Below are 68,262 nucleotides of genomic sequence, written 5' to 3'. Positions count from 1 at the left end.
ATGTGGAACCTCAGGGACACAGCCACGTGAGACGTTTGACTTCTGCCCGTGGGCTGTGGACTGCAGGCACGGAGGCCGATGCACGCCTCCCGCTCTACCCTCCTGGCTTTCGTGTACTCGTCAGGCTGGAAGTTCAAGCACACACAAGTACCCATGTGTGTGCACACACGTACTCTGGTGTGTCTATAGATGTGTAAATGTGTCCATGTGCACTGCGTGTGTTTGCCTGTGTGCATGTTTGTATGTACACATATGTAAACATGTTCGTGTGTATATAAATGTGTACGCTTGCATTGCACACACTTGCTTGTGTACACACGGGTGGGTGTGCACTTGTGGGTGTGTGCTTGTCTGCTGGCTGCTGCTGCACGGGGAGGGACCTTGAGCTCCACGCCCCTGGGGGGAAGGTGCACACGTCCTATCAGAACCTTCACCAGACACCCCACGGCCAGGAAGATGCACAACGTCCCGCGACAGTGAGGCCTGACGCTGGCACAGTCTTCCACTCTGTCCAAGATGTTCTCAACGTGGCAGCCCAGAGGGGCCCAGGAGTGGCCGTGATGCGCACGCCGCGGCGAGCGTCTCACTCCACTGGAGCCCACCAAAATGGCACATTCCTCAGGACCCCCGAGGGGGTGACCACTCTTGGCAAGATCAGCACCCCAAGGCGAGTCGATGCCGTGGGCCCCAAGCACCAGGGTCTCAGGCTACAGCGTGGACGTTGCGCGGGGAGGTGAGGGGCAGGTCTGGCTTGCTCCTGGAGCTGCGCACCCCTGAACCCTGGAATCCTGGAATCCTCGTCTCCCACCTCTGACTCACCTACAGGGCGGCCTCGAGCCCCCAGCTGAGCAGTTTGATCAGCGACATCTGGGCTCCACAGGGAATGGAAAAATGTCCTCGGACGTGGCCAACAGAGTCAGCACGAGCTGTCCCCGGGTCAGAAGCTGGTCGTGTAAGGAAGAGGAGGGAGCTGCTCCGGCGGCCTTGCTGCAAACGGCTGCTCTGCAGCCCCCCTGGCTGCCCTGTCCACTGCCTCAGGCAGGTTAACGCCCAAGTAGGGTACAAGAGAAGGTGTGCGGCCCTCGACGAGGGAAAGCCACACGGGGGGACGGGGCGAGGGGCAGGCACGGGTCCCAGGCCTCTGGCTGTCCATTGGGGTGGGTGCTGAGGGCCCCCCGGCTGGGCCTGCAGGCCAGGGGCTGTGGGGGCACGTCCAGGCCCGTGGGCACGAGGAGCTTCCACTGGAGGCCCCAGGCGGTGGCTCGCTTTCCTCCAGGGCCCAGCAGGCTCCCACGGTGGGGACATCCTGCCTGCTGCTCCCTGGAGCTGCCTTACTGCTTCTTACTTAAATTTTCTGTGGAGGTGAAATTCACGTAACCTAAAATTAACTATTTTAAAGTGATCAATTCAGTGCCATTTGGTACATTCACAATATTGTGCAACCACCAACTCTGTCTAGCTCCAAAACATTCCCACCACCCCAAAAGGAAACCCTGTTCCCCTTCAGCAGGTGCTTGCCTTCCCCATCCCCAGCCCCTGACAACCACGAAACCCCCTCCATCTGCTGCTCTAGGCGCCTCGTGTCAGTGGAATCACACAGTACCCGCCAGCTCGTGACTGGCGTATTCCACTCAGCAGCCCATCTCCAAGGGCCATCTGTGCCGTGGCACGCGTCACCTTCCTTCAATGGCTCGATGTTGTCCGCTGTACAGACGGACCATGTCTCGTTTATCCATCGCCCGTGGGTGGGCTCCTGGTCGTTTCTGCTTCTGACTGTTGTGAACAAAGCCGTGGCAGGCTCCTCTTCCAACGTGTACCTGGGGGTGGAGGTGCTGGCAGTGTCCTTGGTTTTACAAACTCTCTCTACTTCTCCGCCTTGGTGTTGCTCCTGGCTGCCCCACGGCGCGGCTCACCTGGCCGGCAGTGGTGACTCCCACCTGGCAGGTGCCTCTGCTGGGCACAGACGAGGGAACCAAGGCTTCTGGTGACGGAGCTGGCACCAGTCCTGCTGGGCAGGGCCTCCCTCTCTTCACGTTCGTTTCATGCCCACCACCCTCCCCGGAGGCCCCAGCCGAAGGACCACACTGTCCGCCCGCCCTGGGGACCCCCTGCCTCATGCCCACCCTCTCTGCAAGGCCTCACTGAGGGAAACAGCAGCTCTGGGTGGCCTTGCCCCTGACCTAGTGCCCAAGCCTCCGCTCCCTGGTGACACGTGAGTGGAGGGTTGTTTTCAGAGTGTAATGAGGGAGGGAGCGGAAAGTACGGGGCTCCTGCCCATCCTCACAGCTCCTTTGTGGGGTCTGGGCTTTCCCCGAGGCCCTGGGGCTTGTCTACCCACTGGCCTTTCAGCGTTTTTCACGGTGCCGAGGCAGCAGTGGTGGGAGCCTGGGGGGGGGGGGTCCCTGATGAGGGAAAAGTAAGCCACGTTTTTATCACAAGCTGACACAGATACCTCGAATTACGTATTAGTTCCATATCTGCGACTGCAAGCACCAGTATTTACGGGTAAAAATCTCTTATCTCCCACGGCCTACAGCAGCTGTGAAGGTTATTGGGGTCAGAGACGGAGCTTTTCACAGGGACAAAACACCTGAAGGAAAATCCCTACAGCAAACGCCCTTCCGGACTAGAGCACCAGCACACACCCCAGTGCTGGCTGAGAGAGGCCTACTGTTAAATCCAGGAGTTTCTAGAGATCACTGTCTTAGCTGCTGGCTCCTCTCAGACAGAAACCCCGAGGGGGTCCCCAGACCTGCCCAAATGGCCTTCCCCTCCTCTCTTCAGGAGACACCTGGCTCCGGCTACTTCCTCAAGGACCCCCTGGGTTTCTCTGCCCAGGCTGAGCTCCCAGTCTCTGTCCACTCCCCGGTGCTCTTTGCATCTGGGCTCTCCTGGTCCTCGATGAGCTCTTTCCTTAGTGGGCAGGTGGGATGGGCCGGTCGGGGAAGGGCTGCGCTGGTGCTCGGGGCTGGAGCCTCAGGGAGTGAGTGCAGCCAAGGGCAGCCCTCCCGAGAGACCACCCCAGCTGCAGAGCTGGTCCCTCAGTCCCTGTCCACGACGCGAAGGGGCATGGAGGGCCGGCTCCCTGTGGCGGGGTCCAGAGGCCCTGGAGGGCCCAACTCCTCCCAAAGCCAGTGGCCTGAGAAAAGAGGCTCCAGCTTTAGGTCCAGCTGGCTCGACAGGAACTTAAAGCGGCATCAGCCATAACCCAACACTTGCTTTGTTTTTGGTTCAGCAACAACAGGGAAATCCCTGCAGCCGGGTCCACAGTTTGGCTTGTGAGCGACTGGCTCCAAGCTGTGCTCTGCAGCTGGTTTCTCCATCTCGGTGTCTCTGCAGCCACAGGCTGCCCCCAGCTCACACAGGGCCTTTGTGCCAGTAGAAAAGGGCCCCCCTTTGGACAAGCCAGGAAGTAGATGACGTTCTGGCACACGGGGCTTGGCGAGCTGGGCACAGGGTCCACCCTGGGGCTGGGGAGGAGACAAGCCCAGCCTCTGCTCCCACAGCTGGTATGGAGTGAGGGGTGCAGACAAATCTGAGCACCCACGTTGGTCAGGTACCTTCAGAGGATGGGATGGAGCAGCAAGAGGGGCTGGGCTGGGTAGGGTGGTCCTGGGGTAACAAGCAGGACAACTGGTGACTCAGGGATGGGGCACGGTGAGGCCCCAGCAGGGTCCCTGGGACGCCCCTGGGGGTGTCATTCCCAGAGGGAAGGCAGGGCCAAGGGGCGCCAGGCACGCCCACTGTGTCTCACCCAGCCTGGAACTCAGGGTGGGCTTGTGGTCTAGGAATTTCCCCCCCAGCCCTGTGGCTGCCCCATGCAAACCAATCTTGTGTCACTCACAGCACCCCCTTCCTGCCTCACCTACTGGGTCCAGATATGGGGTGAAGGGAGGGGTCGCCTGCAGGACGTTGGCTTGAGAAAGTGGGTCAGACCCCCACTGCCCACTGCACCTTGTGGAGGAAAAGCGCCTGCCAGCCCAGTTGACACCATTGCCATGGCAACTGAGAAAGATGCAGCATGTCACTGACTTCCTGGAACGAGGCTGGCAGCCTGGGGGCCCCGCTCCCAATCTGGGCCACGTGAGGTGCGTCCACCCCCACTGAGGGGCCCCCATTCAGGCCCAGCAGCCACCAAGGGGAGGCAGGGACAGGAACACACGAGTGGGGTCGGCCCCGTCCATGACCAGCAATGCCGTCCCTGCTCGCTTTGTTCCCCAGGAGGCTCTGGCTCTGCTGGCGAACTCGGTCTGAGTGTTTCAGAACCACTTTTGTTGGAGTCACTTCTGCGCCTGGAGCCCCCACACCAGCCCCCCGGGAGGCCGCTCCCAGCGCTGTGAACAGTCAGCATTTCTCCCAGCACCTGCACTTTCAGCCACCAAACTGGCTTTCGGGCCAGAGAACAGCTGGCTTGTGCCTCAAGGGTTTGGGCAGGGACCACGTCCAGCCATGTCCACACTGTAATCTGGATCAGAAAAGAGCCTTTCAGACTGTGGCCCCCTAAACTCTCCCATTCAGGTCGGTGCCGGAGCCGGTAAGTGGCCAACGGAGCAACCCCGAGAAGAGGCTGGGGCGCTGACCTGGCATTTGTGGGGCTTTTCAGGCAATTTGTAGCCTCCCCTCAAGGTGCGACCCAAGGCCCAGCACTGCGGCAGGCCCACACCGGGGCCTGGGGGGAGGCTCTGAATGTCAGTGCCCCTCTCCAAGAGGTGGCCCTGGGCACTTCATGGTGGCTGTGGTTTGGGGCCAAGCAGGCGCGCCCGACAACCCCACGAGGCAGGCACGTGGGGGACAAGAGCCGCCCCCACCTCACAGCCGGGGCGCTGAGGCCCAGCTCACCCTGGGGCTGGGGAGGAGACAGGCGCAGCCCCTGCCCGCAGTATTTGCGTTTGACAAGTGACCTGTGCCCTCGGGGGTCAATGCGCTTCCAGGGGCTGGAGAAAGGCCACCGGACCGCGGATCCCGCGTGGGACGCCGTCGTCTTGAGGCGGCCGGTTGGTCAGGGTGGTCGGTGGAGTCGCTTCTGTCCTTTGGTTATGAATTACTGCGGCTTTTTGCCTCATTAATACCAACTTAGTTGTTGGCAGCAAACTGGTGGCAGTTCCTTTAACCTGGCAGTGCACGTATTTTTATACTTTTGACTAAAATATCCCAAAGCTGGCTTTTAAGACCTGTTATTGGGTCTGAAGTACAAATCCCCCATGCTGCTACAAGTAAGGGCAATTTGTAACCCCTGCCTGCTTGCTCACGGCTCTCTGAATTTGCTCTCCTTTCCTGTCAAGGAAAGCATGATTATTTTGTAAATTCTAGGACACTGTTTTATCATTACAAAATTATGACTGTAAGTTTACTTTCCTCTGGGATAAAGGAGAAAAATAAGTTATGATCACAGTCTCTCCAATTGCTTGTTGTAGTTGCTCTTCTGCTGCAGGAGGGTTGGGTAAAGGGGAGGCTGCAGAGAAGACGCTGTGGCTCTCCCGAGGTGTTTAGCAGAATCTAGAAGTAGGGGTGGTGAGGAACAGGCCTGTAGGGTCTCGCAGGCCTCGGTCAGCATGGGGGCTTCCTGCCGAGGTGGAGGCAGCTGAAGGAGGAGATGCGGGGGCAGCCCAGGGGGCAGACAGCGGTAGCCTCGGCGAGCAGAGGGGCTGCTGAGAAGTGGCCACCATGGGGAGAGGTTTGTCTGGAGGAGGATTCCACGATTTCCAGCCTAAGCAGGTATTGGCAAGGGGAAGACTGTAGGCGGAGCAAGTTTGGGAGAAAGATCAAGGTTTCTGTTCCAGACATGGACTGGAGGCTGTGAAGGGGACCATCGGCTCTGGGGTTCTGGGGAGAGGCCAGGGTCAAGATGTTCATGGGGTCTCGGCACCCAGGTGGCATTTTCACCCCAGGGAGGGGGTGTGCTGAGAGAGGTGTCCTGGCAGGGGCAGGAGCGGGAGCCTTGGAGGGGCCAGCGGGGGGCAGGTGAGGTCCCCAGGCCCAGGCCCAGAGAAAGGAGACCTGGGATGTGTTCAGGACCAGGGATGGCTGGAGAAGGTTCGTGCTTCGCTGAGAAAGATTTTCTGCTGTTAGTAGTTTACTGAGGCACTTCAACAGGAATAAGTGTCGAATTTTACAAACCAGTTTCCCATGGTGATTTTCTCTTTCATCTGTATAGAAGTGAGGCAAGCCGTGCCCCCAGGTGTGCCATGCTCCCAGGTAAGCCATGTCCCCAGGTGTCCCATGCCCCAAGGTGTGCCGTGCCCCAGGTGTGCTGTGCCCCAGGTGAGCCATGTCCCCAGGTGTCCCGTGCCCCCAGGTGTGCCGTGCCCCAGGTGAGCCATGTCCCCAGGTGTGCCGTGCCCCAAGGTGTGACATGCCCCAGGTGTGCTGTGCCCCAGGTGAGCCATGTCCCCAGGTGTCCCGTGCCCCAGGTGTACCGTGTCACCAGGTGTGCCGTGTCCCCAGGTGAGCCATGCCCCAGGTGGGCTGTGCCCCCAGCTGAGCTGCCTTCTCCAGCCAAGACCATCAATGCTACAAGCAACACAGAACAGAGGGTGGCTTCCCACTGTCCCTCCACTCGGGGGGCGCTTTCAGATACACGTTTCTGGGCCTGGTTTCTTTTTTTAGGGAGAAATATTTGACCAATTTTGAATGTCTTCTGAGATGATCAGTCTAGTTCCATTTTCCAGTGCCTGAGTCTATTTTGGTAATTTGAATTGTTCCTTAAGAACATCCATTTCATTGACATCACCCCTTGATAGCACCGAGTAGTCTGGGCTTTTCTGGGACTATTTTGGGATTGTCCTCGTTTCCTGCCTTCTCCTTCCTGAAGGTACTTCTGTCATCTCGTTTCTCTCTGTAGCTGGATTTCACAAAATGTTGACTCTTTTACTGGTCTTTTCATTTCACTATCTCTGCAGTTCGTTTTCTGTTGCATTCATCTGTTATTTCTTCTATGTAAAGTCTTTCCTTCTTTATTTGGGCTTATTTTATTGTTCTCTGGCTTTTTTGAGTGAAGACTTAGTTTGTTTATTTTTAGTCATCATCACTTTCTGAAAAATGCAGCTACCTCTCCAAGTTTCCTCAGAGCACCACTCTGGTGGCATCCTATGGGTTTTTACAGGTACTGCTCTCACTTGTGTTCATTTTTAAATAGTTTGTAATTTCCCTTTCAGTTTCCTTCATAACCCAAACATTACACATAAGAATGTCATTTGTGGTGTTAATTCCCAGCTTAAGTATTTTTAAGTGAAACCTGTTTTCTCTGTGTTGTGTCCACCAAACGTGCCTTAGGTTACACACTTGCATCTTCACGTAGACCCTGATCATGCCGCATCACCTGCTCTTTAGAATTTCTTGACATTTTCTCATGGCCAAGAGATGGTCAGTGTTTGTGAATGTTCCACAGAGAAAAGAATAAGAACTGTGGACTTGAGCAATACAAAACGTACCAAATGAGGCCACGCTTTCCAGTTGCTTTATTCACATTTTTCTTGGCTTCTTGATGTGTCACTTCAAATCAGAACAGAGAAGCTCTGTGTTCCCGATGCCCTGCTGTGGGTGCAGGACAGCGGGGCTCGCGGCAGGCCAGGGCCAGTCCGAGAGGACCCTGGTGCCATCAGCCTGCTTCTGTATTTTCTCCTGCTCCTGGAGCTCCCCTCTCTCCAAGGTGGATGCCGCCGTGACCCCATGGCGCAGAGGCAGGGGAGTGGGGGGCACTCGCAAGGGTGAGAGCCACACCCCTGGGGTGCACACCCAGCTCAGGTCCCGAGGCTCCGTGCCTGCCACCTCCCCTTCCTCTTGGCTGCTGGCACCGCCCGTCCCGCCCCGGCTCCAGCTGGCGCCCCCCCCCAGCTCCCGGAATAGCCTGCGGCCAGAGCCGGTCTGCGGCCAACGGCCCCAGGGGGCCTGGGGTGGATCGCCGCGGGGGAGGGAGGACGCGGGTGCCCCGGGCGGCCCCTCCTCCTCCGCCTGGACACTGGGCCAGGCCACGCCGGCCGGAAGAGGGGGCGCCGGCCCGCAGGCCCCACTGCTGCCCGCACCCCGCGCCAAGCATCAGGGCAAGAAAACTGATGGAGCAGCCGCCAGAAGCCCTTCTCCCCGGGAGTGGGGGCGCCTCTGGCTCCTCTGCCCACCCCGCCGGGCGCGCCCCAAGCTTTACGGCCCCGTGTCTCTTTCCCACCCCTGCCCTTTTCTTCCCCGTGCCCACTCCGCGGAGGCTGTCTGCGCGTTCATCGGTGCCGCCGTGCAGCGATTACAAGCGCCGGTCCCTTCGGCCTCCTTCCCCTGCGCGCACCCCCAGCCTGAGGACCTCAGAGACGCCACCCCTGCACCCTGTGCCCTTGCGGTTTCTCTGGAAGGTTCTCATGCCCCTTCCACCCTGGTGCATTGGAAACTGCCCCTTTCCTCTGGCCCAGTCACAGCCCCTCAGCGGGACCTCCCCGGCGCTCCGGCCCACTTCCAAGGCCGCGGGCTCCCTCTGCAGATCCGGAGGTCCTTCCCTCTTGCAGCAGATGCAGCTCTGCTGTCTCCACCTGCCCTCCCCACGACCAGGGGTCATCTTCTCACCCCACCCCTACCCCAGGGCGCCTGGCGCTGTGCTCCACCCTCTGAGAAATGCCTTTCTCAGCCTGCTCCTTCTCTGCACCTGGCTGGTTTCTCCAAGCCCTAAATAAGCCAAGGCTCTGGACCCTTCCCAGCCTCTCCCGACATCCCGCCGGCTCCCTCCTGGCCTGGGGACTCATCTGCCCCGAGGCTTTGACTGCTCCCCATTAGTCCTGACCCAACGCGGCCTCCACTCAACCATGTCCCACCTGCCACGTTCCCAACACTGCCCGTCCACAGCCAGCCTCAGAGTCCCCAGCTCCCAAACTGCACGTCCAGGCCAAGGCCTCCCATCCTCTCTCCCCGTCACCCACAGCTGCTCTGACTCTCGGAAAGTGACTGAATCCAAGATCTCCTAGGCCCCCCCACCCCCACCCCAATCTGAGCCACCCTCTCTTCTCGCGCCCTCACTGGTCTCCCTGCTCTGCTCCCCCAACACATACCCTCATCGACGCAGCAGCCAGGGAGCCTCTCCGACCACAGGACCCCTTTCCTGCTCATGGCCTCCTGCTGGCTCGGAGCAAGGCCCACAGTCCTGGCCAAGGCCTGCAGGGCCCTCTGGCTGCCGCGACCCCTCCCCTGCCCGTCGCTCGGCTCCAGCCTCACGGGCTCCTCGCTGTGCCTGGGCATGCCAACCGCCTCGCATCAGGGCCTTCTTGCGTGCTTTCCGCCTGCCGAGATGGCTGTGCTCTCAGCAACTCCAGGTGCTGATTCCCTCATTTTCAAATGCCACCCTCCAGGGGCCTTCCCGCAGCACCCAGATAAAAGAGCAACCTCCCGCACCCAGCACGTCCTACTCTCCCTTTCCCGTACCAACTTCGCTTCTCCATGTGGCTCCTGCAACCATCACACATATGCACATTGGCTTCCAGCCTTTGGGAAGAAAAAACCCCAGAAACCTTCCTCCAATGGGGGCCGCAGGTTCACCTCCAAGTGTCCCCACCCCCAGCAGCCCGGCCTGGCCCAGTGGGGCCCCTGCCCACAGAGCAAGGCAGAGCTGGGCCCCAGGCAGCCTGTTTGCCTTCTGATTCACACAGCCGCATCGTGAGCAGGCAGGGAGCTTCGGCCCAGGGGCCACCACGCTGCACCTTCAGGAGGCATGTTCTGTTTCCAAGGTTTCTTCACGTGCACGGTGAGACCAGCCCCTGACCTGGAGGTGGAGCCGCTCCAGGCCGAGCTGGGAACCAGCTCCTGTCTGGGGAAGTGTGTGCATTTTAAGAGGAAACAAGTGATAAGAAGAGAAGACGGTATGTCCAGATAGTGATGGGTGTTACAAGGAAACTAGAAAGGGTGATAGAGCAGGGGGGGTTCTTCCAAAAGGTGACAAACCGAGAACCTAAGGGGAGCCGTCCAGTGGTGGCAGCTTCCAGGTGACACCCTGGCGCCCCAGACACCAAGTGTGTAGGGTGGCCCCGCTCCCTGATGCCAAGGGTTCGCCGGTTGACCTGCCCCACGTCCCTGAGGCAACTGACCAAAGCTGCTCCATGGGGACCAGGGCGTGGAGGGGAACCCTGGGTCCCAGCCCCAGGCTCCGTCCTGCCACAAGGCATCTCCCCCTCATCATCCCTCCTGGACCTCTCTCCCCTAAGATATGGGTGCACGGGCTTCCTCTTCAAGGCATGGCACGCTCTCCAAGCAGTGACCTCTAGTTCAAACCTACCTTCGCCCATCCACTCTCGGCCTGCATGGACCCCCCAACCCTACCCTCACCCCAACACAACCTCCAGCTCCAGCTCCAGGAGGTGGAACTTAACCCTTTCACATATTCCAAATGGCAGAAGAGACATGGATTTTCCCATCTCTGGGCTAGGACCACCTGGCACCCACTGAATGTCAGGCCTGGGCTGGGCATGAGTGCTCCGAGGTGAGGGACCCAACCCAGAGGTGATGAAGCCCAGAGAGGACAGTGAGGAGCTGGGGTAACACAGCAAGTGAGTGGTGGGAACGCAGACACCCGGCTCCATCCCCATCCCCAGAGGCCGCCTCCCACCTCCTCAGGCAGCCTGGAGAGGACCTGCTCTGGAAACCTGCAGCTACTTTACGGGCAAGGCCAGTGGACTGGGAGTGGCCGTGCTGGTGGCCCTCCCCTCCCAGAAAACACGTCTTCCTAACTATGATTTCTAAGGCTGATGTCAACACCAATTAACATTCTTTGTTGGAGGACGGGGTGCCCCTTAGGGAAGGACCACTGGTCGGGGTATAGGGTGCTGGTTTTTGCACATCGGGTGAAGCAAATGAGAAACCTGCGCACACAGACACGCACATGTGTGTCACGCATATCCACGCGTACACACGCATACACACCACCCCGCCCAAAGCAAGGAGGCATCACTCCCGCCCACAGCGGCTACCTCTGGGTGCCAAGTGGGCCCTTGTCTGGGCACCCAGCGCCAGGGTTAAGGTGCAGGCAGGGCCCCCTGGGGGCAGAGGGGGACCCGCCAGGCGCAGGAGCCTGGCGCTGTTCAGGCGGGGTTCCGGATCAGGCCAAATTCCGCGCCCCTCGGCCGATCCAGTGAGCGCTCCCCCTGGTCCTCCCGCCCTCGCCCAGTGCAAGGTCGTGGCCCGGCGAGGCGCGCATCCGGCGGCGCAGAGGCCCAGCGGCTCCGGGGCGGGGAGGGGTGGGGGGACGTGGCCTGGGCCCGGGCCCGTCTAGGAGGAGCCGAGCAGCCGAGCGCGGCCGGCCAGGGCGGGGTTCCGGGAGAAGGGGCCGGGCCCGAGTGCCCGGCTCGGCGGTGCCCGCGGCAGCTCGGCGCCGCCACCCTGCGCTGCGCCCCACCCCACTCCCGCCCCCCCTGTCGGGGTTCCCCCTGCGTCCTCCCCGCGAACCCGGGAAAGGAGCGCCCTCTCCTCGGCCGGCCGGAGCTGCGGAGGCCTCGCGGGCGCGGCTGGGGGCGGAGGGAGGAAGGAGGAGCGGGGCCGGGCGCCTCGGCCGCGGCTCTCTCGGGCTCCGCCAATCTGCAGGCGCTGACGCGGGGGGCGGCTCCGCGGGTCGCGGTATTTACCGGCCCGGCCGGGGACGTCCCGAGAGGCTCGGGCTGCGGGGCGGGCGCTCCGGGACACGGCTCTGCACCTGCCCCGGGCCTCTTCTGCTTGCCGGTCCGTGCGCCCCCGGCGTCTTTCTCCTCCGTCTTTTTCTCTCCTCCTCTCACCGCGCCCACCTCCTCCTCCCATTCTCCTCCCTCTTCTCCGCGTCCCTCCTCCCGTCCCCCTCTGGGGCGGCAACCAGAGAGAGCCGGGCCCTTCTCCGCCTGCACCGGGATCGGAGTGCACGGAGGGATCGCTCCGCGGATTTGGGTCGCCTCCAGCTACCTCGGGTCCGCCGCCCGGCCGGGGATGGGCAGCCGCCTCGGGTCCCCACGCGCCCGATGAGCCGCGCGGCCCCGGAGACCCGAGCTCGGCGGACGAAGGAAGGGGACTCTGCGGCTCCAGAGACGCCTAGGGGGAGCGATCCGAGATGGCCCTGCTTGCGGGAGCCTCGGCGGCGGGCGCCCTCCTCCAGAAGCAGCCCCGAGGCTGGTAGCTGTTCCGGATGGACCTTGCCCCTCGGGGCGCCGGGTTCGCGTGGAGCCGAGGCTAGAGGGGGCACCCGGAGCCCCAGCACGCGGCGATGAAGATGATCCTGGCGCGCAGGTTCCGCGTGCTCATCCTGATGGTGTTCCTGGCGGCCTGCGCGCTGCACATCGTGCTCGACCTGCTGCCCAAGCTGGAGCGGCCCGCGGCGGGGCCCGGCTGCTCGTGCGCGCGGTCCGCGGCCGAGGCGGCGGCCTCCGGCTGGGCCCAGCCGCGGGGCCTCGCGGGGGAGCCCCCGGCCTCCGCCGCCGCCGCCGCGGGCTGGCCCAACAAGCACACGCTGCGCATCCTTCAGGACTTCAGCTCGGACCCGGCCTCCAACCTCACGTCCCACTCGCTGGAGAAGCTGCCGCCTGCGGCCGAGCCGGCCGAAGGCGCCTTGCGCGGCCGGGACCCTGGCGCCCCGCGCTCCCGCGCCCCCGCGCCCCGGCCGCTGCTCCGCGACCCGGGTCCCCGCAGGTCCGCGCCGCCCCCGGGCCCAAGCTCCGATGGCTCCCTCCTGGCCAGGCTGTTCGAACACCCCCTCTACCGGGTCGCAGTCCCGCCGCTGACTGAGGACGACGTCTTGTTTAACGTGAACAGTGATATCAGATTCAATCCCAAGGCCGCCGAGAACCCTGACTGGTAAGTGGAAACATTCCGGGCTGGCATGCCAGGTGCTGGGGTCCAGAAGGCCCGTTGAGGGGTTGGTGATGACGAGTTCCCCAAATTGACCTTGCACACCAGCTGTGCAAACCTGCCCCAAGGTTCAGAGGCCCCAGGAGAAGGGGAACGCCGCGACCCTGTGGTCCAGGCGCCACCTCTGTCTGGAGCGACCACCTTCGGGAGAAGGAGGTGCTGGTGGTTTGGGAGCTGCTCCTTGTGGCTACCCATGTGGAAGGTGAAGCGGGACCCACGGCCAGGGCAGAGTGTGTCCATGGGACAGGAGCACCCAGTGAAAAGCAGGCAGTGCTGCCCTGCCAGGCCCTGGACATGGAATTGGCAGGGAAGGCAGGAGCTGGAGAGCAAGGGACGGAGCGTGGCCTTTCCCGGGCAGCTGCAGGGCTGCCTGGCCTTCAGAAGGTGGGACAGTGTTCTGGGTGGATGCCGCTGTGCCCAAGACTTTTAAAACCAGTCACTGAAAACAGAGTATGACGAGGAGTGTGCTGGAGAGCGGTGGGCCTTGGGCAGCAGGCAGGGTGGAGAGGAGCCTTCCCAAGAGCATCGTTTTCAACTGTCCTGGTTTAAACTGTGCCCCCTGCACACACACCCACGCCAAGGCCCTCCTCCCAGCCTCCCAGTTCAAAATAAGCAGATGCTGCAACCCAGCGGAGTGAAATATTAACTACTGCCACAGCCAGAATAAATAACCACCTGCAAAAGGTTACCCAAGCAACAGAGGGGGAAGACCAGATTTCCCAAACATCTACTGCAAATCCTGCCTCCTTGACATCTGCCCAGGCCCAGTGTTTCTGTCTGACACACCATGGCATTGGGAAGCATCTGGGCTTTGCTGCCCAGAGTCAAGAAAATTCTCAGCAGCTGGAGAACCGGAGCAGTGTCCTGGCCTGTGGCTGCTCACATGACAGCAGCGAGCGGTCAGCGGCTGGGGTGGGGGTTCTGGGAGTCTTCGAGCCCCTCCTTTGCCCATCATAGGGCAGAACTTGGGCCCAGAAGGGCCTCCCTTGCAGGGGAATCAACTCTAAGAGAGGGTGCACATTTTCCCCCAGCCTGTAGGCAACTGAGAGTCTGTCTGTCCTCCCACACGCTGACCCCCAGGGACGCGGGACAGGCAAGTGGGGGGCGGGTTGTCCATTTGGAGCTGGAGCCAGCGCCTGCCTCCCTCCTGTCTCCCCACCCAAGACCGCACTAATTAAAATCAAATTTAGCGTCTTGCATCATCCCTACCCCTGGGCTGGAACAAAAGTGGGAAGCCAGACCGGGTGCATCTGTGGCTGCAGCCAGCAGCATCGCCCAAGGCCGTCGCAGTGTCTGGAGCCTTCAGGACCCAGCGGCCCCTGGGCTGAGCCAGCAGGGGATGGAGCAGACGCCCTGGCCTTAGTCTTCCTGTAGCTGCAGCTCGTCCGTGGAGTCTGCAGACAGTAAACAGGACCCATGGGCCTTTAGGTGGGTTATGAGTGGGGAGAACACTGCCATGGAGGAGGTGCAGACGTGGCCCCATCTCCTGGGGCAGAGGGAGGACTTTCCAATAAATCCGCGTCTGCTTGACTCCGAGGTGCCACCTTGGCATCGGTGACCAACGTTCATCCAAAGCCTGCGGATCTTGCTACTCTGTCCTTTTTTGGTTGGCTATTGGCCAAGCTGGAGGAACACATATATGTAATTTTTTCTTCTTGGTTTTCTCAAGGCCACAAGAAGGCAACGAAGGCGAAGAGCTCTTGCCCACCGGGGAGACAGCTGTGGACACCTATCCCAACTGGCTAAAATTCCACATCGGCATTAACCGGTATGAGCTCTACTCGAGACACAACCCGGCAATTGACGCGCTGCTGCGTGACCTCGGCTCCCAGAGGATCACCAGTGTCGGTAGGTGCCCTGCGCACGTCCTGCCAGGGAGAGTTCGGGGAGCTTGGCCTGCAGGAGCCATTTGTGCCGTGGCCTTGAGGGGGGAAGGGGCATCCTCGGGGCCTGCCAGCCGACCGCGGGCTGTTCTGCTACCAGGGCGAGCAAGTGGGGGGTTCCTCACCCCTCACCGCGGGGGCCGCAGGGGGCACAGGGCTGGCTTCTGGGACGCCATGACAGGTACCACGAACAGGGGCCGGAAAGGCAGCAGTTCATTCCCTCACGCTCCGGAGGCCAGGGGTCAAGGTGGGGGCCGCGCTCCCTCGGAGGCTCCCGGAGGCTCCTTCCGTCTCTTCTGGCCCCGGAGGCTCCTGGGCCTGTGGCCTTCCCGGCTGTGCCTCCCGCTCCTCTCCTTATAAGGACACAGCACGTTGGATCCCGGCCCACCCTGCTCCGGCGTGGCCTCATCTTCGCTTGGTTCCATCTTTTCCAAATAAAGTCCCGTTCACGGGCAGGTCCAGGCCGGCCCAGTTCTGCCAGGATGCACCCTCGGTCCTGGGTCCCCCCACCGCGGCCCTTGCCCCCCGACCTGCACTCCCGCCAGTGACCCGCCCGCAGAGCAGAGGAGGAGCCCTGGATTTCCCAGGCCGCGTGGGTGCCCGTAAGGGAGCCTGCGAGGGTCCCTGCGGGGGCTTGTGGGAGGCGTCTCCCGGCCCTGCGCTGTCTGCTGAGTTGGACACAAAGGGCCTCCGAGGACTGCGGGCGGGAGACGTGCAGCTGCAGCTCGGGTGCAGGCTCTGCTTTGTTCCCAGCCGTGGGCGATGTCCGGTTAGTCACCGGTGATGGGGCCAGAGGCGGAGGCGGGGGGCGGTGGCCTGGGGAGGCTCCCTGGGCTCTGCAGGGCGGGGGGTGGAGGGTGAGAATCCGAGCAGGGCAGGGCCAGGCACCTGGGCCGCCAGCTCTGTCAGGTGCTGGGAGCTCCTCTTGCCCTTCCTGGCTCCCTCCCGCTTGCCCTGCAGTCCTGGGAGGAGTCGAGGGGCCCCGCCCGGGCCCCACCGTCCCTGCCCCACCATGCCTGCAGGGCTCGGGCGTCGGCGGGGTTCCCTTTCTCTGCTGAGCACAGGGGTGGCCTGCACATCGCCAGCTCAACCACCCCCGGCCGCTTTCTCGAGTACCTGCTGTGTTCCGGGCTCCTTTCTGGGCAGTGGGATGTTGGGGAAGAGCCCAGCGGACCTGAGTTCTGGGAGCCCTTAGAGATGGGGCGATGTCCACGAGGGGGGGCGAGGAGAGCCTTCGGGGGGTCCCCTCCCACCGGGCCTTTAGAAGCAGCTCAGACTCCTCACCCGAGCTGGGGGCAGGGAGGACAGGGCTTTCCGGGAAAAGGAGACAGGGTTTTAGGGAAGTGCAGTGAAGGCAGCCTCCTCTGCCGCTGCCTGTGTGGTTGTGTCTCTACCTCAGTTTCCCCATCTATCCATTGGGATGGCCGCCAGGGTAGGATAAGGGGTGAACGCAGGCACGCTTTGGGGATACCGAGTGCCTGGTGCGTGCGGCTCACGGGTTCTGAGGCGGGTGGGACCGTCTGCGCCCCGGGTCTGCTCTACCTTCCACCCGCCTTCCCTGGACACCTGCGCTGAGGGGCCCTGGGGGCGGGGCCAGGGGGTGGGGCTTCCGTGGGAAGGGGAATCAGGGGCGGGGCCTCTGGGGCACAGACTCAGGGTAGGGCTTCTGGGGCGTGGCCTCAGGGGTGGGGGCTGGGGGCGGGGCCTCAGGGCCGGGCATGGAGAGGGGTCCCCTGCACAGCTGCTGTCCTCCCTGAGCCCGGCCCTAGGATTCCGGCCCCCTTGGGTCCTCACATTTCCAATCCAGCTGTCCAGCCATGGCACCCAGGCTCCTGACCCCCAGCTTGGTGGACAGAACCCCTTGGGGAGGCTGCATGGGCCAGGCTGGGTCTGAGGAAGGCTCCTGAGGGGGTCTCGCCTGCCCCCAGCACAGGCTGCCTGTCCACCACACCTCCGTCCCCCCGGGGTTTGGGTGCTGCGGGGTCCTCGCCCTCGGGTTTCTTGCCTGGAGTACAGGGGTAGCTGCCGTCCACGCGCACCTCGGTCGGCAGCAGAGCCGGCCTCGGCCTGAGCCTTGTGGGCCTCGCTTCTCTCCCTTCGGTGTCCCCCTGAAGCACAGCCCCGCCCGGGGTGTCCCGGCCCCTCGAGCTCTCGCTGGTGTCTGTGATACAATCCCCACACGCCTGTCCCCCAGAAGGGACTACACACCTGCTCCACGGCCTGCTGTGGCTTTAGAGAGTGAGTGCAGAGTGCCCAGCCTGGGACAGGGCCTCGGCCTGGATGCCCTGCCCCGCTGTCGCCCTGCCGGGGGCCAGGAGACCCCAAGCCAGTGAGCAGCTCCCCAGTGAGCTCGGGGTCCTGCTGCCTGCCTTTGGAAAGCTCCCCTTCCCCAGAAAGCAGAAATCATGCCATGGGGCAGGCAGAGAGGACCCCAGGGTGCTGCTCACAGGGGCCAGCACTCAAGGGGCAGGTCGCTCTGTCCCAGAGACGCCACGTGCCCACCCCCAGCCCACCCCCCTGGCCGCCCCTGCTGACCCACACAGCTGAGGCTGCTGAGCAGGAGCTTCCCGTCATTGGTTTCAGACAAAAATCCACTGCCTGGGGCAGCTGCCCCTGGGCAGGTGTGGAGCCCGGAAGCCCTGGGTGGGGCCCCTGCCCCTGCCCCTGCCCCTGCCCCTGCCCGACCCAGAGCTCCTCAGGGAGCCCAGAGCAGGTCCCTGCAGGTGACAGGTCCGGCCACAGTACTCCAGCCTCCCCCTGTTGGGCACAAAATGGACAAGAGGGAAGACAGACACGGAAGTCCCCATGACCTACCGTGGTGGCCTCGGAAAGAAGAGTAAATTTATAGAGCTGCAGAGACACCGAAACCCAAGCCCCTGCAAGCCGGGCTCTGCGGGCTGCGGTGGGCAGACCCTACCTCCGCCGTGAGACCAAACAGCGCAGTCAGAGCAATTCCATGAGGCCCTTCCCACTTGCTCGGAGCCACTTGGGCATGTTGGCAGGACTCGGGCGGGAAAGTGTGTTTGTAGCGGCTCCTGGCTGGTAACGAGGCTCGGAATGTTACCACTGCTGTTCAGGTTAAAGACCCCGCGGCTTGGGCGTGATAATTAAATTGCTATCATGCACAACTATGGATGCAAAGAAAAAAATGACACAGTTAAGCACTCTGTACTTGGAATTACTTCGAAAAAAAAAAAAAGAAAGAAAAGAAAAAGGGAAAAGCTACATTTCACACTGGTATATGAGGGTTTGGGCCAGCCTCTGGTCTGAAATACAGGTTTCACAATGGCCCCATCCAGTTTGAGGACAGTCCACAGTTTGGAGAACGTGCCAGAACAAAGAAAAAGCAATTCCTCAGCACAGAAGTCCTGGACACTGACTGCTCTGCCAAAGGAGGAGAACAGCCTCCCAGAATCCAGGACCGGCAGGCTCAGGAGCTCCGAGGAACAGAGGGGCCTTCCTCACAGACACCTGGGGCCAGGCATGGGACTCCTGGCTAGTTAGGCAGGACCCCACCCCAGCCCCTGGGGTGGCACTGCTCCCACCTCCTGTCCCGGCAGTGGGGCCCGGGGCCCCTCAAGTCGCCGTTCCCTGAACTGTGCCCCTGCATCTCAAGACCTGGCTGCGCCCCCCTCCGGAGCTCACTCCTCAGCTGCCCCTGGGCGAGTGCAGGCCTCTGTCCAGCCCCGGCGGCCTCAGTGCATCTCTCACCTGCGGGGCTTGGCGGGACCATGGTGGGACGGCCGGGACAGTTCGCCCAGGTCCTCGTGCCTGGTGAGCTTTTAATGCCCTTTAATTCCTCACGGGCCCTGCCTAATACTTTGTTATTGCATCAGGATTGCAAGCCCTGAGAAGAGCTGACGGGCTCCAACTGGCCAGGAGGAATGATTAAATCCAGTGACCCCAGTCATTTGAAGGGAAGGAGACGTCAAGTGGGGCTCAATTGGGCCACTAATTTTTTATAATCTCTTCTGTTTTCATCTTATTAAAAATGTAATAAATGTTCATTTTAGAAATTTAGGAAACACAGATAAGGGAAAAATAGAAAATTAAAACCCTCTGCAGTTCCAATCTTAAGAGAGAAGTGCCAAGTGCCTCCACCTCCAAATTCCTCCAGGCACTTTAGATTTCTCTAAAGAGAAGGTTGGACAGAGCACCGTATGCTATAAGCTGCTCAGTAATAAAACCCGGCCAGATTACTACTCACTCCACACCCTTGTGTGCCACACAGCTCTCTCTTGAGCGGGAACCCCCGTGCTCCTCACCTGTCCCTGGGGTCGGGCCTTGCAGTTATTTCCCGCATTTTTGGAGCAAAGCGAGCTCAGAGACATCGGCGACACACCCGCGGTGACAAAGCTGGTCTGGGGCAGCCGTGACTTCAGCCCCGTCCACCGGATGCCAGGATTAGGCTCATTCAAATACAGCCGGGAAGTCGAGCCGGTGTCCGGAGCAGACGCTGCAGAGCGAGGAGTGGGGCGCGTGGGCAGGCGGGCGCCCTGGCCAGAGGGCTGGGCCATGGCTCCCCGAGGCAGCGAGAGCCACCAGGAGGACTCAGGCTTCACTCTCGTGCCCGGCTCTTTCCAGGGCATGCCGGGTGCTGCCAAGCACTCGGAGGGTGGGACCCGCTGCTCACTGTTCTCTCCATGCCTTCTCCCAGGCTCCATGTCCCCCTCAGTCGTGACCCACTTCCAAAGTCTGCTTTCTCTCAGGGTCTCCCAGTCCTGGCCCTGCCCAATCCAGCCCCCCACGCCCTGCCTGGCCCAAAGGGGGCTCTTTGTCCATCTTCCACAAACCTGCAAGCCAGCTATCTGCCCTCCTCTCCCCACTGCCTCCCTGCATCTTTGAAGGGCCTTGACTCCACCCGCTCTGCTTTCACTCCCTGTCACCTTCTCAAGGGGAGGAGCATGGGGAGAGAGGGATTTACTATAAGGAATTGGCTTGTGCAACTGTGGGGGCTAACAAGCCTGAACTCCCTAGGGCAGGGTACAAGCTGGAAACGCTGATACAGGAGATGCTGGCTGGAAATCCTGGCAAGAGCCAATGTTGAAGTTGAGGCAGAAATTCTTTCTCACCTCTGAAACCCTCAGTTCTGGCTTTTAGGACCTCTGACTGATTGGAAGGAGACTTCCCACATTGTTGTGGGCAAGCTCCTTTGTTGATTGTAGATGCAATCAAGTGATTGTAGATACAATCCCATCTAAGAAATACCTTTGTAGTGTGACCAACCAAATGGGTACCATAACCTAGCCCAGTGAACCCTTGAGACTAACCATTGTAGGGTGATCCTTTCCTCTCTGGACTCAGTCTCACCAACCACATTCAACGGGATGTTCCAGCCACCAGTGCCTTCCAGCACCTCAGACTGGCCACATTCTCTCCTTCCTCAAGGACTATGGACTTGCTTCTCCCTCTGCCTGGCTGCTCTTTCCTCTGTGCTTCCAAGGCCGAGGACTCCTCTTCTTTCGGAGGGTGGCTTAAATGTCCCTTCCCAGGGCGTCCTTCCCTGGCTGACCATGGGGCCTCCCATCCCCAGCACATGCTCTGCTGACCCCTTGCAGCTGAGTGTCTGTGCCCGTGCACAAGTGTGTTTTGTGTGTGGGGGCGTGCACGAATGTGTTTTGTGCGTGGAGGTAAGGGAGGAAGCCCCTTGGTCTGTGGGTGGGACTCTTCGAGGGACCCTGCGCCCAGCTCTGGTGCCCAGTGGTCAGGAGGGGAGTCTCAGGAAGGACCATGGCTGCAGCAGAGCCCAAACTTCCCAGCAGAACAGGGTACCCAGCCGCATCCGGAGGGCCAGGTTGTCCTCTGGGGCAGGGGTCCGGCCCGTGGGATCTGAATTGGGAATGAGCTGGCGCTTTCCCTCCTGGGAAGGGGAGGGTCCAATGCCGCGAGTGACTGTCTCTCTCCCCCCTGCAGCCATGAAGTCAGGGGGCACTCAGCTGAAGCTCATCATGACGTTCCAGAACTACGGGCAAGCGCTGTTCAAACCCATGAAGTAAGTGCCTGTGGGGGCGGGGGGCAGCGGAGGCTGGTGCTGGAGCAGCAGCCGGCAGGCCCCGCACTTCTGGGGGAAACCTCATGCTCCGAGGCTCGTTCTCACCAAAATGGCTGAAGTGTGACCCTGCGTTTGACCCTTCCCCTCTGCTCCGAGGCCTCATCTCTTATCGTACGGTGGGAAACCGACCAGCAGGCCACTCTCACCCCAAGGGGAATGAGTCTTTCATCTGAAACAGGAACCCAGGCTTTCCCTCCTTAGCGGGCCTCCCCCGTTCTGCATCAGGAGCTGGCAGACTTTTCCCATGAAGGGCTGGGAGTGGGGGCCTGAGGGTCTTGGCTCTGCTGTCCTCACTGGGGAGCAGCCGTAGACCACATGTAGGTACGTGAACGAATGGCCATAGTTGTTTGCTAGTAAAACTTCTGTATGAAGTATCCCCAGGGAAACAGAACCAGAACTGACAGGGTTTAGGTAGGTGCTAGATAGGTAGGTAGGTAAGTAGGTAGGTAGGTAGGTAAGACAGAGATTATAGGAATTGGCACTCACCACTGTTGGAGCTGCTAAGTCCAAATTCCATAGGGCAGGCCGCAAACTGGAAACTGTGATAAAAGTGAAATCTCAGCTCTGGTTTTTAAGACTTCAGACTGGTTGAGGAGAACCCCTTCATGACTGAGGGCAATGGCCTTTGTTGATTGTAGATGCAATCAACTGTAGATGCAACTGACTGAATATAGATGCAAGTCCATCTATGAAGTGCTCTCATGGTGACAATCAGGCCGGAGTTTGACCAGACAACTGAACACCATAACCTGGCCAACTTGATACAGAAAATTGACCATCATAATTTTATTTATAAAATTAGGCAGAGGGCTGGGTTTGATCCACTGAGCCATTATTTGCTCTGTTCTAGATAAAATGGAAACTGTGTTACCAAAGTAGCTATTTGAGGCCCTTCATGGCACATGAAAATGTCTGGGAATGGTGGAGTCGGGGGACTTGGAAGCCAGACACTCCCAGGAAACTCAGGACGTGCATCTGTGGTCCACTCTGGTGATATCCCAAGTCGACCAAGACTGTGCTGCCATCTTTGTCAGCCCCGGATGAGGCAGGAGAGATTTCATTGTGTTTAAAGCAGGGTTACAAGCCTGAGTGCCCAAGGAGCCCTGCAAGTCCTTGGGAGGGTGGGCAGCAGGGCTGGGCGGGGACTGTGGCGAGCTGCCATGTGTGGCCCTCTGAGGGGCGGGCCTCCTGCTGGTTCACCAGGTCACGAGCATCCAGAGAAGCAGGCCTGACTTCTAAGTTTCAAGTTAAGTTACACATAGGGACTTTTTTCTCTGTTTAACAATCTCCAAATTTTTAAAAATGGTGGTTACTAATTCAGAAGCATTTAAGTACTTTGCAGGTCAAACAGAACACGGCTGCTGGTTTGCAGCCTTGTGGTTGAGGATGTTTGTATGGCCAGTGCTCCTGGACAGGCATATGGGGTGACTGCTGGACCCCTGCCCAGGGCCTGCCGTAGAGCTACGTGTGCTCCCTGAATGGGGGTCACTGCCAGGACCCCGGCCTGGGGACATCGCCGAGAACTCCCGGAGCTTGGGAGGCTGGAGCGACTGGATGCGGGGTGGGATGGGGCTCGAGAGCTGCCCACTCCGGCTGCCGGGTCGCAGGCAGCTGGTGGATCTATACCGAAGTCGCGTCCGTGCTGGGGAGTCAGGACATCACATCCATTTCCTCGTTTCTGTGTGTGGAAGTGAAACCATCCTCTGCTCTGTGGGGCTCTGTACGGGAAGGGGCTGGGGGGAGCAGCCGCCTGGCTCACAGGGCCCCGGAACCCCCAGGTGGGATGTGGGGGCAGCGAGCCCAGTGGGGGCTCAGGGCTGGCGTGGCTCCTCCCGGAACTTTCCTGCTTCCTCGGTTTGCTCAGTGTTCTCTGTCCCTCTGAGGAGGACCCAGCTGCCAGGATCGAGCAGCCCCCAGCCTTGTGGGGGCATTGTCGTGCCGGAGATGCAGGGGTGGGGGGCAGGCAGTGGTCTGCGTAGAGAATGGAAAAGGGGTCTGGGTGGGTGCCCGGCTGCTGGCACGGGATCACAGTTGAAAATGACAGCGCATCTGGGGTGCAGCCCCAGCCTTGTGAGATGCGCGCCTCCCGCCCCGCGATGGACCTTGTCCAGAGCCCGGCAGAGTCCAGCTGTGCAGGGCTGCTCGGAGGCTGGAAGGGGGTCCCTGCCGCCTGGTGACGCAGGGGCCTCTGGAGACTCAGACGGAGCCGGGTTCTGGGCTCCAGGTCCCTCCCCACTGCTGCTGTGTCCCTGCGTGACCCTTTGCAGGGTGTCTCCTCTGTGAGGAGTTAGAACATCCAACCGTAATTAGTAAAAACAGAAAAAAGATGGTGATTAGAGGCATTGAAAGGGGCCTGCAGCCCCCCGGGTGCGGGCGTGGCGGGGCCTGCTGGGCCACGCTCTGGGGCACAGGCCTGTTGTCGCGGCCGCGCCGTCCGGACAGGCGAGGGTGATTCCGGCTCCAGGCTCCGGGCTCCTGGCGCTGTTCCGTGGGCGGACGGAGGGCCTCGCGGCCTGGGGCGGGCGCAGCGCGGGGTCCCGCGGCTCCTCTCCTGCCGCTCCGGGGGCTTGGCCCCAGCCTCTCCGCTGGCCAGTTCTCGGCCCTCGACAGCAGCCTGTGCCGGCTGCCGTGCTGTCCTCTGAGGGGCACGAGGGGTGGCTTCGCTCACAGTTTCTGCTCCCAAACGGCTGTGGTTTGAGTAGAAAACCAGCTGTGGTTTCTGACCACCACGTTAAAAAATTAGCAACCGTGATTAATAGTTCTCTTTAAGATGGACACACTTCCCTGAGCCCACGATGCTTGTGCCTTGTCAGCAAAGCACGATGAATTAATTAGCTGGGCAGTTTCTTTCCGTCCAGCGACTTCCAGGAGGCAGATGGGGGGGTCCAGAAGAGAGGCCATGAGGGGCCACGAGGGGCGGCTCCAGTCATTTCCAGGCCGGTGCTGACGTTTAGAATGTTAAATCACAGATTTTTTTAAAAGGATGTTGAAAAACATATCTAATTGGCACATTGGTATCCTTGCTTTAAGGTTCGACTGAAGTGCGTACTTCAGCATCTTTTAGAAACAACTTGATTGATTGTGTCATCCCACGCAGGGCACGTGGTGTGTGGAGTTCAGCGCTTTTTAGTGCATTCACCCCCAAAAGAAGCCCCGAGCCCCATAGCTATCACCCCCGTTCCCCCGCCCCCGGACCCTGGCCACCTCAATCCATTCTGTCTCTACAGCTTCGCCTGCTCTGGGCATTTCGTGTAGATGGAATCATACACTCAGGAACTCTCCAGGGTTCGCCGTGTCCCTGTCACGGCCGGGTGAGCCCGCTGTGCGTGACCCTCCTGCGTCTCCTTGTGAGCGATGGACTGCCGGCTTCTCCCAATGTGCGGCTGCGGTGAACGGTCGTGTACAAGCTTTGGTCTGGACGCCGTCGTTCTCGTGGGTGTGCACCTGGGTTTAACTTTTGGGGCGCAGAAGACGGTTTCCAGGGGAGCTGCACCATTTTACGTCTCCACCACAGCGAGCAAGGGTCCAGCTTCCCTTATCCTCACCAACACTTGTTTCTATCTGAATTATTCTGGCCATCCTGATTTGCATTTCCCTGGTGGGTGAAGATGTCAAGCGGCTTTTCATGTGCTTTCTTGCCATTTTTGTCTTCTTTGGAGAAACGTCTATTCAGATCCTTTGCCCATTTTTAAATTTGATTGTTTGTCCTTTTATTATTGAATTGTAATAGTCCTTTGTATATTCTAATATGTGTCTGTTTTGGTTTGCTAATGCTGCCATTATGCAAAGTATCAGAAATGGACTGGCTTTATAAAGGGGATTTATTAGGTTACAAATTTACAGTTCTGAGGCCATAAAAGTGTTCAAACTAAGGCATCAACAAGAGGAGACCTTCACTGAAGGAAGGCCAAGGGCATCCAGAACACTTGTCAGCTGGGAAGGCACATGGCTGGCATCTGCTGGTCCTTTCCTCCTGGGTTGTGTTTCAAAGTGGCTTTTTTCATAATGCCTCTGGTCTCTCTTAGCTTCTTCAGCTCCTGTGCATCGAAGCATCAGCGTCCTCTCTTAGCTTCTCCAGAACAAACTCTGGGCCAGCATCTCCAAATATCTCCAAGCTTCTCCAAGTGTCAGCATCAGTGTCAGCTCATAGCTTCTCTCCAAAATGTCCCTCTCAGCTGCTCTGAGCTCCTTCTGTTTGTCAGCTCCTTTATAGGACTCCAATGATTAAATCAAGACCCACCCTGAATGGGTGGGGCCCATATCTCCATGGAAATAATTTAATCAAACATTTCACCTGTAGTTGATTGAGTCACATCTCCATGGAAACACTCACTCAAAAGACTCCAGCTGATCAACAGTAATACATCTGTCCCCACAAGATTGCATTAAAGAACATGGCTTTTGGGGGGACATAATACATCCCAACTGGCACAATATCCTTTGTCCAATATGTGATTTCTCTTTTCACTTTGTTGATGGTGTCCCTTGATGCACAAAGTTCTTAATTTAGAGGATGTCAAGTTTATATTTTCTTCTGTTGCTTGCATTTTGGTGTCATATTTAAGTTTTCAATGTTGAGTAAATATCCCTTAAGTAAATGGTGGTGTAGGAGACGGAAACCTGGCTGTGTTTTGGCATCACTGGTGTGTCCAGCGCTCTAGGCCTGACATGGCCACTTGTGCCACATGGCTGCTGGGAAACTCCTCCGCCTCTCTGGAACTCAGTTTACCCATCTGTCAACAAGGGCAGTTCTATGCTTTATTGGCGTGTTTAGGAGCAAGGGTGCAAAGTTTCTCAAGGGAAAACTGAGAGGAGCCAGGGTGGTTTGGCAAGGCCGAGCAGAGCTGGGTTGGGTGCACCAAACAGCGTGGGCTTTTCCCGACACACTCCAACCTGCTCCTTGGGAAGGAGTGTCCGGGAACACTCGTGGGCTGCCCAGCCCAGGCCTGGTGGCAGCTGACTCTGGCAAGACTTTTCCTTAGCCAAGCCCAGGCCTGGCTTCATGCTGGCACTGGACACCCGGCACAGCTCAGGCCCGGGCACCATGATAGGGATGCATCGGGTGGCGAGGCAACGCGGAAGTGGTGCATTCAGTGCTGGGCTGCAACTGTGGCTGTCCATGGGGATGCCTGGTGGGCAGCTCGGAGGCTTCTCCAGGCCTGAAGGATGTGTGTGGACTGGTCAAAGGAGCGGCTGTGGGCAAAGGCCCTGAGGAAGGAGAGGTTTCTGGAGGGCTGGAGGCTGGGCCGCTCCACAGCGGACTGCAAGAAGACAGCCATTTAAACGGCAGTGGCTCAAGGAAGTCAAATCTAAAACTCTGCTCCTCAGTCACATCAGCCACATTGCAAGTTCCCAGCGGCCACCCGTGGTCAGTGAGCACCGTAAGACCGGATGGCGGGGATGTAGAACATGCCCGCCAGTGCGGAAGTTTCTGTCCGACAGCTCTGGGCTCGCGCACAGGCTGAGGGACAGGCGAGGAGGGCAGGGCACTTGGGGCCTGGAAGGAGCGTGGGGCTCTTCCCAAGAGCAGTGGGTGGAGGCAGAGAGGGAGCGGCCGGAGGAGGCTGGGCAGGGGTAGGGGAGGACCAGGAGGAGGCAGAGGGCAGGGCGGGTGGGTCACGGGCTACTCGGCAGAAGCAAAGCCTGGCCCGGGCGCGGGGCGGAGGCGGTGGGGTTGGGCCGGCTTGGGCGGCTGGTGGCCCTGCTCGGTGCTCGCCCCGGGGCACAGTGTCCTGGAGCACAGTGGCCGAGTCTCAGCAGCACCAGCCCCTTGCTGTGCGACCTGGTAAAGCTCATTCCCCTCCCTGTGCCTCAGTTTCCGTACACTGTGCAAAGTGGGATTTGATGGTCCTGAGGTTGCTGCCGTCCGAGACTCATCATCTTGGGAAGGGGCGTGGAGGGTCCCGGATGACACTGAAGAAGGTGGTGAAAGCTCGGGGGAGGCGACCCGTGGGTCTGGGGATGCCCGGCTTCGCACCGTCATCTCCAGACCTCAGACGGAGGTGCTGGTGCATCGAGGAGTGGCAGTGTTGGGGGTAGTGGCTGTAAGCAGGCTGGAAATGAAACCAGGAGGCCCAGCATCCCCCAACCTGGCTTGCTCTGCCTCCGGGGCTGTTGGCTGCGGGGTTCGGGCCCCTCCTGCTGGACGAGGCTGTTTGTGACCATCTCCAAGTAACCAGAACCACCCAGGCCTCCTCCCAGTGTTTGAGCCAAATTGTTACATGGTCACCTGGAGCTAGAACCCTTCTGGGCTTGCAAGTGTTTGGGGGTTTAAAGCATCTTCAGTGGCCTCAGGGAGGAAGGAAAAAACCCAGGCACTCCTGGGGCAGCTTGAAGAGGCCAAATGACTCAGTCCTGAGTGCCATGGCCCACGGATCCAGCCCCTGCTTGCAGAAAACACACCTCCAGGCCAGGCTCCCAGGAGCGAGAAGTGGGGTGTTTCAATTCTGGGTTAACGAGCTGTGTGACCGAGGCTCAGGGACTTTGTGGGAAGCCGAGAAGGGGCGTGGTGCAAGCTGGGGTGATGATGGCGCGTTCCCTAAGAGAAGCTGTGCTCCAGCCGGCCGGAAGGCAGAGGGAATTGAGGTGGGTCTTAAACAGAACAGGCCCCGCACAAAGCCAGGGCACGCAACAGGATGGTGCTATTACCCCGTAGACCTTCTGACAGAAGAGGAGACCGAGGTTCAGAGTGGGGGCAGATCTGCCGAGGCCACCGGCCAGCAGCAGGCCCGGCTCCGTCACCCTGCTCTTGCTAACAACTGGCCTCAGTGTCCGTTGGGGGTGTGCACGTCGGCTCTCAACCTCGGACTCAAAGCCAGCATTCTCCCTCGAAGCCACCACAGTTGCTGATGTTGTCAGAACAGATTAATTTCCTAATTCCTTAACTTGTGACAACAGTTGCTGCCTACACCTGCGTGTGCACACCCAAATAAGACACGGATCCTGCAGGCCCCAGCCCCTTTGCCCGGTGCCTGGAGGCCACAGCAAAGGAGAGTTCTCATCTCCCCGTGAGTCAGTTCCCGCTTGGGGCCTCTTTTTCCTTAAGTTGTACAAGGAGAGATTACGTGTCAGTAAAATTCAATGAAATCTTAATTTTATTGGCACATACTAATTTCCCATCGCTTCCTCTTCCCTCACCTTTTAAAAATTTGCATTTTAATTGAATTGTAACATTCGTGTGGAAATACGCACCAATCCTAAGCGACCGTCTCAGGGGACATCGACAAGCTGGGCAAGCCCAGTGGCCGGCGCCGGGTTCCTGAAGCCCCTCCAGCCCCCCGGAGCCCCGGAGCCTGAGCACTAGCTGCTTCCCAATGGCACAGGCTGCCTCAGCCGGTTTGCACCGCGTCTCAGCAGGGCTGGAGCTGCAGTCTCCGTGTCGCACGCCTTTGCTCAACGTGATGTCTGCAAGGCATGTCGTGCGGCTACGTGTGGCTGCAGGTCGCTCCCTCTCTCTCCAGAGCGAGGCCCCTGACTTAAGGAGCCATCCTCCTAGCCAGGCGCTAGGCTGCTCTGTCTAGACAACATCAGAGGGCAGTTCATGGGTCTCCCCATCTGCTTTGTGCTGGGCACCCATCCACGGAGACGCACGGGGCCACCTGGTTAAGGCTGGTGAGGCAGGAACGGCAAAGAGGGAGGAGTCTCAGCTGCCAGAGCAACCTTAGGAGATCTTTGAGTTGGGTGCCTTAGGAGGTCTTTGAGATCTTTGCAGGGTGAGTAGGGGCTCTGGGTCTTGCAGGGTAAGTAGGGGCTCTGGGTCTTGCGGGGTGAGTAGGGGCTCTGGGTCTTGCAGGGTGAGTAGGAGCTCTGGGTCTTGCGGGGTGAGTAGGAGCTCTCTCTTGGGGGAGGGGGTGGGAAGACGTCTAGGCACATGCCATACATGCTAAGCCTTGAGGAAATAAAAGGGTTTTGAGGACTAGTGAAAGGTTAGGAGTTTCCAAGGATTTGCTGCTCTGCTGGGAAATGCTTCTCGTGTTCTCTCCAAGGTGCCCTCACCCAGGCCTCAAAGGAAAACAGATTGCCCAATGGCCAGGCACTGGTACGGAGCCAGCAGAGGCCTGGGCCTGACCAGAAGTGGACAAGGAGCCCTTTTGTCCACTGCTTGGCCTGGCTGGGCACCAAGCACTCACCACCCACGGGCTGGCAGGGGCGGGGCCGCCTGTCTGCCGTGAGCTCCGGCATCCTGACCGGGGGGGCCAGGCCAGACCCTTAGTCAGGCCGCGGTCATGGCACAGGAAGCCGCTCAGAGCCCTTGTGAACCCCCACCCGAGCGGCTGCAGCGCTCTCTGCTCTGAGCTGCTCGCCCAGGCATGGAGGGCCCCTTTGCATGATGCCCAGGTCCTGGGTGAGGAGTCTTGCGGGCACCAAGTCCACTTGTCTTAGAACCTGCCCCTTGCCTGGCACGTCCACTCAGCTTATTCGCTGAGGGTCTACCCCGGCCGGCAGCATTTTCAGCATAGGTTTTGAGCAGCAAAAGAGGCAGGCAGGGGTCTGCGAGGCCTGAGGCCTTGGGCATGGTGTGGAGCAGAGTTCTTCCTGGCTGGCTGCAGAGCAGAGTGCAGGGGACGTGGGGCCGATGGGGAGCAGCTCAGGGCAAGCGTTCATGATTGGAAAGAGAAGGGTGCATGGGTGCCACTCTGTGCAAAAGAGGCAGGTTGCAGGTGCTTGTGGTGTGTGTGCACGTGTGTGCAAATAGGCATGGGTGTGTGTGCACGTGCGGGTGCCTGTGTGCACGTGTGTTCATAGATGCATGGGTGTGTGTGCACGTGCGGGTGCCCGTGTGCACGTGTGTTCATAGATGCATGGGTGTGTGTGCACGTGTGTTCATAGATGCATGGGTGTGTGTGCACATGCGGGTGCCCGTGTGCACGTGTGTTCATAGATGCATGGGTGTGCACATGTCTGTGTGCATCATGGGTGTGCATGTGCGTGTGTTGGGTGTTGGGGCTCATGTGGGACTCGGGGTCATCACCACCCAGTCCAGTTACAGCCGGGCGGTGCTGCCTCCTCTCGGGCCTGCTGCTGGTCTACAGCCCTGGGGTGGAGGCCTGTTTGGGGACCCCGTGGGTCCCCTGCAGATGGCAACCGAGGGTCTGTCAGCCAAGAGGCCTGGCTGTCGGCTGTGAAACCAGGAGGTTTGCCTGGTGTTCAGCACTTTCGAGGATCTTCCTCCATTATTCACCACTCCCAGCCCCGCCCCCAAGCCCCTCTGCACATCTCCGAGGTGTGCAGTGAACGGGTGTATGGGGATTTCAACGTGGTTCTCCCAGTTCTGCTCAGCCCTGTCACCAGCACCCGGCCAAGTGGGCCCCGTGGGAGGTGCTCGACCAGTGGTTTAGCGTGAATGAGCGAAGGCGCGGGCTGGGGTGAGCGCCACGTGTCCACCCATTTCACCCCATGGGGAGGCCCTGTCCTGGCGGGGGCTGTCCCGGTGGTGGCCAAGGCCGAGGCAGGGAACACCGCCGGGAAGGAGCTGGGTTGCCGAGAGGGGTGCCTGAGGCCGAGGGAAGGCGGAGGACGCATTTGGAGACAGGTGGACGGGCTGTGCGGACGGGACCCTCGAGTGCCCGTTGGCGTGAGTGGTTCTGCGGCACGTCGGGGGAGCTTACCGAGCTGGTCCCGAGGGTGGCCTTGGCCAAGCCCCTTCCCTGAGCCTCGGTGCCACTGCCCACAAACAGCCACAGTCCACGCTTTAGATAGAATTAACTGGGGGACGCCCGCTGTTGGACATGTAGGTTGTTTCCAGCCTCATGGATTGTCTTTGGATTTGCAAAGAAATAAACCTTATTAATATTATTATTATTAAAAGCAAGTTGAACAGTCTGGAAACAGGCTTTATTGAGAGACAGCTGAGCCTCCCGAGCCTCCAGGAGCCAGCCCGGGCCCACGCCCACCCAGCTGCCCACCATGGGGCCCCTTCGCCGAGGGCGTGTTGGGTCCTAATCAGCGCAAAGAGACGAGACAGCTGAGAGGCACAGGGCTATCCCGGCTCGCTGGGGTCGGCTGCCAGGAGTGCACGGGGGGTGTCTGCAGAAGGGCCCAGGCTCTCCCCTCCCCAGGCTCCCCGCTCTGTCCAGGTGTCCCAGGGCAGCCACGGAGGACACAGGTGCTTGCTCTGTAATGTTGACGGAAAGAACTGGAAGCCCCGGCCTCGTGGCTGGTCGTCTCCTCGGCCAGTGGAGCTCCCAAGCCCCGGGGAAGGCTGGGCCTGAGCCTTCCGTGCAGAGGCCTCGAGCAGAAACAACCAGCTCTGGTTGCTGGTGTCTCAGGGCCCTGGGGCCACATGACGAAGCACTGAGACTCAGGCCTGGAAACAAGAGTTCACTCTCACCGATCTGGAGGCCTGAGGTCCGAGCCAAGGTGGGGTGACCTCCTGGCCTCCCAGGGTTCTAGGGAGGCTCCTTGCGCTCGTCGGGCTTCCGGTGGCTCCTGGTCCCCTTGGCGTCCTGGGCTTGTGGCCGCGCGGCCCCGACCTGCCATTGCGCATGTGCTCTGCCACCAAACTGCCCCCTTCTAAGGGCTCACATCCTGGAGAACCCCATTTCCAGGGCACCTCCTGGGGGCCGGGGTGAGGACGCAGATGTGCCCACCCACAGCTGACTCAGCAGAACCCCTGGGGACCTCAGCTCGTGCCACGACCCCTGGGCAGGGGCTCCTCACCGCCAGATGGGGAGCGGGAGGCCCAGGAGGGGGAGTCACCCCAGGCCACAAATCATTGCCGGGTCCTGTCCGTGGCCCGAGGGGGCGGCCCTGCCCCAGCTCTCAGGCCCTGCGCCCCGGGGATCGGCCCGGCGGTGACGCCAGCTGCCCACTTCTCGCAATGGCTGGACTCTGCCGGGTAACTGAGGAGCAAAGCCCACCCTGGCTGACCCGGTGCCGCGGTTATTTATTTACGGCCAGAATGGCATGAACTCCGGCCACCACAGCAGTCAGTCATCTTCTCCTGCTCTTATTTGGCAGCTAGAAGGTTCTTTTCTTCATAAAATAAAAGGGAAAGGAAATTGCTAGCAATTGCAGAAAGCCCGGTGGGGAAATGAGTAAACATTAAAACTTAGGAAAACCGTCTTCAGGGAACTAGTTCTGGGCCCACACCCTGCTGCGCCCCGTTTCATGGACGGGGAGGGGAGGACTGACCCACCCAGCCAGCACCGCCAACCTCGGCTGGGGCCCCCAGGCCTCCGCGCCCGCAGGCCGTCTCGCCTCACGTCGGGGGCTTCTGGGAAGGCCGTCCCCTCGGTTTAGAAGTCGTTTTCTCCTAACAGCACAACTGAGGGCTGCTTGCCGGGGTGAGAGCCCAAGATCCGATTGTCATGAGGGGGGAGGAAAGAAAGGAGGGTGTGGACTATGGTCTTCATTTTCCTCATGTGAGGAAGAAACTGAAAGTCCAGTTCAAAAGCAGTTTGACGAGGTCTGGTTCTTTACGCCCCTTGAAGGATCCTGTGAAGAGCTGGAATGCGAGCCCCCGACCCTAGAATTAGTTTATTTTTTCTACTGATCCTTTTAAACGTTAGGGCTCCCTGGGGGGAGCACAGCGATGCGGTGACTCACCATGGCAGGTGCTCGCCTCTTTCTCACCTTTAAATAAGGGGATGAGCCACCGGGGCCTCAACGCAGAGATGAGGTGTCTGCTGCGTTTTTAGGGCCCCTGGAGAGCGCGCACTCTTGTCCACTTTAATTTCATTCCCCTACGAGCTGCGGGAGGGCCTTGACTCTCAGCCAGTCTTTCCTCCCCTTTGCTTTTGAAATCAGGTCTCAGCCACTATAATTGTCTTAAACATAAATGACTGGGCTTTCCTTGCACTTACATTTCTTCTTCGAGTCACTTTCACTGATTCTCACTAAATTGACCATATGAGATTAAGAGTTTGAATTAATTTTCCACCCAACCAAAGAACATCGCAGTGAGTGAAAACCACCGTCTTCAGAGGCTCCCGAAGTCGCCCCGTGCTTTAAGGACTCGCGTTTACCGAAGCGAGGCCTTTCCCGCCCCTGTGCAGTTATCAGGAGTCCTGCCCTCCGGCTGCACCGTGGCAAACCTTGGAAGGCTCTCTTTATCCCCATAGCGTACATAGTCTTTTTTTGAAAGAGTGAGTTCTTTTCCTAAAACTTGTTTTATTTAGTCTCTGGGTGGGTGGCCTGGGTGGGCTCAGCCCTGCTCTGATTCTTTCTCGGCCTAGGCAGGTGGAGGGGCCCGGGGCAGAGAAGGCCCACCCATCCCTTCCCAGAGAAGGCCCACCCATCCCTTCCCGTGGCCCCGCTGGAGAGGCTGCCCCTTCCCGACCCGTGCTGTGCCCCCATGCGTTCCCCAACTTCATCGTCTCAGCCCCCGTCTTCAGCCACCCTGGAGGGTCAGGTAAAGTCTTCACGGGAGAAGGGCCGGCTGACCCAGAGCCCCGGCCTTCCGGACATGGGGGATGCGAGGCAGCCGGCTGGGCCAGTTCGGATGGGCTCAGCACTTTTCCAGAGTGTTCTCACAGGGCTGGTCCCGCTGGGTCCAGGCAGCCGGGAGGGAGGTGGCTCGCGGCCTGGGAGAGGGCTCGGTCCTCTCGGCCTGCACCTGCCTCCCCACGAGGCCCCCAGGGCACCCCTTGGCCGTCCTGCTGCCCAGGCTGGGGCTCAGAGCCGAGCACCCCGACTGCAGCGAGGTCGTGTGGCTCCAGGCCCCTGCGTCTTCCTTGCTGGCCCTTCCTTCTGGGCATGCGGAGCCGCTGCACCCCTCCCTGGGGCTGATGGGCCACGGGGACCCGACTCTCTGGAGCTTGTTCTCTGCGACTCGCTGACTTAAGGGTGAAACTTCACAGCCACAGTGAGAGGGAATCAAGCTCCTCTGTCATCACGGGGGCGGCGTCTGAGCCGTGAGGGGCTTTGGGATCAGAGGGACGGGCCGGCTACACTGAGCAGGGTGGACACCCCCCAGCCTGTTGGCTCTTCTGTGGGGTGGGGCCTGGTTTACAGGGAAACTGGGGTCGGAGGTTTGGCCTGCGCCCCCCAGCTCTCCCAGCCAGATGGGGAGCCCAGTCTGTCACCCCACCCCGGCGCCCTGTCTCCAACAGGTGACTCCGGGGGGCCTGCTTGCCCGTCTCCCTCCAGGCGTTTCCCGACAACATCGGTGATGGGTGTTGGGACAACTCACAGGTGATGCCAATGTCCCTGATGGAGGCCAGCAGCCCTCCTGAGCCACAGGGACCCCACTCAGCTGAGACCCTGGTGGCTGTGGTGCCTGGAGGGCTTCCTGGACGAGGTGGCACCCACGCTGGCCTGTGGAGAGGCTGGGAGGGGCCCGGGCAGGGCGCGCAGGTGGTCGTGGGGAGGGTGTGCCGGAGCGGCCGAGACCACAGAAACCTTACGGATCACACCCCTGCCCCATCGCAGCCGAGACCCGGTGGGAAAACCCTTGCACACATGTGCAGATGTTCAAGGCAACTTTACCCATAACTTCCGAACCCGGGTCAGCCCCTTGTTCATCCACAGAAGGATGGAAAATCAACCGCGGCTCGTCCCTTCCAGGGGGCCCTTCTCGACCACAAAATGCTCCGACTCAGGCGAGCCGAGCGTGAGATGCACGGTGGGCTTGCACCAGAGGAGGTTCTAGGGTGGGAGGGGTCGCCTGGAGTAGAGGAGGTCATTGGGGTGGGGGTGGTTGGGGTGGGAGTCATCGGGGTGGGGGGTTGTCGGGGTGTTTGTCACCCGGGTGAAGCCTTTCTTCAGCCCTCGTCCACCTGTGCAAATGGTACTTAAATTTGTGGAAAGCTCTGCAGAGGGGCCTCAGGGCTGCGTCTCTTCTCTCTGGACCCTCAGCCCAGGGCACAGCCCAGGCTTCTTTTGAGGCCCCCCAGGCGCCGGCAGGACTGTGGAGTTGGGGCCAAGGAGACTGGTCTTGCCACTGGGCTGCGGGTCTAGGGAAACGGCCGTGGGGAGGGGGTGCTGCCGCCCCCCAGGCTGCCCCCAGCGCCAGCCACTCGGGCAGGCTGTCCCTGTCCCATCGGAAGGACATACGGAGGGGCTCCCCGGAGCCTGGGCTGCAGCCAGGGGTGGTGCCTCGGCACCCCCTCCCAGAGCTGGGCTTGCTTGTCCACCGCAGGCCTCACCCCCTCCTCTGTGGACGAGGGGCTCACGCCTGGGTGGAGCCCGCTCTGCAGGGCACAGAGCTTCCCAGCGACGGGCACCAGCGCCCAGCTGCCCCTCGTTTCCCAGCCGGGTCTGTCCAAGGGGAGCGTCTCTGCTCGACGTCTCCCCAGGGCCAGGGCCTCGGGGATGGTGGCCCTGTGCATCATGGTGGGGGGTCATCAGGACCCCAGGCTCAGCCTCCACCACCACGTGCCCGGGGCCCAGGGTGGCCAGTGCCTCCCCCCAGTGCACAGTGTGTTTGTAGAAGAAAAACCAGCAGCCCACCCTCCCAGCGGCATGTGACAAGCCACCCTCATCTGGTGGCTGGTGGATCTGGGAGCACCCTGCCCATGGGGGCTCTGGCCACTTCACAACGCACTCGTGTTGGGGTCCCACCACCCCAGGACCCATCCTCAAGCTGGGACGAAGGTGAGATCTGGGGCAGGGGCAGGGCTGGCTGTCCTGGGCTGGGGTGTGGGGGTTGCTGCTCCCAGGCAGGCCCCGGGGGTCCTGGATGGGAAGCCCCAGCCCTGAGCAGAGGCCCCTCGCCCTGTGGGACCTCCACTGCCCTGTGCTGCCCATGGAGGGCCCAGGGCCGGCTCCACCACAGGAGTTTCGAGTGTGGGGGCAGCAGGAGTGTCCCCCGGGTGGGGTGGACATTGGGGATGGCTGGAAGTGTGCCCAGGAGCACCTCAGAGCCCTCAGGGAAGGAGGAAGTCACTGGGAACCTGGAGAAAAGCCCCTTTCACACCACTCGTCTGAACTTCCTGGACCGTTCCAGGAAAGAGGGCGGCCAGGAGCCCAAGCAGGGTTCCAGCTCCCGCGGTGGGTTGGGGCCGTGGGCTCCCAGGGAAGCCACCTCGGGCAGGACGGGGGCTGCCGCCTCTGCCGGGCACCGCCCCGAGCAGGGACACGTGGCCAGGCCTGGAGGCCGCCGGAGCAGCAGGGCCCAGCGCGCCTCGGACTGTATTCAAACTTGCTCTGATATTTATGACTGCGCGGGGGTCGGCGGAGCGTGGACGGACAGAGGCCAGTCGCTGCAAGTAGAAAGGGCCACGGTTTAGGGTCACAGGTGTCCCCCCTGCGTGCCGGGCGGAGCTGAGGGCCGTCGCCGTGGGTGCATTAGCCGGGGTCATGGGTGCGTCTCCTCACACTCAAACCCGTGAGCTCCTTAGAAAAGGCCTCGTCAGGTCGTGGTTCAGTGGGTTTGGGCTTCATCAAGTGACCCCCCCACTCAATTAAGAGTCTAGGGACAGAACAGTTTAAAGTAAAGAGCACTGAAGACGAGAGTTCGCCTTTAGCACACTTTTACTGAAGGAGCACTGACGGTAAAAGGAACAGGTTTACAACGTAAAAATTAAGTGGTACGTTACCAAGCCTGGGAGCCCCGCTCCTCCAGACGCAGCTGGACATGAGGTCAGAGGGCTCCCTCTAGCCTGAGTTACAGAATACTTATAGCATCTTGATTTAGAGTGACTTTACTTGTCATATTCTGTTTTTACATTAAATGATGCTTCATGAGCATGAACATCTTACCAAGTGAAGCATCTCAATCCACGAGGGGTTAAAGATCAAATGACGGTATCCACGTTACCAGAGACTTAGCCTTGAACGCCCGTAAAACTCTACTAATAATATTTTTACTAATTAAGCTATGATTTCTGTAAGAGCAATGTAACATAGTTTTACTCATATAAAAATTTGAAGAGATTTGTATTACTTGTTTCTAACTGGTTAATATAGTTTCTTATTTTATTCTATGATCAGTTTAGCCACTACATCTTATTGATAAAGATCCATTTGATTTGGACTGTATTCAAACTTGCTGATATTTATGACTTCTCAGAGGACCAGGGGATTACGTGTGTCTGTATCTAAGAAGGTGGAGAGGGCCTTTCTGCTTTCTCGAAAAATATTCAGTTCTTTTAACTGTTCAGCTTCTTCAGTATAATTTTCTAATATGGGGATTGAAGGGTATGAAACGTCTGTCCCAGTTATTATAATGAGGCCTTTCCACTTTTTGTCATTTGGAAATTGTGCTTGAGTGTTTTTAGGTTAAAGTTCTGTTAAATCTGCTTCTGTATCAGAGGGAATCACTGGTTCTTCACTGTCAGGACAGAAAGTGCGAGAGCACGTGGAGAGCAGGCGTTCGTGTCCTCAGATGGAGAGAAGGCGTTCACGTCCTCAGCAGCAGGTTTCTCTGTGTCCTCACCTGCGACACGGGCTCCCTCCGAAGGCTCCGGGGAGGCCCCTTCCGTGGCCCCTCCAGCTTCTGGGGCCCCCGGCCTCCCCGGCACCCCCCGGCTTGCAGCCACGTCCCCCAGTCTCTGTCTCCCCTTGACCATGTCCCCCAGACCAGGATTTCTGACCTGCCTGAGTGTGAGGACCACTTTTTACCTCCAAAATCCAGCACCCCGGAAGCTGCAGGCTCAGGAACCGAGGGCTGAAGCTGTCATAATTGGTTTAACCCAGAGTGTTTTAAAAAAACGTGAAATTTATTTGTGAACATTTGAGCCAATCAGGAGGCTCCACCAGGAAGTCTGGACTGTACCTCCCGAACCCTTGGAAGCTTGCTGGGGCTGGGGGCCGCTGCGGCCTCCCCAGGCCTGCCCTGGTTTGTCCCCAGCCGACCTCCTGCAGGGCCTGCAGCCGAGGAGGTGCCTGAGGGCCATGGGCTCGGCTCTCCCAGCACCACCGACCGCTGCTTTGTGTTTATTCTCATACCATTGGTATCTTTAACAGCTTTATAGGGATGTAATTCACAAACCACAGAACTCACCCTTTAAAGTGTACAATTCAGTGGTTTCTGGTAACTTCACGTCCACTGTCGGGCTTAGAATATTTCCGTCACCCCCAAGTAATCCTGTGCCCATGAGCCGCCACCCCACTCCTGCTGCCCAGCCACGAGCCGGCCTCTGTCTACGGATCTGCCTGCTCCGGTGTTTCATGTAAACGTGGTCCTTCGCTCAGTCCTTCTCCACGGCTGAGTCGTGTCCCGCGTCCGGCCTCACCCCGTTCCGTGGGTGCGTCCACCTCTCGGCCGGGCGGGTGGTACCGGGCCACGGGCCGCTGTTTCTGGGCTTCGCTTGTTTAAACAGACACATTCTGCACCTGCGGCTCGGCCAGCGGGCCCGGCCCAGACCCCCACACGGACCCTGCGTGTCGCGTTGCCTCAGCCGGGGTCACGTCCCCATGTACCCCGTGTCGCGAACTGTTCCTGGAAGGCCGAGGAGGAAGTTCCTCATTGGGGCGAGGGGCACCCGGGAGCTCGGGAAGCCAGCACCTCCCGCCATGGCCTTCTGAGAACCCCAGGCAGCGAGCCGCGAGCTGGCCGAGGCCCAAGCCCCCTCCCCACAGGACACCCACCCTCCCTGGAGGGGCTCCTGACCCGGGCCTGGGGTGTCAGCCGCGGTGGGGTCCAGCCCTCCGGCAGCCGCAGGTTTGGAAGGAAAGACCCAGGCGGAAGGGTCCCCTGGGGGACGCGCGGGCCGGGCCACGCATGAGCGCCTGGACTCCCGCCAGTCCTGGCAAGTCCTTATTGGGTGGGGGGCTGGCCTGAGGGGGCTTCACACAGGAGGAGCCTTGGGCCAGCACAGGGCAGCGTTTCCGGCTCCCAAGGCCGAGCTCGCACGGACAGTGTCGGGGGCACCGGGCCTCCCTCCTCCCACGCTGCGTCAGCGTCGGGGTCCGCTGGGGGCTTCTCGTGCTGACGGTGACCTTGCCTCAGTCAGGATGGGGTCCGAGCGCCGTTCCCACCGGGGCGGCGGGTGGTACAGAGCCAGGGGCCCACCCCAGCCCCCTTCACCAGGGGAAGAGAGGAGCGCGGGAAGGCGGGGGCAGCAGGGCAGCCGGGCCTGGGGCTCCCCTCACGACCGTGGCGCCCTGAACCCACCCATCTGGGAAGGGGCCCGGCTGCAGCGTGCAGTCCTGTCACCCCATCCAGGTGGACCTGGGGCGTCTGCTGCTCCTGCAAGGAGAGACGAGAAGCCCTCAGCAGACTGGAGACCCCCGGTGCAGGGGAGGCAGGGGGAAGACCCCACGGGGAGGGTGGGTGCAGCCTGAGAACCTGACTTGAGCCAAATCCCACCTGTGGGTTTGTAAGTGAGTTTCCAGGTCATTCCGGAGAGGAGACTTGCTGTGTGATTGCACGTCTGCGAACCGTTGCAGGGCTTTTCTCTGTCCTGATGAAAAGCAGGTTTCCTCTGTCTGCTGCTGAACTGCCCCTCGCTGGAGAACTGCACTGACCCCCACGCGCCTCCCCCAGCTTCCGAGAGAAGGAACTGGGCAGGGGCTGCATCATCGGCCTGGGGGCACCAGTGAGGGGCAGGGCCAGGGAGCGGGGAATCCCCGTCGGCCCGGGGAGACTGAGAGGCTACAGGGGTCGGGATCCCCTCACTGTGCCGTGAGCCCCGTGGAGGCCCGGCCCTCGCTGCTGCCTTCTGCTCCCCCAGGGCAGTGCCAGGCTCCGCTGAGCTCAGTCACCTCCGCCAGGGGACAGTGGGAACCAGTGGCAGGACCTGTCGTCGGTGTTTTGCAGCCCCCTCTCTTTCCACATGAGGAGCCGGGGGCTGCCAGGGAGATGGGGGCAGGGCCCCCACGAGCTGCTCCTTCCCAGGCAGGGCGTCTCCCTGGGCGGCGTGGGGAGGCCAGGGACTCGCCTCTGTGGCCCGGGAATGACTTGCCCCTAAAGCTGAAACCAGCGGTTCTCCGAAGCAACGGACCTGGCAACGTGCCGAGTCCAAAATGGTTCCGCCGCCAGCGGGGGGCTGGGGACAGTGGGCTAAGCACACTGGCCACAGGCTTCTCAGAGCCTCAACTGCTGGTGGCCCTGTTGAGACTGCAGGGTGGGCTCTGGTGGCCAGTGGGACCCCCTCTCAGGCTGACGCTGTTCTCCGGGGCTCCGTGAGCAGAGACACAAGACACGTGTGGGAGAAACTGTGGGGGGGCAGGTGCTGTGACCCCAGCTTGGGAGGAGGCAGGGCAGAGCGTACAGGCCCTAAATGCCACAATGTCAGGGGGGCTGAAAGACACATCACTTCCTGAGACTCCAGAAAGGGGACCCACAGAGACCCCAAGAAAGCCTCCCAACCCCCTCATACTCCCTCCGGGGGGCTCTGTCTCAGACGTCGATGGGGGTGCAGAGGGCAGGTTTGGGGCCCCAAGTCCACCGCCTGGAGAGGGCTGAGTCTTGCTGGGTGAGGGGTGGTTCCTCCACCGCAGACCCCCAGGCTTTGCTGCTCTCAGGGGCCGGGAGCCGCCCTCTGCCCGTCAGTGGATGCCGACTTGCCGAGCTTGCCGCCTCCTGACGGCGGCTTGGGCGCGGCTGGCAGGAGGTCCCCGAGAGCTCGCCCCTCTGCCCCCCGCAGACCCAGGAGCAGACGACGGAGCAGCCTGTGGGAAGACACTCAGGCTGCTGAGTTCCGGGCACTTTTGGCTTCCGTCTGAATGTGGTTTATTTCATTGCGAGTTGATAAAATGTAATTGTGATGACTGTTTAACAACCAGTTTGTAAAATTCCCAGAAATTAAGGAAATTTAGGGCCTTCTGAGGTTTACGAGTGACAAGCCTTCCCGTCTCTACCCTGCCTTCGTAGGCAAACGAGGGAGCAGGAGACACCCCCCGACTTCTTCTATTTCTCTGACTATGAGAGGCACAACGCGGAGATCGCAGCCTTCCACCTGGACAGGTGAGCCTGCGCCCCTCTCCCGCCGCGCCTGGGCACAGCCCTGCACAGAACACAGCGGGGCAGCCTCCCGGCGCCCCAGGGGCTGGAACCAGCGTCAGCCCCGTTGGAGCCCTTGGTTTGCACGAAGCCCCCTGGTCTTGTGCCATCTGAGCATTTGTTGATGAGTGGTAGGTGGGGGGTGGATGGGAATATAGCGAAGAAGAAACAGGAGGGGAAGGAAGGGCACAGGGAGGGAGGGGAAGGGCAGGAGGAGCTCTAGCTGTTCTGTTTCAACACAGAGACTTGCAGGGGTGTGGACACATCGGGAGACCCAGGGGGGCTTCCTGGAGGAAGTGGGGCTCACAGCGATCGCCAAGCACCACGGCCCCCACGCTCTCCTCCCGAGGCCTCCTGGGCCCCAGAAGGGGATGAGGTCCTGTGGGTCGTGCGGGTGACGTGTCCCCGTGAGTGGGCGCCCAGCTGCCCTCAGGCTCCGTGTCATAAGGAGCAGCGTCAGCACCCCCGGGCCGGTCAGAATGCAGAGCCCCGGGCTCCCGGCCACCGGCACCAGAATCTGCATTTCGTGAGAACCCGGGTGTGACTCACACACACGGACGTTCTCTAGGGTCTGAAGTCCCAGGTGAGTGGCTATAGGCATCCCCAGGGCCAGGCCATCATCCGTCTCACCCGCCCAGACATGCCCGAGCCCGAGAAAGGGCCTTTCTGTGAAAAGAACGTAGACGCCAGCGAGCGTTACTCGATAGGGAGCTGGGACCCTCAGACGGATGCGAGCACGGGCCCTGCGTGAGTCTCCCTCCCGCCCCGTCTCCAGGGTCCTGGATTTCCGCCGTGTCCCCCCCGTGGCCGGCAGGTTGGTCAACATGACGAAGGAGATCAGGGACGTCACGCGAGACAAGAAGCTGTGGAGAACCTTCTTCATCTCGCCAGGTGAGCTCGCCCTCGGGGCAGCCTGCCCGCCTCACCCGGGCTCCTGCACGCGCAGCACCGTGAGCTGGAGCCACCTGTCTCCTCGCCGCAGTTCCAGGGTTACAGGAACTCGCACAGGTGGAGGCCCCGTGTGTCCCTCCCCGCTGTGCCCAGGCCCCTGCGTCGTTTGCATCTTCCTCGGTGTGGTGCTTGACGCGCTAATATTAACACACCAGTGTTAGCGCGAGTCCGGAGCGTACGTCAGGGTCCCCGTGTGCCCCTCCCCGCTGTGCCCAGGCCCCCGTGTCGTTTGCATCTTCCTCGGTGTGGTGCTTGACGCGCTAATATTATTAACACACCAGTGTTAGTGCAAGTCTGGGGCGTACGTCAGGGTTCCCATGTGTCCAGTTCTGTGGTTTCCCACATTCCGTATCCGCTGCTGCGTGACAAGGATGGAACGTGAGTTGGTACATTTTTTTTAAAAAAAAAGCATCATCTATACTGTTCTCCAACCTGCTGCTTTCACTTCCTTCGTCTCAGTGTATAAATCTGCCTCGTAACATAACGGGTCATCAACACGGCTGCACTGTGGTCGTGTAACCACAGCCCCATGGCTGGGCGTGGACGTCGTTTCCACCACTTGCTCATTTCCAAAGGCAGAATAAATTCACTTCTGAAGCTCCCGGCCCAGCTGGAGGAGACCTGTGGTTCCTGGGCGCCTCCCAGAACTGGAAACACCAGCACAGGCCGCTCCATGGCCGTGGGGTCCCGCCGCCCCCTCCGTCAGCCAAGGCCCGAGCGACGTGTCCTGAGCCGACCCCTCGACCTGGTGTGCGATACGTATGCACTGAAGAGCTGAGACTTACCAAAGCCTTCACACTTAGCATGGCACGTCGCACGTGGACGCCTCGATGTGAATCACATTCAGTATAAATCTAACGGGCTGCCCGGCTTGGTTCAGAGCTGGCTTGGAGGCTCCCCGTCCGTCCACCCCAGCTCCGGTCCCCCCGGACAACGCTGTGAGAACCCCCGCCCTGGGCAGGTGGCGCTGCACGGAGCTCCTGTCACTGGCCTCCTGCCATTTGCACCCATCCTTGGAAGACACCTGGCGGTCGCAGGCCCAGCAGACGGGAGGGGACGAGCGGGTGCGGGTCCCGGACGAGGGTGGTGTCCACACCGGCCGCCTTCCGATCCGGCCGCCCTGCCCCACGGGCTCGCCTCAGCCTCCTTTCACTCAGTCCCGTAAATCCGGCCGACCCTGCGTTACCTTTGCCCTCTGACTCGCTTGAGCCTGAAAAGCTCACCCTCAAAGCCTGAGTCGTGAGGATTTTCCAGAGTAACGCACTCTGAGCTTGTTCTCATCCGCATTCTTGAATTTGTCAGAGCCAGGCCCGTGAATCCATAAGTTAATCAGCTCCGTCCTCGCCATCCGGTATTCCCCAAGACCCTCATGCCATTTCTTCTTCTCGGAGCCCACTGATAAGAGGAAATGAGTTGGGAATCTCCGGAGAGACAGGGCCAGGGTGCTTACCCATCACTCTATCTGCTCAGCATCCAACCCCACGTGGCCACATCAAGGGGTGAAATGTGAGGCTGTGGTCGGAAGGGTCTCAGGGCTTCTCAGTCATCCCTGCCTGAGCGTGCCTGACAGTGGCAACTTGCTCGCCCCGAGTCACAGGGAGCACATCCACTCTCAGAGGAAGCCAGCTCACGCGTGAGCCTCTTGAGTGGTTAGGAAAGCCCTTTTAAAGGCTGAGTCCCTCCTCCCTGAACTTTGAGCGCAGGGCCTCTTGCAGGGGTCACGAGACCCGTCCAAGCCCGGCCCCTCCCAGCCCCCCTCAGCCTCCTCCTCAACGGCCCAGCACCTCCGGGCCACTCCCCCTTCCCCGTGACCACCTGTGGCCGGGGCTGCTTCCGGGCTGCACCAGGACGCTCAGCAGCTTCTTATTAATTCCATCTTGCGAGTTTTATTGTAGCTTTTATAGTGACATGTTTCAGAAATTCAAAAACTTGGGGGGAATAGTATCTCTTCTGCCACTGCCCACCCTGGGTTTAGCAGTTGCAATGGAGACCTGACTCTCCACGTTCTGGGCGGGTCTGGTTCCAGGCCTGGGGTTCAGAACTGAGAAACCAGGGCCCATGGCTCTGTCTGGGGCCTGGGGCCTGGGGCTCTGCAGGCTGCAGGCCCTGAGCTGAGCAGGACCCCAGGGTGCAGCCATGGGGGGTCTCGGCCTGCGTCACCAGGTGACTGTCACCACGGCAATGGCCCTGCCCTGAGCACTTTGTAGGTGGCACCTTGTTTTACTTTTAGGGCCCACGGGCAGGCAGATGGTTTCTCATCCCCATTTTTAAACAGCTTTACTAGGGTATGAGCGACTTCCAATAGCTGCTGTACTTAATGTGTGCAGCCCGCTGAGTCTGAATATTCCGATGTGTCCACTCAGGAAACCGTCACAGCAGCTTGCAGCCACCCCACGACCCCAAGGGTCCCCGGCTTCCCCTCCCATCGGGGTGCACACTAGTGGGAGCAGACAGTGGGGTCCCCCAGCTCTCGCACCTCCCGGGGCCCCCACTTTGGGGCCGTGCAGGACACAGGTCACGAACCTCGTCTTCCCTGGGGTGCAGGGACACTGGCACATTTAGAGAGAGGACTTGCACAGACTCTGCAGCACGGCAGGGCCGTCTCGATCCCAGTGGACACCGGGATCCCCCGTGCCACAGCAGAGCTGACTCTTCCCATTTCACCCCAAGTTCCCAGGGGACTGATAGAGGGGTCCCCAACGTGGCTGGGAAAGCAGGGTCCCTCCTCAGTTTGACCCACCCTGGCTTTCTCCCAGTTGTCTGCCTTTATTATTATTAAAATAAAATAGACCGAAGGACCCTTTTTCCCCAAAGCCCTCCTCATCCCAGGGCTGGCGACGGTAGTGACCTCTGACCTTGACTGGCCGTGCTCTGTCCTCATCCCGAGACGGTACCACTGCCCTCGGGCCCCGACCCCCCTCGGTGCTCCTTGGCAAGTCCACTGGGGCCTCCGACCGGGAAAGGCTGTGGGTCTGTGGGGCCGGGGGCCGGCAGGGGACAGCTCCAGCCGAGAGATCTAAGATTTCCCTCCACGCTGCCTTGCTGTGGGTCGCTGATGAAAATGTATCAGCAAGCAACTCGGGGTGGCCGGGCCATTCCTTCCGTAATTGTCCAAGGCCGGCTCTGCCTGAGGAGGGAGAGGAAGGAGGAGATGGGGACGGAGAGGAAGGGGGTGGCCTGGGGCTGGGGGCTTCCCCGTGGCCACTCAGGACCTGCCGTCCACTGTGGGGGTGTCGGGGGCCGGGCCAGCTGAGGCTGGGGGCAGCCCTGCGGCCCCTCCGACCATGCTGTCCTCCCCACCAGCCAACAACGTCTGCTTCTACGGCGAGTGCTCCTACTACTGCTCCACGGAGCACGCGCTCTGCGGCCGACCCGACCAGATCGAGGGCTCGCTGGCCGCCTTCCTGCCCGACCTGGCCCTGGCCAAGAGGAAGACGTGGCGCAACCCCTGGCGGCGCTCCTACCACAAGCGCAAGAAGGCGGAGTGAGTCGGGCAGGCGAGGGGCCCCTGACCCGGCCTGACACAGGGGCCGCCCACCTCCCCGAGCCCCCCGAGCCGAGCCCACCTCCCCGAGCCCCCCGAGCGGAGCCCAGCCCCTCCCGAACTCCCCGAGCCCCCCCGAGCTGAGCCTGCCTCCCCGAGCCCCCCGAGTGGAGCCCAGCCCCTCCCAAGCCCCCCGAGCCGAGCCCAGCCCCTCCCAAACTCCCCGAGCCCTCCGAGCCAAGCCCGCCTCCCCGAGCCCCCTGAGCCGAGCCCACCTCCCCGAGCCCCTCAAGCAGAGCCCAGCCCCTCCCAAACTCCCCGAGCCCCCCGAGCCGAGCCCGCCTCCCCGAGCCCCCCGAGCGGAGCCCAGCCCCTCCCAAACTCCCCAAGCCCCCCGAGCCGAGCCCGCCTCCCCGAGCCCCCCAAGCGGAGCCCAGCCCCTCCCAAGCCCCCCAAGCCGAGCCCAGCCCCTCCCAAACTCCCCGAGCCCCCCCGAGCCGAGCCCGCCTCCCCGAGCCCCCCCAAGCAGAGACCAGCCCCCTCCCGAGCCCCCTGAGCCCTCCCAGCCCTGCTCCTGCTCCAACCTCGGAGGCTCGACTTGGCCGCTTCACCGCAGCTCCGTGCGCTGCTGTGCCACTGAGGGGTGACGTGTTCCCTCCAATTCACGTCCTTGGTGGGGTGGCCCCCAGACTGTCCTGCCCCCCGCCCCGCAGAGGAGGCCCCCGTTCACGCCGGGTCTCTGCAGGTGGGAGGTGGACCCTGACTACTGCGAGGAGGTGAAGCAGACGCCGCCTTACGACAGCGGCCAGCGGGTCCTGGACGTCATGGACATGACTGTGTTCGATTTCCTCATGGGTACGTCCGTGCGGCTGGGCAGGGCCAGGCAGGGGAGCGGCCCCGCCCGGGGGCACAGCCAAGTCGGGCCAAGCCTGGGAGCTGCGCCCCGGTGTTTCCTGACGGCTGAGGGTCATGTCTTGCGGGGAGACAGCTCTGCGCCACAGGGTCGGGTGCCCGTAAGCTGCAGCTGTTCTCCGCTCTCTCTGCAGGAAACATGGACCGTCACCACTATGAGACTTTCGAGAAGTTTGGGAATGAAACGTTCATCATCCACCTGGACAACGGAAGGGGGTGAGCCCCGTCTGCGGAGGGGGACCGTCTCCCATGACTCTGGGCCCGATGTGGGGAGCCAGGCTCCAGCCCCATCAGTGGAGCCCATGGGGCTGGGGGTGCCCATGTTACCCTGGGGAAACCGAGGCCTGGAAGAGCAGGGCTGTGATGCACAGGGGGCCCCCGCCCACCTTGGAGGAGCCCAAGCCGGTCGCCGGCACTGATGCTCCACCTATGTGTTCACCTGCCAGGGCACCCACCTGGGGGCGCGTCCCAAGACCCCCGCTCAGTGAGGCAGGGGCTGAGCAGGTGCAGAAGACCCTCCCCCAGGAGAGTGAAGCCGCGGCCCCCAGTGCCTGCGGGGAGAAGCCCTCGTGGGGTCGCGTGTGCCCCGTGTCGGAGCCACTCCTGGAGTGGGACCGGGCGGCCTCCCTCCTGCTGGGCCCCCCGGGTGGGTAGGTGCCCATGTCCCTTGCCTCACGCCCATCCTGACAGCTCTGCCTCTCCGCAGGTTTGGGAAACACTCCCACGATGAGCTTTCCATCCTGGTGCCTTTACAGCAGTGCTGCAGGTACGGCCCTCCCCCCGCAATGACCCCTGACCCCTGACCCCATGGCCGCAGAGGGGAGGCCCGTGCAGGCCTCGGAGAGGGCAGTGTCCCCCCACCCCCAAGTCCCGGCCTGAGCTCGACACATCGACCCAGCCCCACACGGCCGCACCCGGGCACCCGCGCCCCGTGCCCTCGGCCGTGGGGTGCAGAGCCCTTCACAGGCCCGTCTCGGCCGCCAAGGCCTGGGCGAGTCTCTGCTGGAGGCCAGGACCGGGGCTCTGCCCCTTCCAGAAGCCGCCCAGCCCAGTTCGTCTCCCTCGCAGTCGGACGCGGCTCCCGGGGTGCAGCCGTCCGTGCTGGTCCAGGGAGTGCACGGCCCCCTCTGTGCCCCGCAGGGTGGGGGTCTTCTCAGCCCCCGGCCGTGCTCCTGAGTGCCTGCGTCTGCCTGAGTAATGCACCCTCGGCACCACGGGGTCCTCCCAGGGCCCCCGGCTACCCCTTGCTGGCACAGGGCAGAGGCGGAGCCCAGAGCAGCTCCGTGGCCCGGGCACCCCCGCCCGGTGCTGAGCCACCTCCGACTCCTGCGCAGGATCCGGAAGTCCACCTACCTGCGGCTGCAGCTGCTGGCCCGGGAGGAGCACAAGCTGAGCCTGCTGATGGAGGAGTCGCTGCGCCGGGACGGGGTGGCGCCCGTCCTGTACCGGCCGCACCTGGAGGCCCTGGACCGGCGGCTGCGCCTGGCGCTGCAGGCCGTGCGGGACTGCATCGAGAGGGACGGCGCCCGCAGCGTGCTGGAGGACGACCTGGACGCCGAGCACAGAGCCCCCGCTGAGAGGTAGTGACCCGGGGGCGCCCGCGAGGCCGAGAGGACAGCCGCCTCGCAGGAGACCCATGGGCGCCGCGTGAAGTCGGTGGAAACGGGCGCGAAGCTGCGAGCAGCAGAGGCCGAGAGGGCTTGGGAGGCCGCAGTGGCCGCGTGGGACGCACTTTCTAGTTGCTGAGACCGGAGGGGTGGGGGGCACCATCTGTGCCCACGGGCATGGCACCCGGCGGCCGTACGTGCCACCCTCCGGGAGGAAGGAAACCTTTACTTCCGACGGTGCATTCGCTCCTGGCGCACGTGTGCAGAGGGAGATGTGCCCGGGGCCCACGCAGCACCCGGGGCACGTGGGGACGCTGACCGCCGGCTGCGAGGGCCCCCAGCCCTGGCCCTCATTTAAACGGAAGCTCTTCCTTCTCCCCCTTCCCTGGGCCTGTGGGGAGGCGGCAGCGACTCTCCGTGGGTGTCGGGGCCTGTGGCGGACGCCCGCGCCCTGCAGTTCCATGTCTGCATTGTTGCTGGCAGCCGCTGGCAGGAGCCACCCCTTGTTCCAACACGGCTTCGGAAGGTTCCGGAGCAGCGAAGCCTGCACAGGAGGTCACGCTGCAAACAAACCGCGGTGGCTGGGCTCCCTCGGCAGCTTTTTGTGGAATAGTTTGCAATGTGGCGCGAGTGCAATAAAGATACAGCAAGTGTGTGCTGGGGCCTCTGGTCCGGTCCCACCACCCGACCCCTCCTACACAGTGGGTCCTGGAAGCGGCGGGGACCCAGGGGGCCTGGGAGGGGCTGCCGTGCACAGGCCTCCAGGGCTGGGAGGAGGTGGAGGCCCTGGAGCGGGTGGAGTTCTCCGAGCCGAGGGGCAGGGGCCAGGGAGGGGAGGTCACTGCAGGGAGGCCCCTGGAGCAGCAAAGCCTGGGCCCAAGCCCCACGACCCCCATGATTCCCGGGGTGAAGGGGAGTAGGGACCCCAGGCCCCCAAATCCTCTCAGGACGGCAGCTGAGAGTGAGGCAGGCAGGGCCGCGGCTTCTGACACTGAAGGGGAAGTGGGCGATTCCAGAGAATTTCAGACAACGACTGCATCTGAGGGAACACATAGGGTGATGTGATGGAGCAAACCCCAAGCCCACCTCTCCAGGGCCCAGCACCCCCCCAGCAGCTCAGCCCGCCTGCTTGCTTTTCTCCCACCCCCATCCAGCTCGCCAGCAACTGCCACCTCCAGCCTCAACACGTCCGAGTCGGCCCCCTCACCCCCACTGGCCCGTGGGGGAGCAGCTGCGGGCGGGGGCTTTGGCTCCACCACTCAGGGGCACTGTGTGCGCAGGAGCTGCATCCCTGTCTGTGCACGGGGCAGCATCCCCTCAGGCTGTGGGGAAGGGGCTGCGGGTGCCCTGGCCTTGCCCCGCCCCTCCCACCTCACAGAGCCATCCGACTGTCACCCGTCGGCTCTGCAGAGAGAGACCGAGCTCCCAGCATGTGCCGGGCTGAGGTACAGAGGCGAACGGGAGGGAGCGCCTGCCCTCATCCCCTCTGGTTTGCACAAAAACACGAAAGTGAGCCACAAAGTGGACTGCTGCAGACAGTGACGAGGCTGCAGGGGCCTCGCGACCGCGGCGGGCGTGCGGGCAGGGCCAAGGGACGGTGGAGTCAGAGGGCAGGGCTGGGGCGGAAGCTTCAGAGGGAGAAGCAGCAAGTGCCATGGACGGAGCAGGGACACCTCGGTCCCATCCCCAGGGCGCCCGGGACCCCCCAGCAGGGCCGGGCAGGCCACGGAGAGGAGCTGGGTTTGCTCTGCCGGCTCTAGAGAGGTTTCCCGTGTTTCTAACGTGCCCTTTGGAGAGCGAGAGCTCTGGGCTTGGGGCCGGGTGGGGAAGGGAGGGCGGCGAGGACGAGGGTGGGTCACGGTTCACCGAAGCCGGCCCCGGCAGTGAGGTGCGGCCGCAGGGGCAGCTCGGCCCTGGAGCACAGGTCAATCCCTTCATGTCTCCCAGCCGGCTCCTGCGGCCGAGGGTGAGAGCCACGCGGCCCCAGCCTCCCGGTCCCCGCGGGGTCAGAGCTCACAGCCGGCTGCCTCTGCACCTGCCACCCGGGCTCTACCTGCTGCTGCGACCGCTTCCAGGTTCTGGCGAGAAGGAAGGGTGCTCAAAGGCAACGTGTAGGGAAGCTGCGAAGTGGAGCACTTGCTCGAGTCTCGGCAATTAAGGCTGAGTTCCCGGGAAAACCCACTGGAGCTGTCTGTGCACAGGTGGGCGTGGTGAGCCCAGGTCCCGGGGGTGCGGAGCGAGCGTGAGGGATCTGAAGTCGCAAGAATCGGGGACACTGCCTGGGAAAGGGGCTCAGAAGGGGAAGGCTGAGGCGACATTTGAAACCCCAGCACCACACGGCTAACCCAAGATCCATCGTTGACAACGACGACGAAGCGGATAAGATATCTAAGAATAAACCCGACAGGATATGTGCGGAGCTTGTGTGGAGGAAACGGTAAAATACCGAAAGACATTAAGACTTGAGTACGTTTGGGGAACCAGCTGTCCCGTGGGAAATGGTGCTTGGACGGCCGCCTGCCGCCAGGTGAGGCCCCTTTCTGTGACCGAGGGGCTGACGGTCCCACAGGCTGGTGGGCGGGAGGAGCCGGGGGCAGCGCCCACCACCGCAGCCACTCTGGGAGCAGATGGCGTTTTCTAGTAGAGTCGGATACGGCCAGGAGGACCCGGCTCCCGAGTAGCTGCCCCAGGACGACCGTCCATGGGCACGGGGAACGCGCAGGGACGCCTCCGGGACGGCCGTCCGCGGGCACGGGGAACGCGCAGGGACGCCTCCGGGACGGCCGTCTGCGGGCACGGGGGGCGCGCAGGGACGCCTCCGGGACGGCCGTCCGCTGGCACGGGGGGCGCGCAGGGACGCCTCCACGGCGTTGTCTGTGACGGCTGAAACTGGCAATAACCTGAAGGGCTGTCGGCAGGGGCCGGGTGCATAACCTTGGCGTGTTCTCGTGGGGAATAGCACCGAGTAGGAATGAGCCAGACTCAGCTGTATCACCAGTGCGATGTGTTAAGGCTCATCGTTTTTAAGACGTTTTAAGCCATGCAAATCAACAGTAAGTGTTTATGAATACAAGTGTGTGTAAGGACGTTTTTAATTCGTGGGAATGATCAAACCAAGTTGGAGGTGGCAGTTGTCTCTAGAGAAAGGAGGTGAGTTGTGTTTCGTGTGGGTGCTCATATTCCGGCTATTTCCATGAAATTTTATTTCAAGAACAAACCTGAAGCACTTGCAGCACAGTGTTTGCTGCAGGCACACAGATATTCAAAATATTCTCCGTATTTTTGTCAACACCTCCACTGTTCATAATTGCCTGCATACAACCCCATGTTCAAAGTTGTCCAAACAAGATACAAGTTCTTCACCACGAGCTGTGGAAGGGCAGACCGACCCCCAGACCCAGGTGGGTGGAAACCAGCAGGAGAAAACGAAAGACACGCCCTCATGGGTCGGAGCTGTTCCCGAGACATCAGAGGGTGCGAGGGGTAGGAAAACCTGTCGGGTGGGAGGGAAGGGAGTGTTCCAGGGACAAAAGGAGATCCTGCACATTAAAGTATCATGGCAGTGTTGAAAAGGAAAAAGGAAAAAAAGAAAAGAAACTCAGTAGAAGGGATGGGAGATGAAATTGAGGAGCTCTCCTAGAGAAAAACAAGACCAGAGGTTGGAAACTAGGAGGACAAAGAAATGGACCCAAGGCTCCGTCCAGGGGAATCGGTGTTAATAGGAGACACAGAGAAAATGGAGGTGAGGAAATACACAGAGATAAATAGAGAAGGGGAAAACTTCCCTGAGCCAGAGACAGAAACTGCAGGTTAAAGAGCCCAAGTGTCCAGCACAATTAAAGGAAAAACAGCAGAGACCAAGGAGAGTCACTGAGAAAATTTAGAGCCCTGGAGGTAGACAGAAGATTCTAATTACCCCCAGCACACCAGGAAAAATTTTTGAAAGCTCAAGAATTAGAATGTCTTCACTGTGGCAACACTGAAGCTACAAGGCGGTGGAGCAATTCCTTCAAAATCCCAAGCAAATATTATGTTTCCTACCTAATGACCATGTGCAGCAAAATTATCAATCAGAGGTGGGGCTGGAATCAAGACACACTCAGCCTGCCGATTCTTGACCAAATTTACCGCACTCAAACCCTTCTCAGGAAGCTACTAGAGGATGTGCTCCAGCAAAACAAGGAGGTAAATCAGGGGAAAGGAAGCGTGGGATGCAGGAGAGAGGGAGGGGATTCCTAGACTGGTGAGGAAGAGACCCCAAGGGGTGGAATGGGGGGAGGGTCTGGGGGCCTGTTCCCAGGAGAGTCGTGAAACCAAGAGGAAGTGTCTGTTTCTGTAGGAGAGTCGGGGGTAGGTTCGTACCCAGGAAAACCATGAGAAAACCACCGTCTCCAGGTGGAATTGAGCTGACAAGGAAGGAAATGTAACAGTAGTTCACTTGCGGCTCAGCTGTGAGTGACATTCGCAGAGACGTAATAATAGAAGCAGTCAGATGGTCTTTCCCAGAAACGGTGGCTCTTGCCATATTGGGAGCATGGGGGAGTGTGAAGTGGGAGGATGCTGTACGAGAACTACATCTCTCTCCCAGGTAGAAAAAATGAAAAGTTGTAATATGAGCTTGTTATTTAGAAATATGGACATAAATACCAAAACAAATCGAAACAAAAGACACCCAGTGAAACTTGCTGGTAGTGCATCTCTCCCCTCTCTGGCAGGAATGGGGCGAGGAGGGAAGGGGCAGGGGCTGCTGCTTTTCCTGATTTGAGCTGAGCTGTTATTTAAGTGTGCAGGCTCCATTCATCTATTGCATTGATTCAAATTAAAAGTAAAATTTAAAACGGCTGGATGGGATGTGAGGTGGCGCAGGTCCGTCTGCACTTGGAGCCCATCGAGGCTGGGAATCAGCGCGCGCCCTCGCCCCTCGGGGCCTGCAGGGACAGTTACTCTGGGGACGGGAATCGCTGCTCCATCTGCCCATTTTGCAGCCATGTGCACCAAGGCTGAGACGCGGAGGGCGCGGCATTCGGCTGGAGCCCAGATCTGCGGGGCCTCAGGCACCGCGGCCCTCACGCCTTCCCTGGCATCTTCGACACCCAGAGCCCACGACACCCGCCGGAGCTGCTGATTAAAACCGGCAGAGCAGAGCCAGACGGGCTCCCCCAGGGTGGCGGGGAGGGAGGGTGCAGCCGGGGGGCTGGGGAAGGGGCTTTCCTGTCAGGAACAAAATGAAGAAAAGCTTTCCGTGAAATTCCTGTAGGTGGAGGGCGGCCTCTCCTCTGTCCCTAGGTAGGACAGGATCTCGCCGGAGGGGCCCCTGCGAGGAGCGTGGGGTGGCATTGGAACACGGTGAAGAATAAAGGGTGGGGGTAGAACAGGCCAAGAGCCTCCCCCCGGCTGCCTGGAACTTCACCTCGGGGAATCGGGGCAGGTGTGGGGCCGCCTCGGGGCAGGACGCCTTTCCGGGTTACAAAGCAATCGATGGGCAGCCACAGAGGGACGTGGGGAGACCCCCGCTTACGGGGAGGGGGGCTGCCCAAGAAAGCGCCCCGTGGGGGGTCCTGGGCTGACCCTCGGAGGACATTCCCCAGGTGGCCCTGCCTCTCCAGCACCTGGAGCTGCTCGGGAATTCCCCAGACACCCCTTCCGGTGGGGCCTGTGACAGCCCCTCCCCAGCCCCTCGGGGTTGCACCTCCCCTGACCCAGGACAGACTCTCCCTGCCCCCCAAGAGGGGCCTTTATGAGGGCAGGTGAGAGGAGAAGGTGCTGGAAGGCTCCGCCTTCCCCAGGGGACATGGCAAGGGGAGACGGGAAGACAGACTTAACCCGATGGGGCTTTTCCAGGAGCCCCGGGTGCAGCCCATCCGGCCTCCTCCAACGTTTTTGACAAGAAAAGCAGTTTCTCTGTCCTGCTACTGACTTCCGACCGAGTGTGTTGGGGGGTGTGTTCTATGCAAGGGGAGGGGGTGGGGGTCCTTTCTCTTCCAGACCTAAACCTGGGGTCCCAGCTGCACTTGGAGGGAGGGATGGGGGGAGGGAGCCCCTCTGGGAACAGGGCGTGGGGTGACCCCTGGCCTTGTTCCTTCAGTGACGCAGTCCTGGAAGGAAGGGGAGAAGTGGGGAGAGGATTCAAGAGGGGGCGCCTGGAGGTCCCTTAGGGCCAGCTGTGGGGTGGGGTCGGAGCACGCTGGGGGCAGCCCTGCCCACGCCCGAGAAGCCCTGGTCCCCTGGCGCCATGTGGAGGGCTCCCCGAGGACAGCAGGGATCCCCTCCGGGGCCCCCGATGCCGGAGCAGAGGCTGCAGGGCCCTCACAGCCCATTGACCGTGGGTCCCCCAGCTGCACAGGCCCTCGGCCACCACCCCCAGCAGCCTGGGCCTGTCAGGGTTCAGGGGTCCAGGGTGGTCCCGGCACCTAATGCGGATCCACTGCTGCAGTGAGTTACCCTCCAACGTTAGATTCTTAAGGAGGTTGCGTTCCGGTGACGTGTACCAGGAAGAGCTCACAGACACTCGGCTGGATGCTCGGGAGAAGTTTGGAAGGCACTGAAGGCAGCTCCCCAAGCCCCAACGCTCGGCCTCTGCCCGGGGCCCCCTCCTCACCGTGTGAACCCCTCCAAGCACTGCCCGAGCTGGCCTCCCTGCAGCTTCCCCTGAACCTTGGACTGGGTGGGCCGTCTCCACGCAAACGCTTCCAGCTTCAGAGCAGGGGCCTCGGTGGGTGGCTCTCTGCCGATTTCCGAGCTGCTGTCCCTCAGCAGGAAGCTGTCTGCAGACAGGGGCTGCTTTGGCCCCCCTGCACCCCCAAACTGTGAAACAGCCCCCAGCACTCCTGGCCCCTGGACGCTGCAGACTAGAATGTGCACCACCGAGGCTCCTGCTCGGCCCCAGCTGGCCCGACCCCGTTTTCTGTTATCCTCTGCCATGTCCCGTGGAAACAGTCCCCACTGTTTGCCCTGGGGGTTCCTACTGCCCCGTGGGTGGCAGCCAGCTCCCTTCATGGCCCCTGTGACCCCCACCTCCTGGCCCGCAGGCTCGGAGCCCCCCACAGACTACACCCAAAAGCATGTCACCCCAAAGCTGGGTCACAGACGTCCTGCCCTGCCTCTCTCCAGCTGGGACCCCTCACTGTGGGGAGGTTCACTGCCAGGCCATGAGCGCCCCATGGAGAGGCCGAGGTGGTGAGAGACTGGGGCCCCGGCACCTGTTTGAGGGGGCGCTGAGGTCCCGGCACCAGCCAGTGAGGGGGACTGGGGCCCTGGCACCAGCGGAGCACTGATTCCCGGGAAGCTCTGTGTCTTTATAAGGAAAAAGTGACCTTGCAGATGTGATTAAGTGAAGGGTTTTGTGGGAAGGAGATCACCCTGGATTTTCGGAGCACGGGGCTGTCAAATGCAATCACTGTCTCCTTATGAGAGGGGCAGAGAGCAGTTAGACACACGGAAGGAGACGGGGACGCGGAGGCAGCAGGGGTAAGGAAGACGCTGACCACGGAGGCTGGGGACGCAGCCGCACCGAGGGGCACCAGGGACGGAAGAGCCGGGAGGGAGCGTCCGGGAGCGCGGCCCCCTCTCTGGGCTCCAGACATCGGCCCCCAGAGCTGGGGGTGCGTTTCTGTAGTTTTAAGCCCCAGGTTTGTGGTGTTTGTTTCTGCAGCCGCAGGAAGTCTACACCTGGGAGGAAACAAGACGGGATATTGGTCGCTATGGGGCACCAGTCGCAGCCCCCCACTTAATACCTGGGGTGCCATGAGGGCGCCACAGCTTGCCTCCCGGACCCCAGCCCCACATTGTCACCCGGAACATGCCCCAGTCCACTTCCAGTCACCAACTTCTGTGTTATTCTGGATCGTTTTGCTCAAAACCAGAAATGCAACTCAGTTAGGCTTATCTTTTAAAAAAAAGGAGGAAGGAGAGCCACCGCTGGCTCACATCGCGGGGCCGCTGGTCCAGGCCAGTTGAATCCCCGAGGGGCCGCAGGGCCGTGGGATGCTCCAGGCTTGCGTCCTCCAGCCCGGCGGCCCCAGCAGGCGAGAACACCCGTCCCGGGGGCTGGTCAGTGCCCTCCTCGGTCAATCACGGCAGCTGGGAGGATGGGGCGCTCCCTGGGAAGGGCAGGAGGTGGGGGCAGCCCCTACCCAGGTCTCAAGGGGGCTGCAGTTCGCCCCATGGTTGGGTTACGTGATAATCACACCTGACCTTGGGGTCGGGAGCGCATCGGGGTGGGCCTGGCCTAATTGGACGGGTCAACGCGGAAGCACATCAGGGTGGGCCTGGCTTAATTGGACTGGCCTGTTGGCAGCAGCATCTCTGGGGCTGAGAAGGAGGCAGCCTGGACCCAGGGCATCAGGCACGTCGCTGGTGTGGGAGGGAGGCCCTCGGGGTGAAGACTGCCTGCTCTCGGAGCTGACTGCACCCGGCCCAGGCCCTCATCCCACAGCTGTACGCAGCGACACAAATGAGCCTGCAAACGGACTTTGCCGCAGAGACGCCAATCGGGAATTTGGCCCGGCCAACATTTTGATTTCAGCCTTGGGATAGCGTGAGCAGGGGACCAAGCTAATAACTGCGTCCCTGTTTAAGCTGCTGAGTTGGTGGCTATTTGCTACTCAGCAGCAGAAACTGAAACCAATGAACATTCAATTACTATTTGCATTGCACAGGAAGTGCACAAATACACTGGGCCTGAAAAAAAGTCAGAACATGGAATGTGGTTCAAGTGTCCTTTGACTGGTCCCCTCCTCCCAGGCCTCCCTGACGGTGCAGGCTGGTCCCGCGCCTATCGGCTGGGTGACTCCCGGCCTGGTCACCTGCTGGAGTGTGATGGGGACAGGCTGCTCGCCCTGAGCCCTGACGAATGCAGTGGGGTAGGCTCATGAGGACACAGTGTACCTGCACATGGCGATTCGGACCCAAACCAAAGATGCGTGGTGTCTGGTTTTCTTTTCACAGGAGCGGCGGTGGACTGGAGTTCAGCTGACTCTTTTGGGAACTTTGCTTTCCTCTCCTGCCATTTCTGTCTCTGGTTAAGCTCTTACCTGGCTGCAGGTGGGAGGGTACCCGGGTGTCAGCAGATGGCAGGTGCCAGGTGCCAGGCCCCAGCGAGCATCTCAGACCTGCAGGAGCCCGAGGGTGGACTCGGTTTGTGCCAATGGACACAGATTCCAGCAGAACCAACCAGCTCGTTCAGAGCAGCCAAGGCCTTTATAAAGTAACGGACTTCCACCGGGGAGTTACGATGCACGTAGATCAGGAGGCTTGGGGCCCAATCCTCATCCAAATCAAAAGGCCAGACTGCAGATAAGCCCTTTCCACAGGCCCCTGGGTGTCCATCAGACCCTTCCTTTCTGCGGAGCCCCCTGGAATGCCTGCCGCTTGATTTGGTGCTTCTGTGATCTCCTAGAAATGACACACAGCAGATTCTAGTGAGCTCCTGAGAGAGCAGGGACTGACTTTGAGCCTGGTTCTGGCCTTGACCAGCTGTGGGGTGTTGGGCGGGTCCCCGAACCTCACCAAGTCTCGGCCTCCTTCCTCCTCGAATGGGAGGGGCTGCCACAGTGCCTGCCTTGAGGCCTTCTCGTGAAAGGAGGGGGTCTAGTGTGAGCACACTCTGTCTACTGTGTGGCCTCGGACCGTCTCGGAGGACCGGGCAGTGCGCCTGGGATGACAGGGCTCTGTGCACGCTGGACCTGGGGGCCGCAGCCACACGGGGCCTCAAGGAGCAAAAAGGCTGAGCTGGGGACATGGGGGCCCTGGGCAGTAACAATGTGCTGAGCTGGAGCCACGTTCCCCGGACCCCTCCTAGTGGGGCTGGGTTAGGGCTGGTCATGGGGCAGGTGTGGGGTCAGGGACCAGCAGCTGGTGTCAGGCTCTGAAGTGTGCCCAGGGCCAGGCGCAGCTCCCCTTGTCATCATGGCTCAGGCACGGGCCATTGCGCCGCCTGCCCCCACAAACTTCCTCTCGGCTTCCGCCTGCCCCCAGGGCTTCTGGGGGGCCACCCAAAGCTTGATGGGAGGGAGTGGCGGCTGAGTGGGAAGCCAGAGGGGGTGGTGCCACCACCAGGGGAGAGGGGCACAGCAGGTGGTGGGGTCCCTGATCCCCTTTTGGCACTGCCCGATCCGTGACCAGGGCCCGTGCTGCCCAGCATATTGATTCTGGGCAACTTGGGTGCCTCTTCCTTAGCCACACACAGAGGGGAGGGGCGAGAGGGTCTCCTTGCAGCTTTTACTTTGAGTAAATAATTGTGGATTCACAGGCAGCTGTAACGAAGAATACAGAGAGGTCCCACATACCCTTTGCACATATCCCCCCAATGATAGCATCTTCCAGAACCACAGTAAAATCTCACAGCCAGGACGCCACCAGACACAGAACGCTCCTTCACCAAGAGGCTAGCTGGGGCTGCCCTTTTATGGCCACACTCGCCTGCCCCCAGCCCACATCCTCTGCAACCCCAGACAACCACGAATCTGCCCCCATCTCTGTAATGCGGCCATTTCAGGAATGCAATATAAATGGAATCCTGCACACCATTTTCTGGGACTGGCTTTTCTCACTCGGTACGATCCTCTGGGGAGTCAACCCGGGTCCTGCAGGTACCAGCTCAGAGCTGTTGAGCCCTCCACGGTGGGCCACGGTGGAAGCACCAGAGGACAGCAGGGCCGGCCCCCTTCCTGGCCCTCACGGGTATGGCTGCCACGAAGATTCACGCACAGGTGTGTCTGTGGGATGAAGGCTCAGGAGTGCGACTGTTGGGCCAGATGGTGGTTGCATGTTTTGCTTTTTAAGAAGTTTCTGAACTGTTTTGGAGAGGGGCTGCACCGTTCTACCTTCCTGTCTGACAGCGTTTTTGGCACTGACCTTGGATTGTGAGGACAATTTGGGTGTCGGGGTAACTCAGGACCCTGAGCAGAGGGGTGGCCGCCCCCCAGAAGGCCTGGAGAGCGCCTCAGGAAGGGCCTTTTCACAGAACCAAGGGAAGGGGTCATCTCAGAGCTAAAGGCATCACTTGAAACAGAATTTTCTGGAAGGGTCCCTGGATCCCAGCCTTCTTGTCCTCACAGAGACTCAGGCCAGATTCATGGTGAGAGTTCTCAAGTGCCTTTTGGTGGGACATGCCCCGTAAGATCCCACTTCACTCTTTTCCTTGTTCTCAATCCCACCTTCTCCTGCTGTGCCCACCCGTTCTGACAGTCAGGGCTCCGCAGGTGGACAGGGCCAGTGAGGAGGTGGCTTTGCAGATGAGAAGTCCACCAGGACCCGGAGCTCTGGCCCAGGTGGGCAGGGGCAATAGAGGAGCCACAGGCAGGGCCCCCAGGGCAGGTGCATCTGGGCAGTGGGGACAATGGGGTGGGGTCCCAGGGGTGCCAGAGGAATTGTTGGACGCTGCCAGCTCCTGTGCCCCCGGCAGAGGGACTCTTCCCAGGTTCCCTGATCCCGGGAGACCCCTGCCACTTTCTGCGGGAAGGGGTGGGCGTGGCAGGCGGCGGGTACAGCCCAGGCTCCACTTCGGCAGCAGCTACCCGGTGCCCAGGGAAGACCCTCCACCTCTCAAGGGGCGCCCAGTGCACACAGGACCAGGCTGCCCCAAGGGGGCGTCCACCAGGGCCAGCAGCCCACCCAGAGCCCCCGTTCAGACTCCAGGAACAGACTGAGCTGGCTGTGCCCTGAGCTCAGGGCACCCGGAGTGGGGCAGGGTGGCACATTGGGCTATGCAGTGCGCCCCTTCCCCCTCCCCCTCCCCCTCCTCCCTCTCCTCCCCCTCCTCCTCCTCTGGCCAGGCAGAGGGTCAGCGAACCCGGCGCCTCCGCTCCCCCGGGTCTGCTTTGGCGGGTGGCTGGGGCCTCCCCCGCGTCGGGATTGGATGCCGGAGAGCGGGGTGGGGGGCGGGGGACCCTCGAAGCCCGGGTTCCCGGCTCCGGCGGAGAGCACCGCGCAGTGCAGACGCGGCCGGTCCGCGGCCTGGAGGACCGACCTCTGTGAAGTCTGGCGGGCGGCGCGGAGGAGGCAGCAGCTGCGGGGCGCGCCAGGATGTTTGACAGCTCGCAGTATCCCTACAATTGCTTCAACTACGACGCCGACGATTATCCCGCCGGCAGCTCCGACGAGGAGAAGCGGTTCACGAGGCCCGCGTACAGGTGAGTGCGGTTCGGCGGTGCGGGAGGCACGGACCCTCCGCGGGGCTCGGCCGGCCAGGACCTGCCTGGGACCCGGGAAGGGGAGCGCGCTCAGACGCCAGAAGGTTCCCTCCACCTTCTCACATGGCCCAAGTGCGGGGGAAGACGGCTCTGGGGTGGGGGTGACGGGGGCCCTTTTTCGCCTCTGGCTCGGCAGCTACATCGCGCTGATCGCCATGGCCATCCAGCAGAGCCCCGCGGGCAGGGTGACCCTGGCGGGCATTTACGACTTCATCACGCGCAAGTTCCCCTACTACCGCGCCAACCAGCGCGCCTGGCAGAACTCCATCCGCCACAACCTGTCCCTCAACAGCTGCTTCGTCAAGGTGAGCCCCCCAGCCCGGGTCACCCCGGATGACAGTGGGCTGGGGATGTCCCCGCGCAGCGGCTGGAAAGTTCCTTCTGAGCAGGGGCGGGTGGCCGGGGCGCACCAGGGCCGTCGGCGCTGAGCCCGGCGGCGCCCTCTCGCCCCGCGCAGGTGCCCCGGACCGAGGGCCAGGAGAAGGGCAAGGGGAGCTACTGGACGTTCGCGGGCGGCTGCGACTCGCTGCTGGATCTCTTCGAGAACGGCAACTACCGGCGGCGGCGGCGGCGGCGCGACGAGGGGGCGAGGGCGGCTCGCGAGGAGGACGCCCCGGGGCCCCGGGGTCCGCGAGATCCCGCTGGCGCGGCATCCCCCGACCCCGCCCACCCCTCCGGCCCCCCAGGCCCCGCCCGCGGGAAGGAGGACCCCCAAGGGGGCATCAAGTTCAGCATCGACTACATCCTCTCCTGCCCCCACCCCCACCCCCGGCTCAAGCCGCCCCGTCCCACTCAGGAGGGCAAATGCCCCCCGCTGGAGCCCCAGCCCAGGAACCCGCACTTTTGGGCCATGTGAGAAGCGGGTGAGGCTATTGGGTCCCTGCGTGGCCCCGGTGGAAGCTGCCTGGGCCCCTGCTGCCGGACCCTCCCCTGGAAGGGCCCTTTCAGCCCCCACGGAGAACGAGGAGAGCCACTGTGCAGACTCCCCACCTTCCCCAGACCGACCCGGGAGTCTAAACCAGCCCCGGCGGGCCGGAGGCCACAGGTTGGTCTCCGGGAAGAATGCGGCTGTATCCATTCAGGAGCAAAGTTCCCTGCAGGAAAACCCAGCAGGGCTCAGTTTTGTTCAAGGGTTTGTGGAGGTTGGCGGGTGAGCTTGCTCTGAGGATTAGCCGTGTCCGTCTGGGGTTCAGGGTCTTAGAGTCAGGGTGATATTTTGTTCTTTAATCATTTAAGAATTTGCCTCATCCAAGTCACGCTCCAAAAGCTGTCGGTGCCCAGAGTGCACGGTGAGTGAAGCTGGCGAACGTCTTCCCTGGAGTTGCAAAGTAATAATAATTAAGTATGAGCACCAAAGGGGGGTGAGTCTTGGTACCACAAATGCTACCCCAAGGTTTTAGAAAGTGGTCCTTGCTACAGACAATGTGATGAGAAGTGACAAATATATCCTGTGTTGTTGGCAGAATAGTCTGATGATGGCTTAAGAAATAGCTTGCACATTTTTTATACAGGGGAGGTGAATGGATGGAAGGAAGGAAGAAAGGAAGGGAAGGATGGAGGGGCCCAAATTTGGGACAATGGGGTGAAAAGCAAATGCTTGTCCCTCCCCGGAGGAGGGGAAAGCCCCTATTCAGTCAGGTTCCACCCAGTGGTTTTCCTGTGAAAGTTGTGAAAGTTGATAAAATTCCACAGACGGGGTGGGGGGTGGGGGTGGATGCACCCTGAATTTGAAATGTAAATGATTTAATTACTGTGGAGAGACAGGCATTTTGAAAATACAGTGAGACTATGTGACCACGCTTTTCATTTTTCACCAGCCTGTTTTTGCACAGTTAATTGTTTTCCATGACTTAATTTGAACATTAGTATGGATTACACCTAATCTGATTCACTCTGACAATGATTGGCTAATTGTGTAAAGAGCAGAAATCCACCTGAGGCTGGCTGTCTCAAGTGGGGGTTAATGCCTCGTCTTGCTTTATCGGACCCTTCAGGACGGGCTGGAAGGCAGTGGAGTTGAGCAGGCCCAGGGGACAGCAGGCTCAGCATTTCGTGACAGGCAGGATTCCTTCTTCACTTGTAAATAGAAGTCAGTGCAGTCCTTTGCTTCTAGGCTGGAAAGAAAGCGTCCTCTGCCCGGCCACGCCTCTCCCACTGCAGCCTGCACCTCAAGGGCAGAGCAGGGACCCCAGCCTCAAATCCTCTCCCGAAAGCAGAAATGGGGCCTGTAGAGTAGACACCTCTCCTTTGCCCACAGGCTGCTGCTTTCCAGAACGCTCCGCTGGGAAAGCACCACATTTGGGGGTACCCACTGCCAGGTCAGTGCAGGGGCTCCTGAGAGGCCTTCTGGGGGCAGGTGCAGGGGCTCCTGAGAGGCTGCCCAAACTTACCCCTTTTGTGGGCCCCCAGCCACGCCACAGAGCTGAGATTCTTCCGGACTCCAGCCCCCCGCGTGCCCATGGGACGTGTGTGCCGTCCCGTGTTTACATCCCACTGTCGGTGGTGCGGAAAGCATCGTTTCAAAGTATAAATTGGATGTAAGTTAGATGGGGGCACACAGCAGCCTGCACTAAAGAGAACACAGTACGGAGAGCAACTGCTACCACCTGAGCAAACAAAATTTGCATTTTGTCTTTGGTTTCTGTTCTTCTCCTGCAGTTTGTTCTGGTTAGAGAAGCCCTTTGCCCCACATGGGACAATCTTTGGAGGCCCTGGCCTTGGCTGGAGGATACGGCCTCAGCCAGAGATGAGCTTTTTGCAAGGACGTCACCTCTCTGCCCGCAGGCTCGGGGCCAAAGCGCTGCCAAGCCGGGCACCCGGCCAGGAAGGGGGTGGCACCAGGTGAAACTTGTGTACGACGAGGTGTAACATTTGTTTTGCAAAGGATATCAATCATGTTTTTAAAAGTGGAGGGACATTTTCAATTTGCCCAGCACGCACCATCCTGACGAGTTTAGAAAGGCTCCCAGCCCGTGGAGTGAATGGCATTTAATACAAAGCAACACAGCAGGGTGAGAGCTGGTTGTGACCTACTCAAATGTCGCCACGTTACCCAGACTTGCCCAGCGCAATTATAATTAAGTACTTTAAGCCTCTCTTGCAAATCGCTGATTGGTTATCAATATGTACACTGCCCCCGAGCAGACGTCTGCCACTCAGGGCCACGGATGACGGGTTTCCATTAGCGAGGTGGGAGACGCTGCCGCCTGGGAGTTCTGGGCGGGGGCACCTGAGTCTGCAGGGGGGACGGAGAGGCCCCTGGTTTGGAGAATCCCCCGCGTCCTGTCCTGCGGTGGAGAGGGGTCACTGGAGACTGGCCCCCAGCCTTTGAGGTCCTGCGGCAGTTCCTTTGGGCCCCCTTCCTTGCCACAGCCCCCCAAGGACCCGCAGCCTCTCTCTCTGGGGCCTCATAACCGGTCTGTGGGGAATGCCGAGCTTCCCATAGGTGGGCCGGGGCTAGGGCACCCTCTCAGGTGGCCCCAGGGTGGAGAGGGGCATGGTGCGGGGGCTTGGGCTTTACGGGGCTTGGAAGGACCCAAAGATGCAGCCCCAGGTGCTGTCCTTTCCCCAGTTTGTGTCTGTTTCCCTCTTCCCTCTGCAGGGTCCCTCAGGCCTGCCGTTTAGGGGCCAGGACGAGGGGCTGCCCCCTCCTCTCAGTGCACCCGAGGCACAGCGCCGTTCGGGAGCTTGATCCGTCCTCTGGGGTCGCTGAGCTGGGGGAGCAGAGGCTCCCCTCCCCCCAGGGCCAGGGCCCCGGACGGCGCGGTACGGACCAAACATCGGGAGTTTATCTGGACGCCAAGGACCCCGAGATGTCTCTGTGTAAACTTTCTAAATCAGGAACCAAAACAGGCCTGGTTTTCACTGAAAGTCCTAAGCTGGGAGTAAGCCTTTGCGGGGCCTCTGGGGTGGGGCCTGGAGCGGTCCCGTCTCCACACCCCACAAGGAGCGGCAGAGCACCTCCAGGGCAGGTGGGACCCCGGGGGAGGCAGGGTCATCTCGAGGCTCCCGCTGGGGCCCTTGCAGGCAGGTGCCGTCTGTCCCGCGTCCCGCGTCTGGCCGTGGGTTTTGGGCCTGGCCCCGGTCGGCCGGGAGGGGTTGTGAGGGAAGCCGTGTCATCCCGGCCCGTCCCTGCCCTACCCTTTCGGGGGCCCCGGGTGACTTCAGGGTGTCCTCCCTCTCCAGGCCAGTGCCAAGCCCCAGCTCGGTTCCCCGCAGACTCGGGGTGCTCTTGGGGAGCAGGCGCGTCTCCTGGTTTGGGGATAGAGGCGGGGTCTGGCGTCCCCTTGGCTCCTGGGGGCAGAGGGAGGTGCACCTCCCTTTGCAACCCCGAAGGAGGGGGCAGGTCGAAGGCGGCCGGGAGCGGGGCTGGAGGAGACGTGGGTGCGGACGGGGCCCTGGCCCCGACGGATGGGGGAGACCGCGGCTCTTCTCCGTGTGGTCTCCAGGACGACCCTCCCCGGGATCCCCAGTCTGGGAGGACCCCAAAAATGGAGGTGGCAGCAGCCACAGACAGGGCAGGTGCCCCCTCCCCACCCACCAGTCAGTGGGGCTCGAAGAGGAGGGGGCAGAGGGGGCCCCTGAGCCACATCCGGGCGGGTGGGGGTGTCACCCGTGAGACCCCCAGTCAGGAGAGCTGGATGGCGACCTTGTGACCTTAGGGGCGGGGCGAGAGGGCTCATTTGCATAGCGGCGGCTGTGGGCGGGGAGGGTTTCAAGGGTTAATTTTTTCAGAGGTGGGGGCTCAGCAGGTGGCCCTGGCGGGAGCGTGGGGGGCTGGTGGGGGGTGAGTGGGGGGCCGTGTGGCCTGAGCTCTGCCACCAGCACCGCCCCAGGACCCAAGGCCTCCCCGGGGTGCTCCCTCTGTGTCCCCAACAAGGTCAAGGGAAGGAGACCCCTTTCCTGGGGCCACAGCTTGGAGGGTGGGTGGGATTCGCCCTCGGGGGCTAGTGTGGAGGGTCCGCAGGAAGAGCTGAAGCGCAGCCGGGAGGAGGGACCCACGTGAATGGGGACATGGCCGCAGCCCCCCCACCTTGGGCCCTCAGCCCCCCACGGAGCTCAGCACCCGGGGGGGCCGGGCCGAGGCAGCCGCCGTAGCTGCAGTTCCCGGGCGCGACCCCTACATGAGGAGAGGCGGGGGGGGCTCCGGGCTGCAGGACGGAGCATTGACCCCCGCTCGGGCTGCAGGACGGAGCATTGACCCCCGCTCGGGCTGCAGGGCAGAGCATTGACCCCCGCTGGTCTCTGCACCCTGCCCCGCGGCTGCTCCGTGGCCCCAGCCCCGGGGCCCTGCGGACATCACAGTAAGGGGGAACCAGGAGAGGGAAGGGGGGCCTTGTCTCTCACCTGTGACTTGATTTTGCTGTTCAGTCAAGTTAACAATCCATCAACATTCACGAAGTCCCGTTTCCACCCTGTTTACAATAGAGGGTCGCCCAGGAGGAGCAGGCCCGTGGGCAACACCCTCGCGTTTGCACTATTACGTCTCCACCAGCTCTCGGCGGCTTCAGGCCCAGGTGCCCACAAGACGTGAATTCGCTCAGCGGACACTTGTGTTAGATCTGGAACCGAGGCCACGCAGCCTCCCAAGGTTAAAAAGAAACGGAACTGAGAGGGAGCATTTGGACGTCATCCGCCCTCCTGCTCCCAGCTTATGGTCCCGCAGCTCCTGCCCACGGGGGTTCGGCTGCTGGCCCCTCCGCAGGGAGGGTCCTCGCTCCTCCCCAGGACACGCGCTCACCTCTCGCAGGCCAACCTGTGCCTTGGACCAGCCAGCACCCCCGGCCCCTCCAGCACGTGCCCTTTCTTTTCCATCCATTTCGAATCACCACCCAGAGTGCCTGCTCAGCGCTGGGTGCAAAGGCAAGAGTTTGAGGGTGAGCTCAGGAACCAAGAGACACCCTGTTATTTGCTCCTGAGCTTGAGGAAAGAAGCAGGAGAGTTTGGACCAGCCCCCTTAAAACACTTCTCCAGCTCAGTCTGGCCCCAGGTGTGAGGATATCGGCCTTCACCTGCGTGTCGTTGGCCTCTCCTCCTCAACGTGTGAGCTTCGCGGAGCCGCAGAGCTTGTTGAGCCTCTGGGAGCTCAGCCAACGCGGACGCCGTCACCGACAAGAGACGCCTGCTCGGGCCGGCCGGGCAGAGGACACCCTGGGCTCTGAGGCTCCGTGTCCACCTCCCCGCCCTGCAGACAGGCCCTGGGCACTGCTGGCTGCCGGCCGCGGGAGTCCTGGGACACGGGCCTCAGAGCAGAGGAAGAGCCGGGCTCAGGCGCGTGGGGGCGAGGACCGCGGGACCCGGGGCTCCCCGCAGCCCAGGACACCTGACGAAGATAAGTCGCCGCCCTCAGAGACGCTGAGGGCCAGGGCTCCTGCCGAGGAGGGACTCTGGGAAAGTTCCGGAAGGGCTCTGGGAAACACCGCCTCCCGCTCTGCCTCCCTGGGAAGCTGCATGGAGACCACGGGACACCCCTGCCTGGGTGTCCCCGTTGGAAAGCTGCCCCGAATCACCCGACCCGAGGGGTTTCTCCCTGTGACCGGGTGATGCAGACGATGCGTCCGCACTTGCTCGCCGAGGTCATGGCGGTGCCCAGAAAGCAGCTGTCCGAGCAGTAGGTGCAGGTTTTACATGCGACATGTTCCTCGCTGCTCCAAAGGCCCCTTCTGGGCATGATGGAGCTGCCCGCGTCTCTGTGACCGAACGTCGGAGCGGACGGGGAGCAGACGGGATGAGGCAGCGTTCATGGGGGTGCGAGGCACGAGGACAGGGGACGGCCGTGGTGGACGGGGGCTGGCCTGGGAGAGGGTTTGAGGATGAGACAGGAGACGCTTGGGGTGGGGGATTCTCTGTGGGGTCACAGAAGTGATTGGGAGAGGCCCGCAGGCCGTGCTCTCCGGCTCTGCCCGGCCGCTCTCTGGAAACGCCCTCGTCTTCTCAGCCCCATGAAACTCCGTTTGGCCTTCAGGACACAGCACACGCCCCGCCAGGCCTTGTGCTCCCCCAGGGAGGGTTCACTGCGCCCAGAAGTGGTAGCAACCAGGGAGGCACCTCATCTGCCCACATTGCAAGGGGGAGACAGCTCGGAGAGGCTGTGCTTGCCCAGGGCTGCCTGGCTCCAAGTAGAGTCAGGATTGGCCGCAGTCACGGCGTCCCCTGCCCCACAGCCCCCACCAGAGGACGGGCGGGTGCAGACGGAGCCAGCCTGACCTCAGCCGCCTCCTGCAGACGTAGCACCCTGCTCTGGGGCCGGGGCGGCTGCACAAGTTGGTGCTGGGTGGGTGCTGGCCAGATAGCAGCTCCCTCGTCCCCCAAAAACCCACAGAGCAGGCCCCTCCAAGAGTCTGGCTGCCCCAGACAGATGAGGAGCCACATATGTCTGGGGTGTCTGAGAGCTGGGACAGTCTTTCCCACTGTCTCTCTGTTTAGGTTGACTGACGTGGCCAGATGCAAGCCTGAAGCACCCCGTCTCCATCATCTCACCCGTCAGCCCAGAGTGCTCTTTCCAGAGCCCACAGCTGCCTGCCCCAGCCCGGGGTGGCCCACACAGGAGCAGGCCAAGGCTTTGCAGGGCTGCCCGGCCCCCAGCAACAGGCTGGGACCCCCACCCCCCGGCCATCCGCTTCTCTGGCCCAGGAGCTGCCTCTTCTCGGGGTCCCACAAGATGGGCAGCAGCTGAGTTAGAGTGGGCCCCGTGGGCCTGGCAGCACTTCCTGGGGTCCCTTGGGGTCAGAGCCCCGAACCTGCCGTGCTCCGCATGTCCCCTTGCATCTCCCCTGTTCTGGCTGCCCCTTGCAAGCCAGTTGCCTACGCAGGAGGTCCCTGGGTTCTCCTCTGCCATGTCAGGGCCACGGGGGGCTTCTCTCCAGAGAGGGGAAGGGAGGGGGGCTTCCACACCCCTTGACTCAGAAGACCCCCTCTTGTAACAAGCTGTCTGAAGTCAGCCCTTGAAGAGCGACGGTTTGTCCAAGCCATTCTAATCGGACGTCAGTTGGCTTTGCCGGCCCGACGCCCCACCCTGCCGGGGGGAACAGCTCTCCCCACCTTGGCCCACCTGGTGGCTACGGCCTACCCCCCGTCCATCCTCCAGTGGGCACAGGACCCAGGAAAGGACCTGCCACCGCCCAGGGATCACCTGCCAGAGAGAGAACACACAGCAGGGAGCAGAGCCGACAGGTAGAGAGAGGCAGACTCTCGATGGCGCATTGCACGCCCAGATCCAGCCATGCCTGAAGCTCCTTTTCAGTTTCCACACCAACAATAGTCTGTCAGGCCTAAGGCAGTTTGACTTGAGATTCTGACTTTTCTCATGGAAGGAGTTCTGATGTATACAAAAGTATTTCGATATTTGCTTAAGAAAGGGGTGGGCGGGGGGGGGCGGGCAAATGCTTTAGCCTAAGAAATACATCTCTGACGGTAGAATTGTGACTGATGACACAGATTGCCCTGTCCGCTCATGGGCCTTGGTGCGCAGGCGTGTCGGCGTGTGGCCTGCACACCACTTCCGAGTCACCCAGCTCGCCTGAC

General features: G+C 61.2%; 2 protein-coding genes across 2 annotated transcripts; both read left to right on the top strand.

Annotated features, from left to right (window-relative positions):
* Positions 1 to 11,714: 11,714 nt before the first annotated feature.
* On the top strand, positions 11,715 to 48,203 carry FAM20C (FAM20C golgi associated secretory pathway kinase). The gene is made up of 10 exons (XM_037814050.1): positions 11,715 to 12,777; positions 14,501 to 14,679; positions 20,628 to 20,706; positions 40,466 to 40,558; positions 41,370 to 41,485; positions 44,849 to 45,029; positions 45,775 to 45,884; positions 46,076 to 46,157; positions 46,648 to 46,707; positions 47,276 to 48,203. The coding sequence occupies exons 1-10, from the start codon at positions 12,191 to 12,193 to the stop codon at positions 47,523 to 47,525; spliced, it is 1,737 nt and encodes a 578-aa protein (XP_037669978.1). The 5' UTR covers positions 11,715 to 12,190; the 3' UTR covers positions 47,526 to 48,203.
* Positions 48,204 to 59,572: 11,369 nt separating this feature from the next.
* FOXL3 (forkhead box L3) lies at positions 59,573 to 63,430 on the top strand. The gene is made up of 7 exons (XM_037813770.1): positions 59,573 to 59,679; positions 59,876 to 60,044; positions 60,197 to 60,591; positions 60,677 to 60,784; positions 61,997 to 62,057; positions 62,149 to 62,241; positions 63,341 to 63,430. The coding sequence occupies exons 1-7, from the start codon at positions 59,573 to 59,575 to the stop codon at positions 63,428 to 63,430; spliced, it is 1,023 nt and encodes a 340-aa protein (XP_037669698.1).
* The last annotated feature ends 4,832 nt before the right edge of the window (positions 63,431 to 68,262 follow it).

Source organism: Choloepus didactylus, chromosome 21 (assembly GCF_015220235.1).
Source record: "Choloepus didactylus isolate mChoDid1 chromosome 21, mChoDid1.pri, whole genome shotgun sequence".
In the NCBI taxonomy this organism is placed as follows: Eukaryota; Metazoa; Chordata; class Mammalia; order Pilosa; family Megalonychidae; genus Choloepus; species Choloepus didactylus.
Note: the sequence above shows the minus strand (reverse complement) of the source record. Positions and strands in the feature narration are given on the sequence as shown.

Coding starts and splice junctions, on each gene's coding strand:
- FAM20C (XM_037814050.1), top strand. CDS start 12,191: ATGAAGATGATCCTGGCGCGCAGGTTCCGCGTGCTCATCCTGATGGTG. Junction 14,680..20,627: donor CCAGAGGATCACCAGTGTCG/GTAGGTGCCCTG, acceptor TCCCCCCTGCAG/CCATGAAGTCAGGGGGCACT. Junction 45,885..46,075: donor TGTGTTCGATTTCCTCATGG/GTACGTCCGTGC, acceptor CTCTCTCTGCAG/GAAACATGGACCGTCACCAC.
- FOXL3 (XM_037813770.1), top strand. CDS start 59,573: ATGTTTGACAGCTCGCAGTATCCCTACAATTGCTTCAACTACGACGCC. Junction 60,045..60,196: donor TCAACAGCTGCTTCGTCAAG/GTGAGCCCCCCA, acceptor CGCCCCGCGCAG/GTGCCCCGGACCGAGGGCCA. Junction 60,592..60,676: donor AACCCGCACTTTTGGGCCAT/GTGAGAAGCGGG, acceptor CTCCCCTGGAAG/GGCCCTTTCAGCCCCCACGG.